General features: G+C 32.7%; 1 protein-coding gene, 1 long non-coding RNA gene and 1 pseudogene across 3 annotated transcripts; 1 reads left to right on the top strand and 2 right to left on the bottom strand.

Annotated features, from left to right (window-relative positions):
• Window positions 1-16,047: 16,047 nt before the first annotated feature.
• On the bottom strand, window positions 16,048-18,786 carry LOC146923998 (uncharacterized). Of its 2 annotated transcripts, XM_085709067.1 has the most exons (3): window positions 18,656-18,786; window positions 18,205-18,262; window positions 16,048-17,550 (listed from the first exon to the last, which is right to left on the bottom strand). In XM_085709067.1, exon 3 carries the CDS (start codon window positions 17,496-17,498, stop codon window positions 16,302-16,304), a length of 1,197 nt encoding a protein of 398 aa, XP_085565193.1. In that variant the 5' UTR covers window positions 17,499-17,550; window positions 18,205-18,262; window positions 18,656-18,786; the 3' UTR covers window positions 16,048-16,301. The 2 variants fall into 2 exon arrangements, with proteins under 2 accessions (XP_085565193.1, XP_085565194.1); XM_085709068.1 differs by lacking the exon at window positions 18,205-18,262.
• Window positions 18,787-60,806: 42,020 nt separating this feature from the next.
• On the top strand, window positions 60,807-61,315 carry LOC146923997 (uncharacterized; annotated as a pseudogene).
• A 1,503-nt stretch (window positions 61,316-62,818) lies between these two features.
• LOC146923996 (uncharacterized) lies at window positions 62,819-66,036 on the bottom strand. Its single transcript, XR_015009953.1, has 4 exons — window positions 65,656-66,036; window positions 64,760-64,802; window positions 64,310-64,493; window positions 62,819-63,145 (listed from the first exon to the last, which is right to left on the bottom strand). It is a non-coding gene; the product is annotated as an uncharacterized LOC146923996 (long non-coding RNA).
• Between the last annotated feature and the right edge of the window lie 6,053 nt (window positions 66,037-72,089).

Here is a 72,089-nt window from a genome sequence, read left to right as displayed (position 1 = left end):
ATTTACTCTTCTTAGTAGACTCATGTTCATTAAGACTTAACTCATGAACTTTGAGAGAACTAATAAGATCTTCGACACTTAAAGTGTTTAAATCTTTAGCTTCCTCAATGGCAGTCACTTTTGGTCTCCATCTGGCAGGTAAGCTTCTGAGTATCTTGCTTACATGATCAGAAGCAACATAGCTCTTCTTTAGAATCTGTAGACCAGAAACTAAGGTTTGAAACCTTGAGTACATCTCCTCAATAGTTTCATCATCCTTCATCTTGAATAACTCATACTGATGTACAAGCAGGAGAGCCTTTGCTTCTTTGACCTTCTTGCTCCCTTCATAATTTGAACAGAGAGAAGCAAACATAGCTTTAGCAGTGGATTTGTCACTCATCTTCATGTACTCTGCTTTGGGTATGGCAGTGACAAGAGCTCCTCTGATAATATGATGCTTCTTGTAAAGTTTCCTCAGTTCTGGAGTATGTTTCTTTCTATCCACAGCAGCTCCTTCTTCATCAAGGACTAAACCACCAACGCCATCTTCCAGAATATCCCATAATTCTTCATCCAGGCTCATGATGTAACTGTAAAAGTTGGTCTTCCACCAAGAGAACTCTTCAGCATCTCCATTGAACTTTGGAACTTTTCCAATACTGGTTTTCTTACTATCACTATAATCATGTGAGACATGTTTATAGCTAGTATCACCAGAACCAGTAGGAGTAGGAGTAGACATGTTTTTCTCAGATCTTTGACTGTTGCACGGTTAAGTGATACACAACAGACCAAGGCTCTAGATACCAATTGAAGGTGAGAAAAACACAAGAAGGGGGGTTGAATTGTGTTTTGAAAAATTCTTCGTTTCTCTAAACAACTGAATACACTGATCAGAAGCTAAGTGAGACAGCTTCTGAAGTGATGATCAGAATCTAAATGCAGCGGAATAAAACAGAGAGAGAGAAGAAGAACGACACAAAGCAATTATACTGGTTCCTTCCACAATCCGGAAGTAGTCCAGTCCCCCTTGCACTTCCAAGGAGATTTCACTATGAGTAATATCTGATTACAAATGCTCAAGCACACAAGCAAGAGACTTCCAATGCTCAAGCACACAAGCAAGAGACTTCCAATGCTCAAGAACACAATCAAGAGACTTCCTGCTCAAGCACAACTGCAAGAGACTTCCTAACTAAACAAAATTACACAGAAAATTGTTTAAGTTTGAACACTTGATATACAATCAGAGGTGCTCACAATACAAATCAGATACAGACTCAATGGACTTAAGAATTTCTAAGATATGACTTTGAGACACAGAAATTCTAAGTGAATGCAGAACAATTTCAGCAGAGGTTTGGTACTTGTGAAAATCTTTGTGAGTCTTTCGTTCAGCGTTCTTGCATTACCAATTCTCTAGGTCTTCACTCCTTTATATAGAGGTGTGAAAGAGACGTTGTGAAATTGCCAGCACACCAAAGAGTCGTTGTTGAAGCTTGATCTTTCACCAATGATCTTTTGCCTGATTTGGTTGTTGTCCTATGAAGAACAAATTTGAAATCCATTCCTTATCCAAAGGAACATCTATGCAGGCGAGACCGTATTCTGGAGCTGTTTTCTTGTCTTGAAGCGCAGACACAAAACAGAGTAGTGGAGAACGTGGTTGTACAATTCGTACAAAGTACAATGTCAACGCTTTCGTCCAAATTGCAAACACACGCCTTCAAACACCTTTGAAATGACCGTTGCAAATTCCACTAATCCTTTGTTTGTGTTTTCGAATCCAATAGACAGCTTTTGCATTGATGATTCTTCAATTCTTGATTCTTTGCAAATCCAGTTGATATTCAGCTTCTGGTGAAATGGCTTCTGATGAGGCAGCTTCTGATGATGCAGCTTCTGATGGTTCAGCTTCTGATGAGATGACTTCTGCAGCTTCTGATGATGCGGCTTCTGATAATGTGGCTTCTGGACCTCTTGTCTTCAGAAACACTATTCTTCAGGAGCAGCTTACTTCAGGAGCGCTATTTCTTCAGGAGCAGCTTGACTTCAGGAGCACTTTTTCTTCAGGAGCAAGTTGCCTTCAGGAGCGTCCAAGCTTCAAATTTTTGTTGTTTCCATAGCTCTTTATTTGCTCATTTAGAACCAATGATGATGTAACTTTATAATTATGGTCCTGTACACTTGAACAAATATCAGCTAGTCCAATTTACAATTTTTAATACCTTGTTATCATCAAAACTCTTTAAGGTTCATTGTCAAACACATTTTGTTCCAACAAACTCCACTTTTTCTTTGTTGAGCTGTGCAATGGTTGCTTTGAGCTAATCTGTTTCCTCTATTGATATAGGAATAGGCTTGGGGGACCTAGGTGGAATATGAGCTTTGACAATGAATGGTAGTTTCACCTCTTGGACTCTTTCTTTGACCCACTGTCGGTAAGTCTCTTTGTTGGTGTCAACCTTGCGTTTCCAGTCACTTCCGCTTCTTGTTAACGTTTCCCCAAGCTCGTATAATCTTTTGAAACATCCCATGGTCATTGGCACCCATGTCATTTAACACTAGACATTCTAAGTATTTCTCTTCGGGCTTCTCCCACATAAGACGTCCCAACTGTCTTAGAGCCAAAATTGGATTGCAGTTTTTGCATGCTTTAGACCCTATGAATTGGCACATTTGGGAATTCCCCTCAGCTGATGACGATTTCTTTGATGTCGAGCTTCGTTGGATACCAACAGATCACGTTTTCGGTAAGAGATGCCAAAAATTGAGACCATTTGTACTTATCCATCTTGTTCATCTGTGATTGGTCCTTGCACATGTGAGATATGAACCAACGATAGAGTAAAGGGAAACAACAGATAAATTGCCACCTTGCTTCTCGTGACGCATGTGAAGCGTGAAGTACACATTGGCCAAGAGTGCGTGAACTGGTTCTTTGTATTTCGTAAGGACATCCTAAAAGACACTGATTGCAGCGAAATAATCAAAGTTTTCGGTTGATGGGAACAATACCAAATCATAAACAAGGAGGGCTAACACATTGTTGAAGGACTTCATATCTCGGGACACGACAAATTCACGAGCCTTTTTCTCTGGATAACTTTGGAGGAAACTGGGAGCTTTCCCTCAAGTCTTCACATTGCTAGCAAATCTAGACACTTTAATGTTTAGAGCTTCAGCCAATTTTTCAACTTTTGGAGGATGGCCAATTTCCACATATGGACTCTTGCCTTTTGGAGGAATTCCCACAATCCTTTCGAACTTTTTAACTGTGGGTGCTAGTTGGAAGTCTTGGAATATGAAACTTCTCATCGGAGGGTCGTAGAATTGTGCTAATGATGTGATAGCCTTTTGGAGGAATTCCCACAATCCTTTCGAACTCTTCAACTGTGGGCGCTAGTTGGAAGTCTTGGAATAGGAAACTTCTCATCGGAGGGTCGTAGAATTGTGCTAATGACGTGATAGCATTTGCATGGACATTGGTGAACAAAAGGTCAAGGATGTCACCATACTTGAAGATAAAAGAACTCTTTAGAATTGTTGTTAACTCGACGCTTAAATATATAAGACTTTCCAAATATGGGAGCTCAACTTTCAATGACAGAGTTCTTCTTTTCTCAGATCCCATGTTCAATTTGTTAGACACTTGCAACACAATTTTAGCCTTTTGCAATTCCCTGAAACAAACTTGTATATTAAGGAAATGATTTTATACACTTGGATGCAATGCATGTATGCTTTGTGTGAGTATGGATAATTGGGAAATAAAACTTAAAGGGAAGTAAACTTTTTTTAGCTATTATTAGGACAACAATCATATGTCTATTATTAGCTTCTTTTTAAACTAAAAGTAAACTTTTTTTTAATAATTATATATGACGTTCTTCATGAATTTAATCATACAATAGGCGTGTGTGAGTGTGTGCGCGCGCGTGCGTGTGATTTTGTCAAGTTAAATGCAACATCAAGATTTATATCTGCTGCAATCAATTTATCAGGGTAAGTAAAATCGGACCGCACATTAAACCGGTGTAGGTATGGGTTCAAGGTTTAAGGGTCGAACCAGAATCAGACCGGTTGTAATAAAATATGCTTTTAATATATATATATATATATATATATATATATATATATATATATATATCTGTGTGTGTGTGTGTGTGTGTGTGTGTGTATCTTAGTATATAATTTTTTTAAAAATTTAATATATAATTTGTCCTAATAATGCATCATATAGTTATTATATTACATATATACACCGTTATTCTTTACGCTCCCTCCGTCTCTAACTAATAGTTGTTGAAGGTTTGCGCACGAAGTTTAAAAAAATGATTAATTGTGTTGATTTCAATGCTAAAATATCATTTACTAAAATACCCGTATTAATTGTAGTCACGAATTCCTTTTTGAAATATTGCCAACAACAATAGATACACTATTGGAAGTGACAATACTTTCAAAAGGAATCTACTGTAGGCGAGATCTTGATGCTAACAAAACAGGACGTACATCTAGAAGTAATCCTAAGTTTCACTCAAGCCCGGGTATAAAGCTCAACTTACGAAAGTGAACATAACAATGATATACAAAATATAATAATAATAAATATAATAATAACAATAATACCTACCCTACAAATTAAAAAAAAAGCATAGACAAAAAGATCCTACATTAAACACATAAACATAACTTTTTGGAGGAAGAAGAGGAGAAAGGAGGAGGAGGAGGAGGAGGAGGAGGAGGAGGAGGGAGAGGGAGAGGGAGAGGGAGAGGAAGAGGAAGAGGAAGAGGAAGAGGAAGAAGAAGAAGAAGCCATCAGAAGCATTCTAGGCAATAAAATTAGGCGAAAAATTAGGCGTCCGCTAAAAGTCATCCAAAACAATTAGGACAAAATTAACGTCTTATGAGCTTTTGAAAACAAATTAATTTTGATGTATCTTATTGACATATGAAATGATTTTCGATTAATGTAAAATTTTGTAGACATAATCTATGTTACAACATCTTTCAATCCAACGATCGATTTTGTAATAAAGTTATACATTAAAGAGATATCATCAGTGTTATATTGTTAAGTTTGACAGCATGATTTCAATTGAAACCGTCCCTCGATAAAAAGGCTCAAAGGAATTAGAACCAAGCAATGGAGTGTCACCATAATTGGACCCCCTGATAGTCTCTTGTTAAAAGTGTTTTTTTGTTGTTGCATATATCCTTATCATGAGAATTTGTTAAGGTTGTTTCTTGTATTTCTTTCTTTTTATTTAGTTGTTGAGATTCTTGTCGAAGATGATATTGTAATGAGTCAAATAGATAAAAGGGACAATATAGGAAATTTGAATGTGGACAATTATAAATAAGAGAAGGCCAAAGAAAAAAGTATAGAAATTGTGATGTCATAATCATCTTCTTTTTCTATCTCAACTCTCTTTCTCTATATTCTCTTTAATTCTTACTTTTTATTGTACTCATTCAAGTTTATGCATTAGCTATGAAACTTATTTTACTTCATCAATTCAATAAAAAAATTAAAGATTCTACTCTAGTTTAAGATCCATTACAAACATTGTTGTCAAAATCCCGACTTAAATCCTAAAATTCAGGATTTTACGACTTTCTTCACCTTCAACGACTTAAATCAATAGTAGAATCCCAAAATAAGCAAAATCCATCGATTTTCATTGTGATTTTATGATTTCTTATAAACCAAGTCATTTATGACTGTATACCATTTATAACGTATTTCATACCCCAAATTTTGACCATTAGACCCTGCATTCATACACCGACACGTGTCCTTTAACCCCGACCAATCTTTAACTTTTCAGCGAAAAAATTCGGCAGAGAGGTATTGTCAAATACCTCATATTTGGTTCCGAGTCGGGCCCTCTTCTCTCAAATTTTATTTATTATTACTTTTAGTTTTTATTTATTATTATTATTATTATTATTATTATTATTATTATTATTATTATTATTATTATTATTATTATTATTATTATTATTATTATTATTATTATTATTATTATTATTATTATTATTATTATTGTTGTTGTTGTTGTTGTTTATTTTTAATTAAAATTTTGTCTGAAAATATCCAAAGTCCAGCACCAAGCAAGCTGTCGTGTTCCTTCTATCCCACACAAGGGCAGTTTTTGTCACTGCCTTCACAAACACAATGTCTCATCCCTTTCTATAAATACAGTCTCCTAAACCTGCAAAAAGACACAAACAATTTCCCAGCCAGAACACACACACCAACAACCAATTCTTTGCACAACACACAAGCCATTCCATTTCACAATTAACCTGCAAAGAAAGAAACCAGTAACATACATCCAGTTTTCAAATCACAAAAAGGCAACATCACAATCATCACGGTGCAACAAACCCACAAACCATACAAACTGATTCATACAAATCGATTCACACAAATCATCCAATACAACCTCAAAAATCCAATCGGCCTCAAACTCATTCACGACCCACACACCCAAAATCGAATCCATCACAAACCCGTAAATCCACAACATCAGCACTACAATACCGATCCAAACACCCATATCAAAGGTAGTATTCCTTTGTCTTTTAGATCTTAGGTTCAAGTTAGTTTTGGTTTGTGTGAAAAGAAATAAAAAAAAAGAAATAAGAGAGAAGAATAGAGCGATCGGTGAGGAAGGAAGGAAGGAATAGAAAAAAAAACAGAAAAAAGAAAAAATATAAGATTTCCAGATTCCGGCGGTGGCGCCGCCGTACCGGCTGGCCAGCCGCCGCCGGAACCACCTCACCCTCACCGGAATCTTAATCGGCTTCTTCATGTTCATGAAGAGAGAGAAGAGAGTCTCTCTCTAGATTGTATGAAGAGAGAGAAAGAAAATATTGAAATGAAAAAAAACCGTCCCATCACCTATATAATGCTAAACCGGACCGGTTCAGCCTTTGAACCGGCCTGAACCGGTCCAACCCAAACCCATGGGCCTGTCTGCGCGCCCCAACTTCCTTTTAAGCCCAATTATGTTTTTTTTCATTACTGCACCCCCATATCACTGCTTGCACCCGCAACATCTACTTTCATTCCTTTCTCATGCATTCTAATTTTCTCTTGCATTTATTATTTCTTTTCTCATGCATTTTTATTTTATTTTCGCATTACATTCTATTATCTACTATTATCATATGCATATTTAAATTTTATCATTAACTACACACCTCAATCCAGAGTGCTCTGGTCCTAAATTAACTATTAATATTATTTTATTCTCCAGAACAATCTGGTCCTTGTTAATTAAATTAATCCAGAATGCTCTGGTCCTAAAATCAATTGTTAACATTATATTTCTGCTTATATAATCATTCTCCAGAATGCTCTGGTCCTAAATCAACTGTTAACATTATATTTCTGCTTATATAATCATTCTTCAGAGTGCTCTGGTCCTAAATCAACTGTTAATATTATATTTCTGCTTATATAATTTTCATATCATTATTCAAAATAACAAAAACATTCAAATAATGAAAATCACAAAAATATTTTCACAGCAAACCTTGATTTTTCAATCAAGCGATCGTCATTTTATTTTGTTTTCTTAATCAAACTTTAATCAATTTAATTCTACTTTGATTCATTTTCCTTAAATATAAAAAAACACAAACAAATATCCAATTTGTCATTTGGCTTTTATTTTAAAACCTTTTTTCAAAAACATTAAAAAGCACTCAACAAATCAAACGTCAATTTCTACCCCGAACTACGAGGTTTTGATCCCTCACGGATACGTAGGCAAAGGACATGCGTCCTTCCAAATCAATAAAAATGTAGATAAATTAGGTCTCTATTTTCTTTTATCATTGCAAATTCCATTTTTTAAAGCAAACAAGTTTATAGCACAAAAGTTAAATAAAATCAAGAGGTTCTCGTAGAGTACTACAAATATTTAGGGTGCTTAACACCTTCCCTAAATATAAACCAACTCCCGAACCCTTAATCCCTAAAAATGTGGTATTTGAACCTTTTCCCACTTTCTTTTGAAAAGAATTAAATGTTCAGTCGTGAAATCAAAAGTGGGTCGAAAGCCAATCAAATGGCCCTTGACCGTCCGAAAAATGACGCGACAACGTATATTTAGTATTATTATTTTTTTGGTAAAATCTATCGATTTTGATTGCGATTTTACAATTTCTTATATTGATTCTACAAAAGTTCTCGAGTAAAATACTTCGATTTTGATTGCAATTTTACGAGTCCCGATTTTACTATTCCCTTTCGACCTGAAGTAAAGTCCCGATTTTGACAACCTTGATTACAAATATTTTTGCAACTTTTGTTGTTGTTTACTGTTGGGATTGGTCGGGCTTTGTACTAAATTTAATTTTTGCTATTATATAATCAAAATAAGTGTTGTCTTATGCCTTTTTTGGCGTAGCTAGTTCTCAGTTTTTCGGTTCTCTTGAGTCTTGATATATCTTTTGAATGCTTTTTTTATTTGTCATTCCATTTCAATGATTACGTTTATTTTATTTCCATCGTATTTCTTCAAAATTAAAAATCAATTGAAAAATCAGGTTAGGAAGAAACTTTAATAAGTTAAGTCATTCCTTTGAAAATATCCAATATTAGAAAATTCAGCAAACGAGAGTTACTACTTTCAGATTCATACTCAGCAAGCAATCATCATAAGAATTTATCGTCCACGTTAGATTTTGAGTAACTAGCATTGCTTTGGCATTCAAATGGGAAAAGGGAAGATTGAAAAATATATTGAAGAGTACAGTTGTAAAAGTGTTCATCATGCATATTTTGCTTCTTTTTTCTCTTCGTCAACTAGGTGTTTTCGGTATTATCTATCAAAGTGTACTACTGGAAGCAAGATTCTGTAAGGCCCCGTGTTTTGAGTAACTAGCTACGTACGTGTTTGAAGTTGTGTGTCCTGTATGCATCTTTGCTCCCATAAATCCATTGTTCTTTCTTGATGTTACCAATTGCCCATGCCCATTAACCCCTGTTCTTTAAAGTAGTAACCTTGAAAACCTTCAGCTTATTATTAGTTATTGGGTTAAGTTTTTACTAGTTATTGGAGGGAGATAAACCTCTGGAGTTATTTTTATTGGTTCTCAGTATTGTATAGTGGCTTGACATAGATAAATAGTGACCAAGAGGAAGTCCTTGCTGATCAGTATATACCAAAGAATTTGACAGGTATTGGTTCTAACTATTTAAATTTAATAGCTTTTCTTGTTTGTAATGCGCATGAATCATATCTTTGTAACTGGTTTGGTGTTTCATACCCTATGGCTAGAGATCATGTCATCCAGATACTTGTACTTCGTCGGCATGGCTTTTAATCCTATTTACTGTTTATAAAGATGAGCAACATAGTTAATACATTATCAAATCTTGGTAAAATTTTACAAAATCAGAGTTAGATGGCTAAACATGCCAATTTCCAACTATGTGGAAAATACTTAGTGTAGGGGGTTAATGCTAAGGGTGACCCCTTTGTGGCTCGCAATGAGTGTGTGTTTCCTGTTGAACAAGAGTTTAACATGATCCATGCATTGTCTTGTTCAACTCAACAGAGATGTTTGATTCGATCATGCTTTTTCTTTTCGGTTGGTTTATATATTTGATCACTATTTGAGTAGCTTGTATATTCTGTTGTGTGGTCATTGTGATTCTAGCTGTTTTTTGTGCTTAGGGTTTGGTATGATTGGTTTTACTTTCATTGAATATAACAATATCAGATCCTTCCTCTGTTCAGAAAATATCAACACTTAAATCAATAAGATTTTGTTGCTTGCTTCATCTTTTGTAAAAGTAAATTCTACTACACCTTTATGTCTCAATTTTTTTTAATGATTATTGGATTTGGATCAATCATTTATAACTCAAATTTACTTTTACTTTGTTTTTGTTCTTATATTCCTTCTAAATACTTGCAGTTAGAAGACTCTTGTTGCTTCAAGTGAAGCTATGAAAGATGGTGTTGCAAGCCAATAAGATTTTTGTTGCATTAGCTTGCTTTTTTTTTGTTGTTGTTGAAAATTGTGGAAAAAGTGATTATTAGGTTTAGTTAGGATATCTTATTTCCTTGTAAATAGATCCAAAATGGTGGATCTACATGTTGATACAAATGTAGGATTGTGATTCGCTTGGATTATGTAAAAACACTTATGTGATTTCTAGATTTAATGTGGAGGAAACAAAAACTCCTATAGACAATCCACTTTTTCTAATCTATTTCAATTAGTAACATTTTTTTTTTGTAGATTCACAATTTTTTAGCCTATACAATTTTTGTCACACTATTTTCAACTAAAAAAAAAATGATAAATGTAACATTTTTTTATTGTTACCGGTGGTACAAAAAATGTTACAATAATGTAACATTTTGCGACATTTTTTAATGTTACAGATAATACTTTAAAATGTAACTAAAACTCTTTAGTAACATGGGCTTTACCTAACAATTGTTCAAATGTTACTAAATTTAATTAGTAACATTTTTCTTGATTTAGTAATAGTTTTCAAGTGTTACTACATCTCAATTATGTTGTAGTGATAATAGCAATAAACCATACTTCTTATATAATGTCAGATCATTATCATTTATCTTGATGTTCTTGTCTTATAACATGAACTAATGACGTAGGTTTCAATCAATGGATTCTGCATGATCACTCTTATTCTCTGTCACTGATGAGCTTGTACTTAAATTACAATATTCTGAAATTTCAAATCGTGATATTAAATTACAAAATCACAACAACCACAAACATAACACATTTCAATCTAATAATTAAAAAATCCATGTAATCCAATATCATAATAACCAAATGAAGTGTTAGTTATTGTTAAGAAAAATCAAAACACAATTCGCAAACCACATTGACATTAATTTTTTTTGGGACAGAAATAACACTTACAACAATCAAAATCCAACAACTTAAACATGGATGTTCATGTCCACCTTAAACAGAACAGAATCAGAACAGAGTTATATGAAATAAAAAATAGGGTTTTCAATTGTAACAAAAAAACATTGATTCAAACGGAATCTGGAAATCCTTACCCGGTCGATGTCATGCCTGCTGCTTGCTTTCTCTTTTCCATGGTTGTGTTTGTCGAAACAGAGAGAGAGAGAGAGAGAGAGAGAGAGAGAGAGAGAGAGAGAGAGAGAGAGAGAGAGAGAGAGAGAGTTGAATAGAAAGATTGACCTCAACAACATAAACTAAAAACAACATATCACCACATTAAACAAATAAAGAGTGATATTCAAAAAAGAAAATGATTCCAACAAAAAAACACAACATGCTCACAGATGATTTACACTCCAATGAATATTTGGTTGATGTTATTGGTATTAAACTTAACCATAAACTATTTTTTTTTCTTCAAGTTTTGGATCAATGTGGGTACTATTCATAAGTGTAATCAGCTCATGAAATTAATAAAGTAAATATCATACAACCCAAATAGTACACAGACAAATATAAGATCAATAGACAAAATCTAAAAACAAAATGAATATAAACATAAATCATAAATAGGCTACATATTAATTCAAATTTCGCACAGCATGTTAGAGAGAATCTAGAAACCATATATTGAAGATAAATGAGATAAGAAGCATATCTTTTAGTGGATATATGTGTGAATTTCAAAATGATAGTGGAGGGAAAGTTTGAAGTTTGAATGTTATTAGAAGCAATAATTGTTTTTTAATAATAAAAAATGAAAAACTAAGTACCAACACAAATAATAGCATCAAAAGATGATGAAATAAGATACCAACTCTTATTTTTAATTTTAATGTGTGTGCAGTATGATACTCTAAAAAAAATTAAGAGCTAACCAAACTTATGACCATAACTTATTCATAAAACCATTATTAACATACTCTAGTAACAACCATAGAACCATTAAATTGACATGAATAACATAAAAGTCTACTCAAAACAATTAATTATGTTTAAAATTGCATATCTTTAGGATCAATTAACAACACCAGGAAAGTCATATACTTATTTAGACAGAAGTCATTAGAACAAACCAAATTAGAACAATATTAAATACCAAAGATGAGATCTTCATTGTTCCTTCCTGAGTTGACCATAGATATCCTCCAATGAGGATGATGATGAAAAGGGAGAGGGATTTAGAAGTTTGAAGAAAATATGAGGAGGGAGCTTCTGCAAAAATATGTCATATTGTCACGTAGGTCTAGCTTACTTTGGGCCATTTTCGAAAATGGGTTTTGTTTGTTTTTGCAAAATAGGCCCGAAAATTCAATTACATGGAGGGAAATTTAGCAATTCAAAATTTGATGGTCAAAAATGATTTTTGATGATTTTAAAAATGTGAAAAATTGATGAAAATCATGTTTTATGGTCTAGCTTGCTAAAATGGGTGATAAAATGTACTTACAAACTTTGATGATTTGGCAATGGATGCTTAAGAGCTTGACACATAGTATTTGTGGTTTAAAAATGGGGGTTGGGGGTGCTTTAATATTACTCATTAAGATTCGTTATTCAAAGAGAAAGCCAAATTAATCATTGAAAAATTGTGATTGTCATAGAGAAATCTAAATAAATCACTCAATTGTGTTATCATCTGATAAGCTTCTTAATTCTAATTGATTCATTCACATGTAGTTTAATTATGACAATAACAATTGCAGCCTAAGGCCGAATAATAATTCGGCTTCAAATATTGTCTTTTGAAATCTTAGCTTAATACTAGTTAGAGATGGAGTTGACAATTTTGTCTAGTTGTGGAGAGGGAATGAAGGGCATGATATATAGATAGTGAAGAATAAAGGCACAATCATCAACACTAAATTTTTAACAAAACAGTTACACTGGTTTTGTAGTTTATTTTGCTATACTTTCATTCGTTTATTTGACCCAATATTAAGTGGTTTATATAGTTACTATGTTTGAAAATATCATGTGTTTATTTTGCCACACAGTCATATGCTTAAAATATCATGCATGTTTGAAAACAAGTTTTTGTTTCTACAATCGTTACTCTCATGAATAAATTGATGTCATTGTATGTGAATTTGGAGAAGTATTTTGTGTGGCAAATTGAGGATCATGTGCCAAATTATGAATGACATGATTTTGGTTAGAGCTCAAAAAAATGGGTCGCGCTAATGGCAGGGCCGGCCCTAGGACCAAGCCACCTAAATAAGAGCTTTAAACATCAAGATATTGGGTTAAAAAAAGACTTTAAAATAAGTCAATTTAACTGTAAATATATAATATGACATTCTAATAATCAATATTTATCTTACTTAGCTGGTCAATTTTAAGGCTTCAAATTCTTTTGGTTCTAAGTTCAAATCTTGGATTCAACAAAACTTGATTTATTATGCTTTTAATAAGCATTGTGTTATTTTTTTTAATTCCAAAAGGCCTCATTATGAAATTTGCTTTAGGCATCTTGACATGTTGGACCGGTCCTGGCTAATGGGTCGTGATCGAAACAGGCCATGTTGAAGTTTTTCTTTCTTCAAAACTACATGTCTTCATCGCCAATATGATCATCATCGTAATCATTGTCGTTTTTGGAGTTTTTCTTGCAGAAACTGAACGAGAATAAGGAAAGAAGAAGAAAAGTGGCGAGAGAGGATAAAGACAATTCAGGTCATATAACTTCAACGGCGGCAATTTAACTTAATTTTGCGTATAACTTGAGTGGTGTGAGAGAAGAAAAGTGGCACATGATTCGTTACTTTTCGTTGAGAGTCATTCGCACTATAAATCATTTTCCTTCTTTTTAATAAAAAATAAATAAAACCAAAAAGTTGCGCGTGGGAGTAGCTTTTACATGTGCTTTCGTGAAATTTCGTTGGATATTTTCGCACTATTTAACATGAGGGTTACTTTTTAGGCCCCCCTATATCTCTTTAGGCCCCCAAAAATTACAAAATTAGCCTTTGTTACGCGTACTGTAGAACCATCCTGTAGTTACACTCCGGAGGACCATTTTCCTTATTTACATCCCAAACAGACTTCTTTTATTTCACCCTCTTTTATTTTACATATCAAAGTCTCTACCCTTTTCTTCTCTCCATTGTTGTCACTCATGCTTCTTCTTTCATCCAGGCCGAGAATCGCCGGAACCGGTGGTTCACTCACGCTCACTTCCTCCACCAGGCACCAAAGTCTAGCTGGTATCAAACAAATACAACTTTTTATTCCCTGAAATGAGGTTGGTCAGAATATGTTGAGCAGTTAGATAACATTCGTTATAGAAGACATATTTGTTGATTTCCTAATGGGTACTTTAAATAAAGACATGATAGGTAGTTTTATCAAATAAATGAGCATAAGATCGTCCAGGGGCGGAACTTTGAGAGAGAGAAAAAAGCAGTATCTCTTTTCAATTATGCTGCTGACATACGAAAATATGCTATGAAAAATTAATGGATGCATTTTAGAATCTCTCGGTAGAGAAAATGAAAAGTATGGTTGTCCACATATCATAAGAAAAACCGAAAGTAAGACTACACTTATGAAATACATAAAGAAGAATGTATTTCAGCCAACACGTTGCAAAGATCCAACACTAATACTGCAAAAACTAGTTGCAAGAGAGACACCAGTTAAGTCTAGGCAATTACTTACGCATAATTCTGATTGTAAGTTTGATAAAAATGAAAGAATGCATCCGGTAGATAACTGCACTCTTTTATATTATAATACATGGAGTACGGTATGTATATACAGGAGGTGTAAAAAAAATTGTTCATCCGGGACATAAATATCGTATATGCTAATTGTGAAAATGTAAAAAGCATAATAAATTCAGTCAACATATAAATTCCTTCCAAAAAGTTAACATTCTAAAATATTCTCTCCATTTCAAATTATATGTCATTCTAACGGAAAAAAATTTGTTCTAAATATTGTCATTTTACAATATCAATGAATAATTAATACTTATTTTTCCATTATACTCCTAATAATTTAATTAAAATATTTAAAAGGTATCATTCTTTGTCTATAAATAAGTACACATTTCTTTAACATACTCTTGATCGTAAGATATCAATTTTCCTTTCTCCGCAAACCCAACTTGGTTACAATGGAAACTAAATTGATGATGTTTCTTAAGTTTTTTATGTTACTTTTTGTTATCGCAGGTGCTATGGCTGGCAATGTTAAAGGTTTACCACCCTGTTGCCCAACTGAACCTATAGAATGTCAACCAATTTCATGTCCCATGGCCCCATGTTGCCATCCACCGCCCAGTGATATGAAGTCATAAAACTTTGAAGAACTTCCATCAATTTTAAATCAATCATTATGTATTGAGAAAAAAATCATCTTTCATGTATTAATTACATTAATAAAACTGGTTAAGAAATTATATTTTCTTATTCTGTATGAATATATTTTCTTATTCTCTATTACTGGTTGACTTTATTCTCCATCAAATTTGAAACCTGCCGCATCTTCATCCGACCTCTAATAAATCTGCAATCAGAAACACACTACAACATTTATTGTCTCTGGCAACATTTTTTTTAGACAACATGTAAAATTGTGTTGTCCAAAAGTCATGAAGGCAACGATTTATGGCCGTTGCCAAAAATATTTTCGCAACTCTTTGTAAACGTTCCCTAATAGTTATGGAGAAGTTTTTGTTGCGTTACTCTATTATTTTGTCGACAACGATCGTTAACTGCCTCATGGGACGTTTTTAATGTGTCACTATATTATTTCTTTGACAATATTTTATAGCTAAATACATTATATTTATTAGTGGTTGAATTTGATAGAAATTTGACAATAATGTAAAAAAAACCCTTAGGATCGTGGCTTCCACCATAACAAAAAGAACCTTCCCTAAAAAAATATCATAACAAAAGAAACTTCAATCCCAATTCTTTTTGTTTTCTTTTCTATGAAAATAAAAGTTTTAAAGGTGGGGTAAACCAATGTGACATGTAACTATAAGGTACTATGTGTATGTGATAACAAAAAGGAAGAGAATAAAAAGAATGCAAGGAATAAAAATAAGCCCCATGAGTGGAGTAGACTCAATGATTGAACAATTATTTATCTGCCTTTATTTCATAAATAAAACATTCCAATACATATAAGATAAGAACTCAATCCTAGTACTAAGGGACAACTGTAGGTAGCTATCAACCTATGACTAAGAGAATTGCACAACTGTAGAGCAAAAGGAACATTTTAGTATTGAGGTGACTAGGCAGGAATTCAAAAGCTTCTCCTTCTAAACTTTCCTTTTCTTTTCTACTTCTAAATTTAGTATCAATTAGAAGTTGCAGCAATGTCTATTCAACATTTGATACTAAATGGTGGAAGGGAAGCTTGACCTTCTGAACTCTTTCTCTAAGCCATGAGCGATAACTAGTATTTGCTTCACAACTTCTTTTTCCAATTTCTCGTCCGTCCACCTTGACAATATCATTCCAAGCTCGTTGTACTCTCCTTGTCTCAGCAATTTCTGCATCCATGTCATATATAACAAAAGTAGTTAATGCTTCCTTAGCAGGTTCTCCCCTGTGAGGATGACCTAGTTGCCTCAAAGCCAAAACTGGGTTGTAGTTTATTACACCTTTAGTCCCCATAAGTGGTACATTAGGGAATGTTCCACATTTAAAAATTATATGGTCTATGTCCTTCCATTTCGGAGACCACCGCACCTTTCCTGCATCAAGATTTACCATATATTTAGCCCAATCTTGTCTTGTTTTAGGCTTTACATCACACATCATAAAATCGTTAATAGGGCAACTCCTCTTGCATCCATTATTGAATATGTGAGTCACCAACCAAACATATAAAGCTGGTAGACAACACAAAATTCTCTTGCCTTTTTTCTCATAACAATAATTTAGCGTATAATACACATCAGCAAGAACAGCGTATGTTGGATTCTCTCCATTATCCCTGTAAGCTAGGAATACATCAATTGCTGCATAATCTATGAGTTCCTGTGCACTCGGGAATAAGATTGTCCCGTAGATAATAAGTGCTAGCACATCCCTAAAGGAAACCCAATCCCCATTTGCCGCCAAGCATCGTGCCTTTTCTTCAATTAAACTCCTTGGAAACCCAGAAGTACTTTTTCTATTTTGAATCATATCTTTCAAATTTTGAATATCATTGACTTTTAACACATTAGTAATTTTTTGTACACTGGGGTATTTTCCTAGGTAACAATAAGGCTTCCCTTTCTCTAATGGATACCCTAGAATCTGCTCAAACTCTTCCAAGGTGGGGGCTAATTGAAAGTCTTTAAAAATAAAGCATCGTAGATCGGGGTCATAAAATTGCACCAACGAGCTAATAGCATCAACTTGAACATCTAGTTCCAGAAAGTCAAGAATATTCCCATATCGCTTAACAAACTTCTCACGGTTCTCACCTATTAAGAGCCTCCCGAGAGCTTTCAAGTCACCCACTTCCGGATTGCTGACTGTTACAGACACAGTTTTCTTTGTCATATTCTCACCACTTGATCCCATTTTGGTTGAAGATACTCACAACTAAAAGCTCAAACTAGCTTGTGATTCAGACCTACAAGATTATTAGTCAGAATGTTTGTTGTATATTTTGATGTTCTAAGAGAAAATAGTGGCATGGAAAAGTACTATATTTTTTTTTGTTTTGTTTTAACTTTGTGCAACTTAAGCAAATGGTGAGGTAAATCAAACATATACTACTTATTTGTTAAATCACGCCACACTATAGCTAGTCAAAAAATTGTAAATTTTTACATTTGTAAATAAATTTTGGGTGCACAATGAGCATGCCCACCATCACTCTAGTGTTAAAAAAAAATTCACTTGGAAGCCAAAGTAAATAAATTTTTTTATGTTGTTAATTTTGTGTTCTTTTTTTTCTGGAGGACTTTGTTTGTGTTCTTAAATGCGACATGTTTTTATCACAAAAGATCAAAAGGGTCATATTTTTTTCCTTTTCAATTTATGGGCAGAGAGAACTACAAATAGAAAAGAAAAAAATACAAAAGTTTTTAAAATATTATAGACGACGAAATAGTGAAATAAAATTTAGTAATAGAGTGGCTATAAGGACTTTGTTTGTATTCTTAAATGCGACTTATTTTTATCACAAAACAACAAAAGGGTCATATTCTTTTTTCCTTTTCAACTTATCGGCGGAGAGAACTAAAAATAGAAATAGTGAAATAAAATTTAGATTATTATTTACCTTTGCAAATTTTAATTGCACACTGTCTATTTTTCCCACCGCCTGTTTTATCTATTATCTGAGAAATTAACAAGACAAGGAATCCATCAACCCACCAAGAACAACAACACAGTCCTAAAATCAACAAAGCATGCACACAATGAAACAAAATATCAACAGCAAAGACCAAGTTACCTAGTGAAACAATTATATAAAACTAAATAAATGTTCATAAAACACGACAACACACACACACACACAGATATTATATAAAAGAAAACCAACAGCACAATGGATCAATAAATGAATATACTTTTTAAAAGAGAGAAGAAATGAATATTGCAAATAAAGAAGAACAATTTAGTAAAGAGAGAAGAAATGAATATACTTTTTAAAAGAGAGTACAAAATCACTTTTTAATTATGTCTTTGTTAATTTTTCGATCCTAAAGTTTTAAAATTTAAGTGCATACCTTATAATTAATGCGAGTGAACTAGTGATGAATTATCAATGGTTGGAAACTGCAGAGGTTTGTTGTAACAGCGTAAATCAATGAACAAAGAAATAAGTAGAGGAATTAGGGATATAGTTTGAGTGAATTGTGGACGAGAGAATTTGAGTTTGAGTATGAGAAGAGTATTATTTATAGACATCGAGGAGGCAACCACTGAGTAACAAAATTTGGGAAGTTATACCCCACACCCCTACATTTATACATTGACCCCAACATTTAAACATAAATTCTTATATTCAGTAGAACTAGTGTCGTGTGAATTAAAAAAGTGGAAATCCTACATTGTATGGATCACATACATTAGTAATGTTTATGCGAACGAAATAAATAATAGCGAAAAAATATATATTTATATATTTTATTATTTGAAAATGTTAAATTAAATAATTAATTTAATTGTTATTATGAAGTTCTTTCTTCGTCCCCAAGTTTTGCTAAAATATTTAGGAATGGGATCTGAAATATTTTGGTGCACAATCTGAAATATTATGGTATGCAATCTAATATATTTTCGTACTTGATATGAAATATATTTTGGTACATAATATAACCCCAGATGGAATCAAACTCCTTCCGCTAGCGGATGCTAGTAGGACCTTCTTCTATAGATAATTTCCTTTTTGTGCTTTCTTTTTCCCCTAGTACCAAAAAATATATTTGGTACTAAATTTGAGATATTTTTAAGACGTTTCGTTCTTCTATATGTTTACCAAAGAATTTAGTTATTGAGGTTTCGTTGTCCCTAAATACAACAAGGATAAACCAGACTATAGAAATACATCTTTCTACTAAAACAAAGGAGTGTTTGTTCTTTCAAACAACAATACTAAGAAACTCACATATGCCGCTCTGAATCTATTTTGAAAATTATTTTTCAAAAATATGAATCGCATTGTGAATAAGAACTCCAACTGCCATAAGAATGTGAACCTGAAAAAGGTCATGTAATGAAAATCAGTAACCACCATCAAGAAATGAAACTGGTTCACAATTTATTTACTACAATTGTGAGAAACCAGGTCATATGTTCCGCAAGTATAGGAACAGGTAAAATGTTGTTCCACATCCTAGCCTAACTAAAGAAAAATTCACTGCTATGACTAGTTAAATCAATGTAGTAGGTTGAAGTGACTGGTGGGTCAACATCGACGTCTACTATGATTGATTGTGATATGTTCAAAACATATGTTACTGCTAAAAAGAAGAAAGTGTTGTTAGAATTTTTTTATACCACTAAAGTTGTTGCATTGGAGATGTGGAGTTGTAATTCACGTCCGAAAAGGAAATTATTCTCTAAGACGTGATGCATGCTCCATAGATAAGAAAGAATCTTGTTTACAAATTTTTATTGAATAAAACTGAGTTCACTCAGACTTAAAGAGAAACTTGTGCATCATATATTCTTCTTGGGAAATACGACACAACTGAAGGCATGTTCAAAATTAAATTTCTCATTTTATTTTACAATTTGTGTGATTCTGATATTTGTCATGCTAAACTTTTTCGTGGTGATAAAAGCACATAAGATGTTCCCCACATGTTCAATGAAAAAAATAAAATAGAACAACTACCGAGCTAGTTGTTTAAATCATGCTTAATTTCGGTGTTGTATCTCATTGGTGATAAAACTTTTATTAATTGTTTGTTATGTTCTAAATAGAGTACTCAAGTCTTAGAACAAAAATTTGACTTATGAAATTTTAAAGAAAAGACAGTCCAACTTGTCTTATAATTGAACTTGGAATTGTCCAACGTATGTTCAGATTTTGTACCCCAAGAGAGTTAAACACATTAGTAGAGTCTATGAATGTGTATTCATTGGGTATGTTATAAATACCAAAGCATATGTGTTTTATGAACTAAGTGCTAAAGTAATCATAGAATCAAATGACATCGATTTCTATGAAAATAAATACCCATGTAAATTAAAGAATAGTGGAGGCACTAGTGGGGTAAAATAAATTCTCTTTTAAATTAAGAGCTAAGTGTGGCTTCACATCTCATCACATACCAGTAATAACAAATAATGATGAAAACATATCAAACAAGATGTTATAGAACCTCAGAGAGGTAAGAAAGCAAGAATTTTTAAAGAGTATGACCTGGTCATATGTTTATACATTGGAAAAAGATCCATTATGTCATTGTTGAAACACTGTCATTGCCATGTTCATATTTTCATTGAGAGAAGTGAACAACAAAGACTCGTTGTTCGTTTTGTGTTGGTTTTTTTTATTATTTTAATAATTTTTTTGTTATTTCCGTATATTTAGGAAAGGAAGAATGGTTTGTGTAGAATTTGTTGCGAGCAGGTTGGATTCCATGCTCTCTTGCCAAGAACTTTTTTCAATCAATTCCCTCTCTACTACGGGTTCGTTATCCACCTCAATATTTTTTTATTCTCTTAGGGTGTGTTTGGGAAGAGGGTTTAGGAGGGGAAGGGAGGGGAGGACTCACTTTTATTTTTTAAATTACGAACAATGTAAAATGTCTTTTTAAGATAAATTAAGTGCTTTTGAAGTATTATATGATCATTTATCATGTTGTTAATTCAATTTTTTAAAAATCATTTTATAATGTCTTTAAATTAAAAAAGAAATGTAAGCCCTCCCCTCCCTTCCCCTCCTAAACCCTCTTCCCAAACACACCCTTAGTTTATTTTAGTATGAGGAATATGAAAATTAATTTTTTAATGTTTTTGTTTATTTCAATGGCTGTTGAGTTGAGTGAGAATGAAAGCAAGCATCCCACTTTTTCTATTCACTAATCTTTTAGTCAACAAAAAGTTCTGATTCTAATTCTTAATTTTCTATATGTAGGTTTATAGGACATCAATTCCTGAATGCACGTGTAAATTTAATTTTCCTCTAAAAAAAGTGCTTTTAATTATGGTTGCAAGGTTTTTATTCTTTTTCGGAAACTTGTCCTAAGGACAAAGGGTGCATGCTAATACACAAAAATAGAAATCATGTATTGAATTGAAAAATGATACCAATTTATATTTTAAAAAGTCTATTAAAAAAATTTAAAAGTTGAAAATTAATTTTTTTTCCAATAAATACTTGTTATTTGTGCAATCCTTAACATATGTCCTTGGGGATAATGTTAGTATGAATTTTTTGTTTTTTGCAAAAACAATCATAAGATTTAGTCTAACAAGAGTTTTTCTTGCTTTTGTACATGTCCATTTTTTTTTTTAACAAGCTTTTGTACATGTCCATTACTTACGTACTCCTCATGACATTGCTTGAACAGAGGCACGGAAGATGTAACCCTTGATAGATTTTCAATGAAAGCTATGGACCCATCCTTTTTGGTCAAAAAAGCATCTGCATTTTGAAAAAAGTTCTAGGACAAAGCATTAATTCCTTCCCTTATGCATCACTTGTCATTGTCAACATCCAGAACTCCAAGCACCTTTCTTTTCTTGTTTCAGGAAGCTCATTGAGGAACTATTCCATTATATCCTAATTGTGTTCAACAAGCTCAATATGAATGAAGGAGAATAGTTAAGGTAAGCAGACAAACAGTTTAAGCTCGGGACTCTTGGTGGACTACTTGTGGAATCTGATCCTTCAAGATAAAAGGTAAATTTTGACTTGACATAGTTCTTATCTGATTCAACATAATTTGGATCAAGGTACTGGATTAGGTCAGTGTAGAATATTGTTTGAAGAATCATATGCAGATTGGAGGAACTATTACTGATGGCATAGATGTGGATGCTATTGCTGAGAAGCAACCCTCGAGCTGCAAGTTAACTTAGGACCATTTAGTTAGTGTTATGATTTTACTGATTTTGATGTAATAGTGGTAAAGCTCTGAGTTATGTGACAGTAAAGATTTTTAGGTTTTGCTTTGGATTATGCTTGCATGCATGTTTGATTCTTGTGCGTTAAGTGATGACTGTAATATATTTGTCCTTTCTTAGTCACAAACAACATAACTAATTTTGATCAGTATTAATAAGATCAAAACCAATATTGTAAGAATCTCCTCAATATAATATGAGATTGATTTAGAAAAATCAGTACAACCATTTCTATTACACTCTTTGCTCTCAAAGTAAGTTCATTTTCTGAGTCACTTTCACTCAAGTGTTAGTTAAGTAGCTGTGAAAACCATTTTTTTTTTTTAGTAAACTGCAATGATGAGGTCACATCAGTTGTTGCTGTTATGATGTGACGATGGTTTATCTTCACTTGATGAAGGACAAATCAGTGAAAGAATTAGGCCAGTTCCTTCCACAACCAGAGGAGGAAGGAAAAATGTACTCGCAATCGTTGTTGTCTTTGGATCGGTTGCTTTCATGTTTCCAACCACCGCAAATGTTCAAAATGATAATGTGAATCTTAGAAAGAAATTTCTACAAATAGTGCCTAATGACACATAGGAGACTTGAAGACGACGACCAAAGTTGATTGAATGGGCCGGAGCACAACATTCCTACTTTGAGTAAAATGTTGTACCTGCAAGGACTTCAATGCTAAAGCTAATATGAGGTTCTAGGAAAGCATAAAGGTTAAGGGTGACATGTAAGACACACCGAGTTCCTAGATAGTTATTTCATTTATTCTAATTCGACGTGATTCACAAATTATAGTCTAACTGATGTAATTAGAGAATCGTGATTTTTTGTTGTTGTTACAATTAGAGAATCGTGATTTGATCATGGTAATTGATTCAATGTTTTGTTGAACATAGTGTTTCCCAGACAATTGGATCATGGATCCAAATCATAGCTTGGACTTTGGCCCAATCCAAAACACCATATATGATAAACATGTTTTTGAATAAGAGAAGAAAAAAAAAATTCCACCAAACTTACTTCTCACGCGCCCTCCCGTTCGACCATTTTACCCTCGTCGAATTATGAATCTGACGCGTATTTGATGGTTTTCATGTCATAAAATCCAAAATGTGTTTAATCAATTTTTTCATTACAATGACATTAATTATTAAAATGGCATAAATTCAAATGACAAAATTTAAAGAGACATAATATAAATTGGCAAGAACTCAACATATTTTATTATTTGTAAAGAATTCATAATACATTGACACTAATCTAACTCTTGATAACAAAATATTAGACACCTAATGTTAAATATGTGGTGCAATAAGATGGAGGGAGAAAATGGAAAAGGCTAGTCATCTGCACCTTCCAAAGAATATGGGATGGAAATACAAAATGCATGGGTAGGAGGAGATTGTGATGAACAATCTCAGATCCAGATAAGGGGTGCAAGTTTGCAGAGTGGAACAACCAGTGGCGTATCCAGGACCCCGAGTCAGGGGGTGCGAAATTTTTAACTTCATTAATTATTATTAAAAGTATAAATTCTATATATATATATATATATATATATATATATATATATTATATTCATTTTACTTGAGATTTAATTAATATACGCCAATAATATAACATGATTTTTCTTTGAATACATGTGTAAAATAACTTTCAGTTAGTGGATAGAAATTAAACTCTTTAATTTATAATTTAAATTACTAAATTTACTTTTTTTATAACTTTTACCCAATAAAAAATTAAAATTTAGTCTTGTTACTGACTAACACATTAACTGAAAATGAATAAAAAGAGTATCATTTACAGATTCAAAAGAGTATCATTTACATTATATAGAATGAGTCATAATCATATTCATTATACTCAAAAGAAACTGAATAAAAATATGGCCAGAAATTATATAGTAAAAAGATTTTTTTTAGTAGTTTACATTATGTTATTTATTTGTAAGTTATATCAAATGCATTTGATTTGGTGTAGAGGATGAGTTTAGAGAAAATATTTTATTTCAATGCAAAATCAAAAGCATTTGATTTGGTGTAGTGGAAGTGCAATTAAAATATTGAAGCCTAAGCATTAGGACTTTTGTTCGATTCTTGTGTTCTTCCTTTTTGGCTTTTATGGGAAAATAAAAGTCAATAAAACAATTGCATTTAACAGCATTAAAATTCCATTCATAGGAGAATTAATAACAATTAACAGCATTAAAAGTGTTGCTCATACGCATCAGTAAGGTTCAGTAATGGGGAGGTGCAAAACAAAATTCTCAGGGTGTGCAAATAGCAATAAAAGTGGGAATATTGGTGCAAATAGCAAAAATTCAGGGTGTGCAGGTGCACACCCTCAAGAGTACCTGGACCCGCCCCTGGGAACAACACTCTTTGATCATTCATATTATACCCTCAAGATGACAAAAACTTTGTATAAAAGTCCAATGGTAGAACATTGAGATCATCAACAACTCAAAAGAAATGTAAGAAAGAAAAGAGAATATGGGTTGGAATGAAAAATTGAGAAGAATGAGGGGTTATGTATAGGGAAAATGTAATCATCGACCGTAACGACAATCAATGGAAGATGAAAAATGCAGTAAACTGTCTTGATCATTCAAAAACACAAGTTAAACGACGTTGAAACTAACCAACCTCAAAAGAAAGCAATCATCTCAAGGCAAAGGTGTCAGAAGAGATACATCTACTATTGGTTGAAATGACCCAAAAAAAAGTAACAAGTAAAAACCTATAAGAAAAGCTGCATCTTTAAGATCTGTAGCTAATAAGTCAAAAGAAATAAAAGTAGGATGTGCCTCAAAGACCCTAATACTATAGACCCTAAACCATCCACCACTAGTTTGGCCTAAAAAAGACCATGAATAGCGGAGTACATAGAAAATCGACGAAGAAGATCTATGATTTGCTCCACTAAGATAAAACATGATTGAAGAAATTACTCCCATTAGTAATCGAAGAAACAACTGTTAATGAATTAGACTCAATCTCTAAATTTTATCACAAACTAAAATATATTTGTTCGTTTTATATATATGGTGTCTCAAGTGAGATGAACTTTTATTGTGAAAGATGGGAGTATTAATTATTGACCATTGGATTTTAATGGACGGTGCAGATTAGAAGGTGTCTAAGTTTAGAAAGCGCACATGATTTTTATTCTTTTACGTGCCCCTTCTGTTTCTTTCTGTCTGGCAACGTTTCATGTCTTCCCTTCATGTACTTTCTCTTTCAACAAGTTGGGCTAATTAATCAACAAAAAAAAACTAATATCTTGAAAAATTATTGTTATAAAAAACTAATATCTTGAAAAATTATTGTTATAAAAATATCTCAATCTATATTAATTAAAAATTTCCTTGTTTATTCAACTCAAGATCTGGCTATAAAAAAAAATTAAGGAAACAGAAAGCCATGTAAGTCGATCTGATAAGAGGAGCGTAAGTGAAGAAAAAAGTCCTGAATCAAAAAGGAACAAGGGTTAATTATTAGCTACATCTACCTATATTTTATTTTTTTAGCAAAGTATGGAGCGCTTCTTCTCCAATTTTTCACAATTATTTTTACTTTTTAACTATTACTTTTAGTTCTTCTCCATAGAGTTACACGGAAATCTATCGCCAATGAATAGGGGAAGAATGATAATCAGCAAAAAGGTTAGAACAACAACAAGAAGGAGTGGTATATTAAAAAAAGGGAGCACATTTTAATCTTAACCGTCCATTAAAATCCAATGGTCAATATATATATATATATATATATATATATATATATATATATATATATATATATATTCAAACACAAAGATGTCCAATAAAAGGTAAAAAAAAAAAATTGAGAATAAGAAAATATAATATCTTAACCAATCTTATTAATGAAATTATTACATATCAGATAGAATTTTCTTAATTATAAATGATTGGTTTTAAAACAACAAAAACGCTGCAAAGTATTAGGGCTTCAAATTAGCAGGTGGAGAGTCGCGGCAACATGGGGGTTTGTCACATGTTCTCGGTTGGCATACAGTAGGAATTGGGCAACAGAGTGGTAAACGACCTTGCACGTTGCCTACCATAGCACCTCCAATAGCAAGAAGTAACACTACGAATTTCAGGAACAATTTCAAGAGAACTTCCATTATAACCAGACTTGGTTTGCAAAGATAAGAAAATTGGATATCTTATTGTGAGTGGTATGGTAAAGAAATGCATAATTATTTATAGTTAAAGTGAGCATCTTGTTCAATGTCATAAAAAAAAAAAGAGAGATTGTTCAATGTCATAATTGAAAATATTTAAATGTTAATAATGTATAAAGGACATATAAATAATTTATATATTAAACGATAAATTAGGAAAGTACATCTTACCACTATCATTCGTGGGATTTGAACCATGTCAAGATCTCACTGCTTAGCTGACATCTATTAGACAAATTTTAAAAATATTATTTATACTATTAAGATTTTAGGGTTAATAGTGTTTTACCTCCTGTAATATATGACATTTTTGGGTTTATTCCCTGTAAAAAAAATTAGATTCGGTCTTCTATTCTCTAATTATAAAACTTAATGTCTACCAAAAATACAATTTTACCCCTTCTTATTTTTGACACGTCATCAAAATTATATCCTTTAGTGTCTTTTGCTTCAACTTCCCCCTATTTTTTCTCTCTTAAAAACAAATTAAAACAAATTCACTCGATAAAATCCACTAACTAAATCTTTTTTAAAGAAAAAACAAACTTAATCTTAATTCCAATCAAAACAAATTTTTCTATAATTCAACTTTTAAATATCTAAAGAGTTAAAAAAAATTACAATCTTCTATTCTCTATTCTCTAATTATGAAATTTAATTTTCTACCCAAAATATAATCTTACCCCTTCTTAATCTTTTGACACGTCAACAAAATTCTATAGTTTTGTGTCTTTTGTTTCAACTTCCCCCTATTTTTTCTCTTTTAAAAACAAATTAAAACACTTCCCCTATTTTTTCTCTTTTAAAAACAAATTAAAACAAATTCACTCTATTCAACAAATGTTTCAACTTCCCCCTATTTTTTCTCTTTTAAAAACAAATTAAAACACTTCCCCCTATTTTTTCTCTTTTAAAAACAAATTAAAACAAATTCACTCTATTCAACAAATTTTTCTATAATTCAACTTTTAAATATCTAAAGAGTTAAAAAAAAAATTACAATCTTCTATTCTCTATTCTCTAATTATGAAATTTAATTTTCTACCCAAAATATAATCTTACCCCTTCTTAATCTTTTGACACGTCAACAATTTAAATATCTAAAGAGTTAAAAAAAAATTACAATCTTCTATTCTCTATTCTCTAATTATGAAATTTAATTTTCTACCCAAAATATAATCTTACCCCTTCTTAATCTTTTGACACGTCAACAAAATTCTATAGTTTTGTGTCTTTTGTTTCAACTTCCCCCTATTTTTTCTCTTTTAAAAACAAATTAAAACAAATTCACTCATTGTTTCAACTTCCCCCTATTTTTTCTCTTTTAAAAACAAATTAAAACACTTCCCCCTATTTTTTCTCTTTTAAAAACAAATTAAAACAAATTCACTCTATTCACTCAATAAAACACGCTAACTTTTTTTTTGGTGGTGTCTGGGATTCGAACCTCTGACCTTACAAATAATATAAATATATTATGCATTGTCCTTACCATTCAAGCTAAGCTCACAGGGACAATAAAACACACTAACTTAATCTATAAACAAACTTCTTCACCAAAAAAAATAATCTAAATCACAATCAAAATAAATTTTCTTATAATTCAACTTTAAAATATCTAAAGAGTTAAAAAAAAAAAACAAATACAATCTATTATCTTTCTCTAATTATGAAAGTTAATGATTAGTAAAAACACAATTTTGCAACATCTTAAGATTTTGACACCTCAAATTATATTTATCTTTGTGTGTCTTTTGTAACAAAAAGTGTATTTAGCTGAGAGAGAACATAAATTTCAAAAGATTGATGTGATTTCGCAACAAAAAATTTCTTTTATATTGATGTAAGTAAACAAACTACAATATATTATATTTTTAAAAATGATTTTATTACCATAAACAAACACAAAATAGATTATGATATTTTTATAAAAATTTTAAAAAATCACTAAATTTTTTAACGTTAATATTATTTTTATTTTAATTCATAACAAATAAGCCCTGTGGGGTTTGTCCTCGTGAGCTTAGCTCAGTTGGTAGGGACAATGCATAATATATGCAAGGCCAGGGGTTCAAACCTCGACCACCACCAAAAAAAATAACTTATAAATTTTAAAAAAAAACTTTAAACAAGAAGATAATTTTGTAACACAAAATCCATTTTATACAGTTGTATCCAAACATTTTTTTTAAGAAGTGATTTTGGTGGTGGCCGGGGTTTGAACCCCAGACCTTGCATATATTATGCATTGTCCCAACCAAATGAGCTTAGCTCACGAGGACTTTTTAAGAAGTGATTGTTATTACGATAAACAAACACAACTAATTATGCTTTTTCAAAAATAATCTTTAAATAATTGAATATCAAAATATATATTTTTTTATTCAATATATATTTCACTTATCAATAAAATATGGTTGAGATAGTTATCTTTGATACTACAAAACACTGAAAAAAATTTCATTAAGAAAATAAAAATAAACATTCAATTATATCTGATTGATAATAACAAAATAGCAAAACTTCATTTTTTTTAACTATATAGTATTGATAATAACAAAATAGCAAAACTTCATTTTTTTAACATAGTGGCCAGGGTTTGAACCTCAGACCTTACATATGTTATGCATTGTCCATACCGTTATGCATTGTCCATACCAACTGAGCTAAGCTCACGAGGACAACAAAATTCATTCTTAAAAAAAATAACTTAACTTCAAGAAACTTACAAAATATTTATTACAACGCATATATCTATTTTTCAAAAAAAAAAAAAAAGACATTTTCAAGATTGTTTCTTTTCTAAAAATAATTTGCCTTTGTTTTTTCTATATTTTGTTCTTAGTCAAAAGAAAAATTATATTAAATAAAAAAAAGAAAAATTATATTAAATAAAAAGAAATAGATAAAGAGTCTGAGGGTATTAGACCTGACTCAGGTACAACCCAAAACGGGGATACAACATAATAAATTGGACCAAGTGGATCGACTCAAATCTACCCTAATTAAAATTCACTAATCACGGGCGCAACCTAGCAAACCCATATACGGGCGAGAAACCTAGGTTACAAAAAAATATGAAAAGGGAACCCCTGCGAAAAATAATTTATGGATCGACCGTCATCACAATAAATAATATTGTTGTACAATTTATACACGGGACACATAACAACATCTTTATCAATAATGAAATCTTTACTATTTTAAATATTTTTACATATAATTACACTAACCTCCCTTAAGATCTTCTTAAATAACACAAACACCCGCTCAATTTTTTAACTAAATACTAATCTCCCTTTTTTTTATCAAATTGACAAGCACTTCTCTTATAATATAACATGGTTTAAACTTTGTTAATTCCATTAATTTTGAGCAATTATCTTCTTCATACAAGTATGAAACTCATATAATATTCGACCATTTTTCACGTAGGTAATTTTTCCCAACTTATTGTTCCTGGGTCAAGGTGGTTTAATATTTAAACTCTAATGTAATAAAACAGATATATTGAAGATTATTTCCTTTTCATTGATCAACCACAATGTCCATCCAACAAAAAATTTCTCATTTCTATGTTCTCTTTTGATCTATTCGTAATTGTTGATGTTAGATTCTATTTGGTGGTAAAAATAAATGTTGTTATTGTTTCTCCATTACGAGAAAAACACTTCATTTAACTTATTTGTGAAAAGAGAAAGCTGATACAAACAAACTAAAATGACTGATTAAACTGTATATTTACAAAGTTATTGAAATGGATAAAATGAAGGGAGATTGATGTGTTTGGAAAATTATAAGGGGTGTCTGTGTTATTTAAGAAAATCTCAAGGGAAGTCAAAATAATTTCTCTTTTTATCATTAACGTCGACTTTATCATTAGTTTTATCTATCTTCTCAATTTATATAACATTGCGATATGCTTTAATGCACACCCCCGCTTTGAATTAGCCCGTGCATAGCACGGGTTAGTTGCTAGTTGTAAAAAAAAAAAAAAATTGTTTTGGAATACCCCCTAGGCCATTTGACCGTGCATTTTCGCTGATGTGGCACGCTGAGTCACATTTTTCTGATGGCGTGGCACGCTGACTGTATAATTAATTTTGTTTAAGACCATTTAGTTAGTTTTATGATTTTACTGATTTTGATGTAATAGTGGTAAAGCTCTGAGTGGCAGTAAATATTTTTAGGTTTTACTTTGGATTATGCTTGCATCCATGTTTGATTTTTCTGCGTTACGTGATTGTCCTTTCTCAGTCACAAACAACATAACTAATTTTGATCAGTATTAATAAGATCAAAACCAATATTGTAAGAATCACCTCAATATAATGAGATTGATTTAGAAAAATCAGTACAACCATTTCTATTACACTCTTTGCTCTCAAAGTAAGTTCATTTTTCTGATTCACTTTCACTCAAGTGTTAGTCAAGTAGCTGTGAAAACCATTTTCTGATTCATTCATTCACTTCAACAAAAATCCCTAATAATCCATCTTTCTCCCAAAATCCCCAATCCCTTCTTGATCACTCAATGTTTGAGCTCTTGTGCCACGATTGATCAATCATGGACAAGTTTGAGTTCTAGGAATCCGTTCAAGGTCTAACAGAGGTTAATAAAAGCACTATGCATCGTTAACCAAAGATTCAATCTTTGATTCTGTGCTAAAAACAAGCTTGCCTTCCTCTTTCTTTGAAGGTTTTGTTCCCAAACAATTTCATTCGCCATTCACTTTACTTATTACGTTTTTGTGTGATTGATTTTCTCATTCTTTCTTCTTTTAATGCACTTCTCTCATGATCAGGAATTTTGAGAGTGGATGATGAATTATTTGTGGGAAGAATTTGTGTCTGCCTTTGAGAAAAAAAGGTACATAATGACACATGGCTTTGGATTAGTGATAAAGAATGAATCTCATCTTGCTTCTAGTCGCATAATCTTGGGCAATTTTTGGACTATAATGCCGAAAAATAATTTGAAAGGAAAATCATATATTATATATGAGTCACGATCAGGAGTGGTTCTACATCATATCCATGTGTGGCTATAGCTACACATGAATTATTTTTTAAAAATTATTTTTAAGACTTTGTCTAATAGGTGTCAACTGAATAGTGAGATCTTGATATGGTTTAAATCTCACGCATGACAGTTGTAAAATATCATATACCAATTTATTTTTTAATATATAAATAATTTATATGTCCTTTACACATTACTAACATTTAAATATTTCCAACTATGACATTGACCATGATTCTCACTTTGACTATAAATAAATATTCATCTCTTTACTGTACCACTCACAATAAGATATCCACTTTTCTTATCTTTTTAAATTTTAATATATAAATAATTTATATGTCCTTTACACATTACTAACATTTAAATATTTCCAACTATGACATTGAACATGATTCTCACTTTGATTATAAATAAGTATGCATTTCTTTACTATACCACTCACAATAAGATATTCAGTTTTCTTAACTTTTCAAATAAAGTTAAGTTATAATGGAAGCTCTCTTAAAACTGTTTTGGAAGTTTGTGGTGTTACTTGTTGTTATTGGAGGTGCTATGGTAGAGAACGTGCAAGGTCGTTTACCACTCTGCTGTCCAATTCCTACTGTATGTATCCCCAGAATATGTGACAAACCCCCATGTTGCCGCCCCTCCCCCCCACCTGCTCATTTGAAGCCCTAAAACTTTGCAGCTTTTATGTTATTTTAAAACCAATCATTTATAATTTAAAACAGTCTATCTGATATGTAATAATTTCATTAATAAGATTGGTTAAGATATTATACTTTCTTATTCTCTATTATTTTTGCCTTCTATTCGACATTTTTGTATACGAACAAATATATAAATAGTTTGTGATATATTTAGGGATTGAGTCTGATTTGTTGTCAGCTGTTTCTATGACTTCTAATGGGTGTAATCTTCGTAATCCATGTTTTAACAATTAGTGGAGCAAATCAAAGTTCTTCTTCGTCGATTTTCTACTTACTCTGCCATTCACGGTCATAGTGAAACCAACCAGATTGCTAATACTTTTACCAAATTTGGTTTGTCTACTAATGCTTGTATTAGGGTCTTTGAGACACCTCCTGCTTTTATTTCTCTATGTTTAGTTGCAGATCTTAGAGATGTAGCTTTTTCCATAGGTTTTTAGTTTTTACTTTTTTTTTTGTTTGTTTGCAGCTTGCCACTTTATTTCAACTGTTGTGAAAGTGCCTCAAAATTGAAGAAATTGGAATTCTGGAAGCAGAAAATCGGTGGCCGATTTTCAGAGCACGGTGGCCGATTTTCAACTCTGGTTTTTTTGTCTGTTGGTTCGGCAAAATTCGGTGGCCGATTTGGAGCATTCGGTGGCAGATTTTGACAGTAGAAAATAAAACAGAAACGTATTTTCGGGCCTAGATTTGTTCCAGTTTTATTGAGGATTCTTTTACTATAAATATAGACATTGTATCAGTGTAAACCTTGAGATAGAGGGGCCTGAAACAAGGGTTTAGAAAGGCAACAACAAAACTAGGGTTTATATAGAGTTTGTCTCTTGTGAACAAACACTAGGGTTTGAGGGTTGATTCACCTTGGGAAACACTATTAGGATTGAGTCTCTTGGTTACGGGAAGTGATTGGGACTTTGGGTAGAATTAGGCGGGAGACTTATTCTTGTAACCCATTGATATCTCTTTTGTAAAGTTACTAATCATTATAGTGAAACAGAGGGCTGCTCTCTCCCCTAGGCTAGGTCAATTTGGACCGAACTGGGTCAACAAATTCTTTTGTGTTCTCTCTTTCTTTCTCTCGCTATTTTCTACTTTTGTTTGTGATTATAACTGTGATCCACTTGTATTGGTTGCTTGACTATCCCTTGCTCCACACATCAAGTTTGTTATTGGTGTGAGTTTTCATCGAATTCACAACATCAACCATAAATAAAAGTAGGCTAAATTGATTTTTTGGTCCCCTAAATAGTTTTCAGTTTTCGTTTTGGTCCCATAACTTGTAAAATCAACATTTTGGATTTTCTTGATTTAAAGATGAATATATGAAGATTGTGATGAAGATGGAGAAGAAGGGGGAAGAAGATGAAGAAATATAAGAAAAAAATTAGATGTTGGTGATGCACACTAAGATATAATAAACCTGCATTATCCAACGGCTTCGTTTTAAAACAAAAGATCAAATGGTTAAAGTTAAAAAAATTAATAGGATCTTTGGTAGACCACTCTTAAGGTTCGTCCACCATAGACATTTGTGATTAAAGTTAACGGTCAGAGATTTAATTGAACAACAAAGACAAACATAAGGGACCAAAACATTGAGTTACGAGTTATGAGACCAAAATGAAAACTCAAAATTAATTAGGGGATCAAAAGACCAATTAAGTCATAAGTGTATCTCTTCTAATACCTTTTCCTTGAGATGATGGCTCAAATACACCAAATGGACTATAAACATGGGCGGATCTAGCTCATGGCCATGCGTGGCTATAGCCACACATGGATTTTAAAAAAAAATTAGGAATTTTATATTTTGCGACCGAATTTGCAGTCTCTAAGACATGAAAATCGGTCGCTAAAATGCTTAGCGACAGAAACAGAGACTGAAAATTCAGTTGCTGGAGTAAAAATCAATCTCTAATACGTTTAGCGACAGAAAATTCAGTCGCTAAAGTATAAAATATTAAAAAACGGTATTTTTTCGGTTGCTACTTATTTAGCCACACTTGAAATGTATTCGTAGATCCGTCCCTGACTAGAAACGGTACTTATAGTCTGCCAACATTAACTACGCTTAATATTTATACGAATATATTATATCTTTGGCTTAATAGCAGGTTTAGCCCCCTAACTTTCCAAAAGTTGCGACTTTGGCTCCCTAAGAATAAAAACTACAAAACTTCCCCCTAAGTTTTGCAACTATAGCAATTTTGGCCCCCCAAGGCAAAAAAGAAATTTTTAAAAAATAACACTTGGCACCTCACTTAGGGTGCCACGTCAGTGTAGACCAAGTCAAATTTGGCCTTGGGGGCCAAAACTGCCACAGATGCAAAACTTAGGGGGAGGTTTTGTAGTTTTTTTTCTTAGGGGGTCAAAATCGCAACTTTGGGAAAGTTAGGGGGCTAGAACTACTATTAAGCCTATATCTTTTGTCCTAGAAAGGGATGTGTCTTCTTTCTACGACAATTATATTGATTTTTCACTTTCTGTTTTACGAGAGGTTTTTATGAGAAAGTCTTGCTTAGGGACAAACTCAAATGCAAAAAGTTTAGGCACACTCACATAAATACTTATTTTTTAAAAGATAAATTGGTTAACAATATAGAATGATGTGACTAATTTATTTATCATTTAATTTTTTTTCATTGTTGTGTGTATGCCCAAATAATTTTATTTGTGCTTGTGTCTATGTAAGACTTTGTCGGTTTTTATATGACTTTAGAGTTGTGAATGGTTATCCAAAACATGGGGCCCTCAGACAAACACGTGGGAGGCATGGTTTAAGAAATTCACAACAAGGTTTCCTTCTACATTGCCAATCAAAGCACCTAAAACAGCAACAAGAAACACCACAAACCTCAAGAACGTCTTCAACAGAGTTTTCATTGCGACCAAGATATGATTTCAAAGAAAAACAAGATATGATTTCAGGATCCTCTCATTTCTTGATGATGGAATAATATATGATGTTTTTACTTATGTTTTTAGTGTAATTCTTTGAATTTGAAGGCAAGTTAGAAGTCAATTAGAGGAGTTGGCAATGGTTTGAATAACTTTTTGTATGATTTTCATTCGATTCGTTGTAATTCACTTTTATCCTAAATCATGCAACTTCATAGGTGTTTTGAGTGTTTTGTAGTGAGAAATCATGTAAATCGAAAAATCAAGACATCACATCAAGATTCGAGGATATGAAGATTGTAGACAATGATTCTTAGAAGGTATTTGAAGACAACACAAAGTGAAGAAAATTAATTTGAAGCTCTAAGGCATCACAAGACGGAAAAACGCGTGAAAAATGGTCGAAAACTGCAATTCGCGCATGTGGGGCTGCCTCATTCGCCCATGCGCATGAAGCCATGCACCATGCGCATGGGACAACTTTCCTTGCTATCTCATGCGCCCCTACGCACCAGACCATGCGTTCCACATATGGACACGAACAAGAAGTGTTGTTTGCTTGTTTTCGAAGTTGTTTTTGTTGAAAAAACCTTATTTTCACTATCCTAATCCCTAAGTAATCATAAACTATAGAGACACTTTCACACTTTTTTATTCATTCAGAAAGCTCGTGGTTCAAGGCAAGAGTCAATCATTAGGAGCTTCAAGGAAGATGATCTCCATCCTCCTTTTGTTCTCTCTAGGGTATGTTTTTCTATTGTTTTGTAATGATGTCGATTTATAAACTATTGATTTCTCGATTTAATTTCCAACAAAGACAAAGGGAGATTCAAGGATTCTCTGATCGCCGTTGAACGTCTGAATCAACCAAACTTAATCTCGTATTGGGCAGGACAATTAAAACCTTGCAACCACTTCAAATCTCTCTCTTTTATTTGCTTTCTAAATTGATTCTGCTCACTAATTATTCAGATGTAGTATGTAGCTTAGCAATCCAATATTTATCCATAGTCACGATACCTAATAAGTTTGCAATGAGAATTCATAAAATCCAACTCCATACATTCCAATACAAAAGCATGATCAAACTAAAAATAACAATTCCACTATCGACATCCTATCCTATCCTAATCCTAATCTAACTAAAGGATAAAAGGTATTAGAAAAACACAAAAGGGTATTAGAAAAACGCAAACTTGTACGAAACACAAGGGAGAAAAGCAAAAGTAAGAAAAAAAAACCAGCTAATACACCCTCCGGTCACTAATATAAGCAAAAATCCACTTTTTAGGTTCATTCAATTAATGATGTATCTAGTCTTTATTATAGACTACATACATCATTAATTGAATGAACCTAAAAAGTGGATTTTTGCTTATATTAGTGACCGGAGGGTGTATAATGTAAAAAGAGTCACACATTCAAATTTATGTCTTAATAGCTTCCACAAAAAACAACACTAACAAATGTGTGTTAGTAAACTCTGCATTAGCGGTGGATCAATGCAGATAAACTAATATATATATATATATATATATATATAGACACACACACAACCACAAAAAAAAAAAAAAAAAAAAGAGAGTGAATAAGTTGAAAGAAATTGTTTGAACATTGCGGGGATTTTGAATCGCCGAAAAGTAAAAAAAAGTTGTTATCTGTGTGAATGCGTCCATTTTTAATCGCTCTCCCAGTTGAAGTTCCTCTTGTCGAAGCTACTTTGCTTTCCTAAGCTCCAATAGTGTCTTTCATACCTCTTCCTTTGCCTCTTTGGACCTCAAATGCTGCCTTTGTGCCGCCATCTCCTTACACGAAACTTGGCTGCAACCTCTAGATGCATGACAGTTTAAGGTGAGACTTGCAAAGCAACACCTGGTCTATAAAGCGAGGGCCTATTTTCGACACTGTACAGGCATTCTCGATTCTTTCACCCGGTAGATTGAACCCACATATTTAAACGAGTTGCAGAGTCAATCATTTGGCAGCCACTTTCTGAGACCTTATGCAAATTAGCTTGAAATGTCTCCTATACAAAATACTTCTTCTGTTTCAAAATGAACGTCGTCCAGGTTTTTTACTCACATATTAAGAAATGCATTAATTAAAAAAAATGTTATTTTATCAAATTATCCTAATCAACTATTGGTTTGTTTTTCATTAAAGAAAAATTAATAGTAGTGTATATAATATTAATTGAAAGGTACAATTGAAAAGAAAAAGTTATTATTGCATTAAAAACCAAAAGTGATATTCATTTTGAAACAATTTTTCTTTTGCTAAAACGACACTCATTTAAAACGGAAGGAGTATAAAACAACATTAAAACCTGTAAATGTTACTAATTTTACAACAAAAATCAAATTAAAGAATAAGGCTTTAATTTTTCCTTACATAAATAAGTATTTGGTTTAAATATGTAAATTGTTCCTGTAATTTGGCGTGTTTTTTATTATCGCCCCTGCATTTTTTTTATTTTAACCGACCCTGTAAGTTGTTAACGTTTTGCTTTTCGTCCCTCCCGTTAGCTTCTGTTAGAAAAACGTACACGTGGATAATAGAGGATAATTTGGCAGTGGCTGACGTGGTAGACGACACTAACGTGACAAACTGGATGATGCGTCACACAGTGAGAGGGACTAAAACAAAAAAACGAAATTCATAGAGGGGACAAAATCAAAAACCGAGTAGTCGAAAAATTAAAAAATTTGGCTCTTCCATCTTCTTCCTATCTTTCTTCCACCATTTTCATCTTAGTCGCACACATTCACCATTTCTTCTACCCATGTCCTCCATTTATACTAAAAATTCACATATAAGTTATATATGTTTAGAATCCTAAAAGAAGTCACTAAAACCAGAACTAACTACAATTTATATCCCAATTTGAACCAGAACAAACTACAATTTACATCCCAATTTATATCTTATTAAAAGCACAAATAATCACAAGGTTAGTAGCGAAACCCAGTAGCATAAAATGAAGAAACTCCGATAAGAACTGATTTTACACAAATTGGTTAACTCAAAATAATGCTTATTAGAGAAATCATATTCCACCATTTTTATCTTCACAATGTTTCATGTGATGAAAAAGGGCTTGTAATCAATGCATCACATAAACTCAACAAATATATTTCAGCCCACACTTTAATATTGTGCGTGTCATTATTTGATTTTTGACGCTCTCGTGACTTGGCTGATAAACTTTTATTACCTCCCAGGTCACAGTTGTATTTGCCATATATATATAGCCCTCAGCTTCTCATCATATTCAGAATATAGAGAAGCCACTAGAACAACTTTTGATGTATGCTTCTTCAAAAAAGGTTTTGCTGTCTTCTGCACGTTCAAGTCGAGTAACAACTTATGCTGAAGAGTGCATGCTATAATTTCATTAATAATGGTGCGATGTGATACTGGTGAGTGTTATATACTCTAATCAACAAACCAATTTTCATTTGCCTTGGCTAAGTGCGCCTCATAGAACCTGCTAATTAGTTCCCATGCCTCATTTGATGGGTGAAAAAGGTAACGTCCTAAATGGTGAAAAACAATGTCTTTCTGTGGAAACATTTTGTTTAGTTCTTCGCTAAATGAAGGAATCATAAAAAGAAAAGGGACAATTAATATTGATCCGACCACAAAATCAGAACATGAACTTTCTGGAGAAAACCTTGACCATAAAATGAGAAAAATTAAATAAAAACTGGGGTGACATAAACCTGACCCAGTCAACAACCCCTAACGGGCAAAAAAAAAAAACAAAGAAAAAAAAGATCACAAAGTGGATCCAACCCTCAATAATTATAACAATTAAGCGCATGTCTAAAGTTTGGCAAATGAATCGACCGTCAACATGAAATCGGATCACATACCATCAACTCCCTGCAACAACGACATCAAGCATTGATGATTCTTTCGAGTACATATAGTCTCATGTCAATCAACAAGATGATTGAGATAACCCGAGATGGTGTATAAATCAACTATCAACACAGAGAGATTAAAGAACCAAAAGCCCCTGCAACAAAAGCAGTAGTTTTACCGACCCTTTCGAGTCCAAACCAAGCAAGAAATATTTTCATTAAAACTGATCCCAACTTTGACACTTGACATTGAATCCGCCCGCCAACACTGTTGCAATCCATCAGTCCACCACTCACCGCGATGAATCTCAACAACAATAAGTCTTAATGGCCGCCTGAATTAACCATCTAGAAGAAAGGCCACACTCTTTCGAGCAAACAATCCAAAGTGAATGTTTGTCCAAGACATTGAAGCACATTCAGATTAATTATACAACCGAACCAACAGAACATTGGAATAAGACAAATCGTGAACAACCATCTATCACAGCCCTTTCTCAAAATCAGTCCTGACGTGAACCACAAGGGAAACACACTTTTGAAACACTCACAGCTCAAGTAGTACCAACCAACGAAAAACGTGAACCACACATGTGGTTGAAACAACACAAACCCAAAGAAAACTTGAATCTAAAACCAAACCGGCTTTAGATCTTGAAAACAAACCCCACAGAACAACGACGTTCGCCGGAGGAAACCCCAACAATGGACAGATCTAGGAAGGATCTGTCGAGAAGCGCCATTGTAAAGATAAATAAATTAAACAGGAAAAATAAAGATAAAAGACTGAAGTGTTACAAATAAATAAGATAAATGGCCCCTAAAATAATTTTGCATTTTTTTTAATAGCAAACGAATTATAAGATATAATTTATATAATTAGGCAGATCCCAATCGAAATATATTTGTAAGCAATTATAACATAATCTTTTTCGGACAGGATTATAACATAAAATTTATTCACCAATCTTATTATTACATATGGACTTTTGTTTTGTAAAATATTCGATGATTGGTATAAACATAATAGAAGAGAAGAGAAGCAAAGCTTTAGGGCTTCATTTCACTTGATGGAGGGTGACAACATGGAGGCCTTTTACAGACAATTGGATCGCATATTTCTCCTACTACGCAACAAGGTCTCAAACTTTGTACATTGCCAACCAGAATACATGCAATAACAACAAATAACACCAAAAATTTCAAGAACATCTTCAATATGATTTCCATAATAACCAATCTTGGTTTGCAAACAAAAGCAAAGAGGATATCTTATTGTGAGTGGTAAGTTAGAGCAATGTCTACTTATTTATAGGTAAATGATCGAATCCTCAAAAATATTATAATTGAAAAGATTTTAAGATTTTAATAAAAAACTTTAATTTGTCTTTTTATCATATTAAGTATTTTTTTATATATGTTTGACTAACTTCTAATACTTTCTTATTTTATTAGGCTCTGATTTAAGATAATATATAAGAATAATTATTTTTACCCTAAAAAGGTATAATTATTTTTAGTCAAAAAATAATAATAATAAACTTTAATTTTTCTTTTTTATCATATTAAGTATTTTTTAATATGTTTGACTAAATTCTAATACTTCATTATTTTATTATGCTGTAATTTATGATAATATATAAGAATAATTAATTTTAGTCAAAAAAGAATAATTATTTGTTTATTTACTAAACTAATTATTTGTTATTCTCCATTAATGTCACCTACTGTATATTTATCTCCGTCTATAAATACAATGTTATAACTATTAAATTGTGTTTGTCTATCACCTCATTTTATTGTGCTAATACATATAAAAGTTGGTATTACCACAATTCATAAAAAGAGAAAAGTTTATACTATCACAACAACTTTTTCGTCTTTTCAATCTAATTGCTTCAGCCTATTTTCTCATCCTTTCAAAGCAAAACTCTCTCTCTCACCAAAATTACTTCTATTTAATTAGAACATGACTTGTTTTGATGTTATGGATGTTATTTACGATTTAAATAAATGACAGCTCTGTTTTATGCATATTTTTATTAAGAGTCCAATTTAAAAGAGGACCTTCAAATTGTTCAAGACTGTCCTCTAGTTCATTTATCCAAAAAGTTTAACCGGTATGCACTAATAGTATTAGAGTTTTATAGATATTTAAAGAAATATGTTAGAAAGTGATATAACCAAATTACATCATCATGATGAGATATGATTTAATAATTTTAGTTGCACAGTCTTTAGAGCCTTTGTGCAAAATTGCAACTAACAATATAGAAATAGAAGTATATAAACTAGCCAAGCATCACAACTTCCTTGATAGTCAATACAACAATAACCCCTAACCTATGCAATTAGAACTCATTAATAAAGGGAGTGTTAAAATATAATCATTCCATCTGTTTTTTTTTTTTTTCTTCTTGATACAAGATCATACAAGCACAATACACACAGATACCATAAAGACCAAAGATACCACAAATCACAACTTTTCTTCATTTTGAAATACAACTTCATGGGTCTTTTATCTACGCACTAAATTGCATTAGAATATGCATCTTAGCATCTATTAAAGTTTTTTTAGCTAGAACACTTATAAAACAATTAATCAAAAACAAGACACAACAACATAAAAAATGTTACAACTATAATCTAGTTAGAAATTTGAATGCAACAATTAAGTAAGAAAATGCAAAGTCAAGAACATGTTAAATCTTTCTTTTCAAAAACAAAGGTTGAATATGAAGGCAGTGTAGTACGTACGTCTAAAAGATCAGCCTACATCATATCAAATAAGAATGAAGCAAGTACGTACTAACAGAAAATAGATGGCCATTGAACAAGAGAATACACACTTCAGGATAATAAGCTAGGCATTAAAATGATAATTGAGCAGGCTGCAACTATTGCATTAGCTATATAGTTTAGTCATTAAGCCAAGAGCTGGGCTGTGTACAGCGGTCAAAACTTATTCAGTTGTTAGTTAGAGCAGTCACACACTTACACTAGTATAAAAAACAGTTCCCTTCATCAGATCCATTTGCTGATTCAGTACAGAAATTCATTTTCACTCTTTTCTGATAGTTTCACACAAGTTGATAAACATAATCATTTATGGGGACATTCATTAAGGTATAAGGTGATTCCATGGCTTTTGCAAATGGGGAGCTCAAACAAAAATTATTCTACCTAATGATGTGAGTGAATCATTCTAGTATTTCACAAAGTACTTTCAACATTTTTTTTTTTTGTTTTTATTAAAAAGAAAGGACGTTGCAGAATGGTTTTTTGATTGAAACTTTGTAAATAGATGCATAAGTTATAAACTAAAGCTTTTTTTTTTATTTGAACAATTTATTCTATAAAGTGGTTACTATGAGCAATGCTATATCTCTAATAACATCAAGAATTCTTCAAGAATAAAGAGCAGCCAATCACAATGCACTATTTGCATAATTCAAGGAGGTGTGGCTGAAAAATAGGAAGTGAACAAATAAATCATGCAATTAAAACTTGTCAACTGTGTCTTGAAGAATTCTTGATGTTATTTTTCTAGAGAAATAGCATTTTCCGGTTACTATTTATACTATATTGACTTCAATCAAGAGTACATTCGGATAGCATGCATGTCTTATTTTTTTTATTAATTTATATTAAAATAAAGGTTAAAATATGGTTTTAGTCCCTACAAATATGTCTCGTTATGGTTTTAGTCCCTGCAAATATGTCTCGTTTTGGTTTTAGTCCCTGTAAAAAAAATATTGTAGAAAAAGGTCCCTGCAAAATATTTTGTTTTTTAAAATAGTTTCTGACTTCAAAGTATATTTTAAAAAACAAAATATTTTGCAGAGACCTTTTTTAAAAAAAATATATTTTGCAGGGACTTTTTTCTACAAAATGGGTTCAGTCATCATGTGTCACGCATGCAAATCATCACAAAAGTGGGGCCAGGGAGTATTTTAAAAAACAAAATATTTTGCAAGGACTTTTTTCTACAAATTTATTTTACAGGGACTAAAACCAAAACAAGACATATTTGCAGGGACTAAAACCATTTTAAACCTAAAATAAATTTAATAGTTAAACAAATTTTGCCGTACCCAACCAAACTCCAAGTTACATAAAAATTTACCTTATTTATATTGTAGATTTAACTTAATTGAATTCAAGCGGAGAAACCATTATAATCGTAAATGAATAAACAATCATTTTAGTGTCTAAACTATTACTCTCTTACCAATTTGGTCCCTAAACTATTGAAATAAACTAAAAATCCGTTAAAACTATAATTTCAACAATCAATTTTGTCCCTCCATGCATAGAGACTAAATTGATGGATGATAGTATAGGTTATGGACTTGATTGTAATATGTAGGGATCAAATTGACGAAAAAATGATAGTTTAAAAATTAAATTTAATGTTTATTCAATCGTAAATGTATAACTGTCTTTTTCAAAATTTCCATCATCAAAATTGAGAGCTGATGAAGGCTTTTTGCATCAAACATGATAAGTATTGTGTATCGTCTCTACGGGGACTAGCGCGATCTCATGGACAATTCATCATCAAATATCATTCTAAGTATTAAGAGTACTTGTTTGTTTCATTTGTAACTACATGAACTAATTTGCAAAAGTAAAAGTTGAGATTAATAAGGCGTGAAACTTGTTAGGACTAGAGTTCCTTAACCAAGCGTCACACATAACCTAATGATCATATATGGATTCTAGCTATTCAAACGATATTATCACAATCACTCGACAATACCATTCGTGTCCAAATGATATCGTTAGTTCTAAGGGATCGTTTAAACATCGATTTCCCAAACATCTAAACGATTGATAGACATTTGGCAAGTGCACCAAATACTATCGAAGTAGTAAAAATATCGATCCCACGAGGACTGTTTTTAACTTCAATAATTCAATTTCGTTATATAATTAGGATGTGTAAAGTTTATTTTTAGTTTGCAGCTAGGCAGAAGATTTGGTTTGATTTTACGAAATCAAATAAAAGAGAATAAAGATTTGATTAAGAAAATATGGAGAGAAAGATGAGATCAGATCCGTCGAATCCTCTAAGTTCCCCTAATTGGTCTACTGCACCTATTTGTTATGAACCCTCTTCTAGTTTACGATGATTAACAAATTAGCCCTAATCAATCCCTTGAGTTAGGACCCTCTTCTTAAACTACAGCCCCTAATTCCTTAGGTGGTCTAATAATTCTTGAAGGTTTTACCGAACGTTAACCTATTATCACTAACAAACGATTATCTATTCCTAGACTAACCCTGTTTATTAGAACAATTCAATTAGGTCTAAGTCGAAAGCCATGGTCAGTGGTCATTCGTTCTCACAAAATCAAGTTATATGTGATCAAGATATAAAAAGCATTAAGAACAATTGAATTGAATAAACTAGAATTGAATTCATAAACAAAATAGAGTTTCACAGCAACATGTGTCAATTAGGGTTACAAAGATTCATCTCGGATCTAATCTCTAAGAGATTTAGCTACACATAATCGAGTTTACAAATAGCATAATCAATGAAATAATTAAAACATACATGAATTGGTAAAAGGATGAAGAAATCGCCCTTCTAGCCGTCTCCGATGTCTCAAAATCGCACTTTGCTCTCCAAAATCATAACTTTTGTTCTTCAGGATTAGTGCAGTATTTATAGAAGTTATGGGCCTGACCCATCAAAATCGCGCTGCGCCATGTATATAGGCGTGCCGCGATTTCCCTCAAACAGGGAGGTTGTAATTTCGCTTCAAAAATCGCAGCACGGCTTGAAATTGGCGTGGCGCGATTTCCTTTGAACAGACTTCAATATTTAAGCTTTTTGCACTCCAGAACAATATAAATTGCATGAGAACTCTATCAAAATGTCACAATAAGTCCTAAAAATTACGTAATGACAGCATGTCATCACAACCCCAAACTTAAACCATTCCTTGTCCTCAAGGAATTTGCTTGCAACAGTGACAAACGACAGTAAAATAACAGTTACCTGACAAAACGATAGTACCCAAAAGTTCATTCTCCTTCTAGCTAAAGATGAGCTAGTTTGACTTGTTCGCATCCACCAATTCACAACTCCTCGCATCAAATTGGAACAGGGTTCTACCAGTCGACATGCAGGTCTACATATTACCATACGCTTGAAAAGTTTCTAAACATCAATCAAAGTCAATATCATTACACACTTTTGAGGTCTTTAGGGTTATAATGGGGCTTAGGTGAAAGGTGGGATATATTTGGATAAGTAGGCTACACAAAATTTGAGTTAGGCATTCCTACGGAAGTTAAAGCACAAAATTCAATCCTTCAATCATTCACCTTGTGGAAATACAATCAATGCAAAGGTACTAGAGAACATTTTTTAACATTTAGGGACAATCGAGTTTGAAGTTACTCGGATTTTCAATGTTTTGTCCCTTTTTCATCATTCCATTTCTTTTTCTTTTTTTGATACACCATTTTTGTGTGTATTTTGCATGACAATTTCATATTTCTTTCATTTTTGTTCTCTTATTCTCTAGTACCCCCACCCCAAACTTAGTTGGTTGCAAATTCCAATAGCAACCCCAAACTTAATCTTTAGCAACATTCTACAATGCCTTAACTCAGAAAATACATTAAGGGACAAGTCCTAAAAGTCTCTAGGCTTGTAATGTAGTTTGTCACCGAACAAAAAGTTCTAATCCTACCGGCTCACAATTGGTTAAGAGAGGATAAATTTAACAAATTAAAACAGGGTAGGCTTCAAAAAGGCTCACAGGACCAAGCACTTTTGCCTCAGTGTGTAATTGACAAAGACCAATCAATAATAGAGAAACAATGCAAGTTCTAGAAATGTAGTTGCATGGAAAACTAATCTAAATATAAGTAAATTGAAAAACAAATTTGGCAATGAACCTTATGGCTGAGATTTCTGGGAGTATGTGACTACCTAGCAATGCCGTACACTTCGCCTTTGAATCAAGTCACCCCTCCTTTAGAACTTTTGGAATACCGTTTCATCAAACAACTGTTACTAAACTGGAATAGGTCACATGAAACCAAACAAATTCATTAATAATAAACAAGTGCAGGAGCAATTACAATAGGGAAATAAGTTCAATGGACTTCGACATAAAAAAAGAAAATAAAGAAAATGAATTGAAAACAAAGTAAATCTAGTGGGTTGCCTCCCACTCAGCGCTTCTTTATCGTCACTAGCTTGACTGCTAAGGATCCTCAGAGGTCCTTCAGAATGAGTGCCACCCTTCCTTTTGGTAGGTCGCCACCTAAGTATGGTTTAACTCTTTGTCCATTTACTTTGAAACTTCGATCTCCTTCAGGTGTCACTAGTTCAACAGCTCCATATGGTGACACACTTTTGACCAAGAATGGTCCAGACCATTTTGACTTGAGCTTCCCAGGAAACAACTTCAACCTGGAATTATACAACAAAACTAGTTGTCCACAGTTAATATCCCTAGGCACTAAGTTTTTGTCATGATACCTTTTTGTCCTGGCTTTATAGATGAGCGCATTTTCATACGCTCTAAGCCTCATCTCCTCAAGTTCATTAAGTTTCAAAATTCTTTTCTTACCAGCGGCTACTTTATCAAAATTTAAGGCCTTAATGGCCCAATAAGCTTTATGTTCTAGCTCGACTGGAAGATGACATGCCTTCCCATAGACTAACTGATAGGGTGAGAACCCAAGATGGGTCTTAAAGGCTGTCATATATGCCCACAGTGCGTCATCTAGTTTCCTAGACCAATCTTTCCTATTTGACGCAACTGTCTTTTCCAGAATCTGTTTCAGCTGTCGGTTTGAAACCTCTGCTTGACCACTAGTTTGTGGGTGATAGGGAGTTGCAACTTTGTGCTTAATGTTATACTTTTTGAGCACATTTTCAAGAAAATTATTGCAAAAATGCTTCCCCCCATCACTGATCAATACTCTAGGGGTTCCAAACCTAGTGAAAATATTCTTTTGAAGGAAGTTGACAACCGTTTTGGCATCATTAGCAACACATGGTATCGCTTCAACCCACTTTGTGACATAATCAACACCGACTAGAATATGGAGATAAGAGTAAGAGGAAGGGAATGGTCCCATAAAATCAATACCCCAACAATCAAATGGTTCAACTTCAATGATTCCTTTTAGGGGCATTTCATTCCTCTTTGATATGTTACCTGTCCTTTGGCATCTGTCACATCTTGTGACAAAGTCGTGGCAATCTTTGAAAAGGGTGGGCCACCAGAATCCACTTTGCAAAATTTTTGCAGCTGTTCTTTCTCCACTGTGGTGGCCTCCATAAGCTGAGCTATGGCAGTGCCACATGATACTATGTGCTTCCTCACCTGCAACACAACGTCTAATCAAACTGTCAGTACCTACCTTAAACAGATACGGATCATCCCACAAGTAGTGGTTTGCATCTTTGAAGAACTTTTTCCTCTGAGGGTAGGTCAGATCATCAGGAACTGTGTTGCCGGCCTTAAAGTTTGCCATGTCAGTAAACCAAGGTCTTTCTCCAATAGCAAACAGCTGTTCATCGGGGAACTCGGCCTTGATGGCCTTCTCCTTCTTTGTCACCTCATCATTCTCCAGCCTTGAGAGGTGGTCAGCTACCACGTTCTCGACTCCCTTCTTGTCACGAATTTCAAGATCAAATTCTTGCAATAATAGGATCCACCTCAACAGTCGAGGCTTTGAATCCCCTTTAGTTAAGAGATATTTGAGAGCTGCATGATCTGTAAAAACAATGACTTTGGAGCCTATTAGATAAGAACGAAATTTTTCCAATGCAAAGATTACCGCAAGCAATTCCTTTTCAGTTGTGGAATAGTTAACTTGATTTTCATTTAAAACCTTGCTTGCATAGTAAATTGCATGAAAAAATTTGTTCTTGCGTTGGCCTAGGACTGCACCAACAGCATAATCACTTGCATCACACATAAGTTCAAAAGGTAAATCCCAATCGGGTGCAATGATTATTGGTGCAGTCACCAACTTGTTTTTAATCAAAGAAAAAGCATTTAGACATTCAGAATCAAAATTAAACTCGTTTTCTTTGACCAAGAGGTTACAGAGGGGTTTGGAAATTTTAGAAAAGTCTTTTATGAACCGCCGATAGAAACCGGCATGCCCCAAGAAACTCCTCACTCCTTTAACGTTGACGGGTGGAGGAAGTTTCTCTATAACCTCTATCTTGGCTTGGTCCACCTCAATGCCTTTAGCACTTATTTTATGCCCCAAAACTATACCTTCAGTTACCATAAAATGACATTTTTCCCAATTCAAAACAAGGTTAGTTTCGGTGCATCTTTTAAGTACAGCATTTAAATGGAACAAGCATTGATCAAAAGACTTACCAAAAACAGAAAAGTCGTCCATAAATACCTCTATGTTCTTCTCTATCATATCAGCGAAGATGGAAAGCATGCACCTTTGAAAGGTTGCCGGCGCATTACACAGCCCAAAGGGCATCCTTCGATAAGCAAACACTCCAAATGGACAAGTGAAGGCAGTCTTTTCTTGATCCTCCGGAGCCACTGCAATTTGATTATACCCCGAATACCCATCCAAGAAGCAATAAAAGGCTTGGCCAGCCAATCTCTCAATCATTTGATCCATGAATGGTAATGGAAAGTGGTCCTTTCTTGTTGCGGTATTCAACCTCCGGTAGTCTATACACATTCTCCAACCAGTGACGGTGCGGGTAGGTATCAATTCATTCTTTTCATTTGCTACCACCATCATTCCTCCTTTCTTGGGTACCACATGAACTGGACTTACCCATGAGCTATCTGAGATAGGGTAGATCATACCTGCATCTAGTAACTTCAGCACCTCTTTCTTCACCACTTCCTTCATTGTTGGGTTAAGTCTGCTTTGAGGTTGAACCACCGGTTTGTATTCAGCCTCCATGTGTATTTTATGCATGCAATAAGCTGGACTAATACCCTTCAAATCAGAAATGTTCCACCCCAAAGCTCCTTGATTGTCTCTTAACACCCTCATTAATTTTTCTTCTTCCAAAGGTGTCAAGGTATTGCTGATGATTACTGGTTTAGAGGCATCCTTAGTGAGAAAAACATATTTCAAGTGAGAAGGGAGTTCTTTTAATTCTGGATTTTTCTCTCCTTCTCCACTCAAAATAGGAGCATCCATAGAGTACTTACCCATTAATTCTTCTATTTTTACCGGACCCAACTCTTGCTTGCTTGCTTCTAGTTGCTTCACACAATCACTTACTTCAAGATCTTCATCATCTCCACATCTTGCTATAGAATTCACAATTGCACGTTCAAGAGGGTGTGTTGGTTGATGTTCACAAGAGTCATCTTTAACTATTTCTTCAACAATGTCAATCCGGTAACACTTGGGATTTTCATCTTTGTGCTTCATGGCCTCAAATATATTAAACACTACTTGCTCCTTATGGAATCTCAACATTAGCTCTCCTTTCTCAATGTCAATCAAAGCACGGCCACTTGCAAGGAAAGGTCTTCCTAGAATGAGTGGCATATCCTCATCTTCAGCCATATCTAAGATCACAAAATCTGCTGGAAACACCAAGTCATTAACCTTGACTAGCACATCTTCAAGTACACCGAAAGGATAGGAGATTGACCGATCAGCTAAAGTAATGGTCATTCTTGTTGGTTTTAGTTCCCCACACTTAATCTTCTTCATCATTGAAAGAGGCATCAGGTTGATACTTGCTCCCAAGTCACATAAAGCTCTTCCAATGTCTACCGGTCCAATTGAACAAGGGATAGTAAAAGCACCAGGATCCTTCAGCTTAGGTGGCAGCTTCTTTTGAAGAATAGCACTACAGTTTTCAGAAATTGCAATGTTCTCATCATCCTTAGGCTTCCTTCGTTTAGTCAACAAGTCTTTCATGAACTTAGCATATAACGGCATTTGATCAAGAGCTTCGCCGAAAGGAATATTCACCTGAAGTTGTGAGAAAAGTTGCATGAACTTCTTGAATTGACCTTCATCCTTTTCTTTCTTCTTCGAAAGGTGAGGGTATGGAAGCTTCACATATGATGGAATAACATGTGGTTTGTCTCCATCCTTCAATATTTGACTCTTCGTCTTCCTCAAGATTGAATTTTCATCGATTAACTTCTCACTTTTTTCTCCCTCTATTTTTTCCTTCCTTTCTTTTTCAACTACTCCATGATCATTTTCTTTTTCAACTTCACCCTCATCATTTTTTTCAACTACATCATTCTCCTCCACCTCAACTACATCATCAACCTTCTTTGGAGCTTTTGGAACTAAAGGTGTCAAAACCTTTTTGCTCCTCAATTCAATAACATTACAAGACTCATTCTTAGGGTTGTCTTTAGTGTTACCTGAGAATCCGCCTTTGTTTTGTTCAGCCAATTGCTTAGCTAATTGCCCCAGTTGAGTTTCAAGCATCTTCCTAGAAGCTTCATTGTTCTTTCTTTCAGCTTCTTGACTCTTCTTCATCTCTTCAAAGTTGCCTTGAGTCATCTTCATGAAGTTCATCATAGTTTCCTCAAGAGCTGATGGCTTCCTTTGTTGTTGTTGAGGAGGAGTGAGCATCTGAGAGTTCAAAGCATTGTTATTTGAGTAGCTTAGATTTGGATGCTTATTGATGCCTGAATTGTAGTATTGATTCTGCCTTTGATAACCTCCCATGAAGTTAGCTTCTTCACTTGATCCTTCTGGAATACATTCACCATTGGGATGTTCTTCACCACATAAGTCACATTTGATTGAAGCCACTTGCTGTTGCTTATGAGCCAAAGTGAAGCCTTGAAACTCCTTAGTTAGAGCTTCGATTTGTTTGTTCATAGCTGCTTGGTTAGCAAGGATAGCAGTTTGTTCACTCACCCCAAACACTCCTCTTTCTTTCTTCTTAGCTTCAGCTCGATACTCATTTCCAGCCATGTTCTCAATTAAAGCTTGGACTTCATGATCAGTTTTGCTCTTGAGACTACCTCCCGCGGAAGCATCTAAGAACATTCTAGTGTTTGGTGTTACCCCCTCAGTGAAGATTTGGAGGTATTGTTTCTCGGTGAACTCATGATTAGGGCACCTCTTAAGAAGCAAATTGAATCGCTCCCAAGCATCATACAATGATTCACCTTCTCCTTGCTTGAAGTTAGAGATCTCCATCTTCTTTTCCCAATATTTAGACATAGGGAAATATTTCTCCAAGAACTTCAGCTCTAATTCTTCCCATGTTTGGACAGTCCCGTTTGGTATTGTTAGCAACCAATCTTTTGCTCTTCCCGTCAAGGTGAAAGGAAATAGCCTTAGTTTCTTTTGTGCTTCCGTCACGGTGGCTGGTTGCACACAAAACTCGCAGGTTTCAGCAAAGCGGCTCAAGTGTTCATGAGGACTCATAGCTTCAGTCCCATCGAATTGCTTGTCCCTCAAACCGTTGAGGACAGTTGTCTTGATGTCGAAAGCTACAGGGTTAGCTGGTTGAAAAGTATGGGTCAGTTGACCGCGATGAGTGGCTAACCCGTAGTCTCCTAGCTTAGGTCTCGGTGGTACTACTCCTTCTCCTTCCATAGTTGCAGATTTAGGAGAAGAGATCGTTTCAGATTCAGTTGAGAGTGGCTCCGGTATTTGTTCTCGAACACCCGGTGGAACGGACTGAGCTAACCTTTGCGATCGGACAGCTTTCCTAAGTGCTCTAGCAGTCCTTTCAATTTCCGGATCTCTAAGTCGTCTGAGCTCTGTTTACCTCGCATAAACAGCAAAATACCTTAGTAGCACTGCACAACGCAAAGTAATCAAGTGAATATGAAAACAGAAAAATAAAAATTAAAAACAAAAAAATTAAATTGCAAAAACCCTAAATTATAACGTAATTGCCTTGTTGAAATAATTCAACAGTCCCCGGCAACGGCGCCAAAAACTTGATAGACGTTTGGCAAGTGCACCAAATACTATCGAAGTAGTAAAAATATCGATCCCACGAGGACTGTTTTTAACTTCAATAATTCAATATCGTTATATAATTAGGATGTGTAAAGTTTATTTTTAGTTTGCCGCTAGGCAGAAGATTTGGTTTGATTTTACGAAATCAAATAAAAGAGAATAAAGATTTGATTAAGAAAATATGGAGAGAAAGATGAGATCAGATCCGTCGAATCCTCTAAGTTCCCCTAATTGGTCTACTGCACCTATTTGTTATGAACCCTCTTCTAGTTTACGATGATTAACAAATTAGCCCTAATCAATCCCTTGAGTTAGGACCCTCTTCTTAAACTACAGCCCCTAATTCCTTAGGTGGTCTAATAATTCTTGAAGGTTTTACCGAACGTTAACCTATTATCACTAACAAACGATTATCTATTCCTAGACTAACCCTGTTTATTAGAACAATTCAATTAGGTCTAAGTCGAAAGCCATGGTCAGTGGTCATTCGTTCTCACAAAATCAAGTTATATGTGATCAAGATATAAAAAGCATTAAGAACAATTGAATTGAATAAACTAGAATTGAATTCATAAACAAAATAGAGTTTCACAGCAACATGTGTCAATTAGGGTTACAAAGATTCATCTCGGATCTAATCTCTAAGAGATTTAGCTACACATAATCGAGTTTACAAATAGCATAATCAATGAAATAATTAAAACATACATGAATTGGTAAAAGGATGAAGAAATCGCCCTTCTAGCCGTCTCCGATGTCTCAAAATCGCACTTTGCTCTCCAAAATCGTAACTCTTGTTCTTCAGGATTAGTGCAGTATTTATAGAAGTCATGGGCCTGACCCATCAAAATCGCGCCGCGCCATGTATATAGGCGTGCCGCGATTTCCCTCAAACAGGGAGGTTGTAATTTCGCTTCAAAAATCGCAGCACGGCTTGAAATTGGCGTGGCGCGATTTCCTTCGAACAGACTTCAATATTTAAGCTTTTTGCACTCCAGAATAGTATAAATTGCATGAGAACTCTATCAAAATGTCACAATAAGTCCTAAAAATTACGTAATGACAGCATGTCATCAACGATCACAAAGTCGTTCGGATAATCTAATTGACGATTTCCCAACCGATTAAATGTCCAAAAGCATTAAGTTCTAGATTATAAGTGATTATCAAATATTAACATCCGTGTCCAGAGTTTTAACTTAAGATAGATTGTTATTCTAGTTCTAGATTCAAGAGTTCGTGTCCAAATCATCTTGAATCTCTTTGAAAGCATTAAGAGCAAGAATAACAACAATATTAAATAAACATGCTAGAACCATATATTTATAGATCAAAAGGTTACATGTTAGCAAAGATCAAGTACCTCTAAATCCCAACAAAGGAGATTTAGCTACTCATTGTCATGGCAGCCTTGCAAGAATGGATTGAAGAGGAAAGATTCATTACAACTTGTGATGTCTCAAAAAAGGAAGAAGAATCCCACTTCTAATCACTCTTACTCTATATGCTCTAGCCCTATTTCTCTCTCTAAAATATCTACCAGTAAGTACTATGAGAGAAACTAAGAAAAAACTAACTAACTCCAAGCTGTAATGATCAATGGCTATTTATAGAATTCCTGTTCTGCATGAACTCGCCTCGCGAGTAACTTCACTCGCAATTGCGAGCTGATGTTTCTTCACCACTAAGTTGTTGCCACGTCACCTCTGAGGGGCTAAACCGCCCTTACTCGCCTCACGAGTAAATGAACTCGCCATTGCGAGTTGCTCGCATTTGTTACTCGCCATTGCGAGTTTAGTGCGAGTAGCTACTGCCTCCTGGTTCAGTTTCTGCCATTTTGCACTTTTTCATGATTTTTCTTCTTTGCTCACTGTATCGGGGTAAATTTCTGCATAAAAGGATAGAGTAAGATATATAAAGCGTAACAAGGCATTTAACGCTTATCTTTCGGCTTTTCCTTCAATAACTTGCAAAGCGAGCAACAAAAAGTGCATAAAATATAACATGAATTTAACACTTCTTGGCACTTATCAAACTCTCCCCAACTTAACTCTTTGATTGTCCTCAAACAAAAGATTGAAAATCAAACAAGTCCATAGGACAAGACACAAGTACAAAAGGCTTTGAAATTTTTTTCAGATGAATGTGGTTCAAAATGAATGCGCGGGCAAGTCTAAGTTTCCAACTAATTTAGAATTCTACTACCAACATGAGATGAGTCCTAAGTACAAAGTTCATGTCAAAAAGCTCAAATCAACAATACATTTATTCACGAACCACACCTAACACACTTCTTTGAAAGTATATAAACAATTGAAACCATATGAATGAGGGTTATGAACACACATCCGGCAATCAAGTTAACATTCCAATCAAGTTATGTGTCCATCCAACTATCATTTCAAAAGGAACAAAAACATGGATCAAAAGGTCTTTGAGGGTTATAACTTGGCTTGGCTACAAAAGAAAAGACATTTGTGGGAAAATTGAATTCAAAAGGCCAAGCATAAGGGAACATTCCTTCTATTCACATTCAAAAGACAAAATTACAAGAGTCCCCTTAATTCTACACAAACCCTTGGTATTCACACATGAAACACTTTGATCTTGACAACTTATTCTATTTTTGGATTTTTCTTTCTTTTTCTCTTTTTCTCTTTTTCTTTTTCATAACATGAACACATTGTTTTCTTTTCTTTTTCTTTTTGTATTTACAACACCAAGTTGTCTTGATCAAGAATAAATTACATCTACCTTCTCTCCCCAACTTGAATCAAAATATACCTTATTTGAATGTTCCCCTACTCTAAGGCAAAAGGGACAAATAAACAATGAAAGTTTAGGGTTCAACAATTAAAAACATCTCAGAGTCCTAAAGTGCGTCAAAAATGAACTGGATTTTGAAAAAATTTAAGGGCAAATTCATCAAGCATTGTGCTTATGAATTGACAGTTCATAATTGATGACTCTGATACATTTGGCTCAAGTGGGTTAGAAAGTACGCGCTCTTCTCACAAGGTAGGTTATTTGTGGTCAAGTATGTTTCACTTATTAACAAAAAATGTGCCTTGATCATTTCCATGCCTTCACACAATTTAAAACAATTATTGGATTTAACATAACACAACCGAGTTAAAGAATGAATGCTGGTCTCCTTGCATATAGTACAACACATTTGAGGTTTCCTCACTATTTAGCTAGAACTAAGTGGTTCACAAACAAATACATTATCGCGGAGAACTAAATGCAATGAAATTTGTACAAAGTACCCATTTCATATTCGAGTAAAAACCTAGAAAAACTGGAAACTTGTACCTTGGCTTTGCGCTTTACAACAATCATGTATCATTACCAATCATCTGAGATAAATTAAGCAAGAGTGATAACGCAAGAAACTTCCAAAATTCTCTAATTAAAAAAAATGAAGTACTTATCTAACCAAAAGTGCTAACACATTATTTTAACAAACAATACAACATTAAACAATACTAATATGAATACGAACATCACGATACTAATTAAAAACGATTGTCATCATACACCATTATCCAAAATACTTAAACAAAGTACTGATAAAACAGAATACGAGTCAATGTGCTAAAATGAAATAAACAACAGAAGCAAAATAATGTTCAAAGGTAGCATGAAAGAAAGCAAATAAAGATAAATGAGAAGGTAAGAATTGACTGAAAGCTTTGATAAAATAACACTCAAATAAGGACGAGCTTTCAAGTCATTCTTTCTCTCCTCAGCCCATGCTCTCCATATCATCATCTTCGGATCCGGCAGTTGCACTTGGAACTCTATCTGGATCATCTCGGTCCATGTCTTCTTCATTGCCATCACCACCAACATCCTCAGCCATATTCTCATTTTGACCTGCAGAGAATCCACCCCCTCCATAGGGACCTAGCGCGATCTCATGGACAATTCATCATCAAATATCATTCTAAGTATTAAGAGTACTTGTTTGTTTCATTTGTAACTACATGAACTAATTTGCAAAAGTAAAAGTTGAGATTAATAAGGCGTGAAACTTGTTAGGACTAGAGTTTCTTAACCAAGCGTCACACATAACCTAATTATCATATATGGATTCTAGCTATTCAAACGTATTATCACAATCACTCGACAATACCATTCGTGTCCAAATGATATCGTTAGTTCTAAGGGATCTTTTAAACATCGATTTCCCAAACATCTAAACGATCACAAAGTCGTTCGGATAATCTAATCGACGATTTCCCAACCGATTAAATGTCCAAAAGCATTAAGTTCTATATTATAAGTGATTATCAAATATTAACATCCGTGTCCAGAGTATTAACTTAAGATAGATTGTTATTCTAGTTCTAGATTCAAGAGTTCGTGTCCAAATCATCTTGAATCTCTTTGAAAGCATTAAGAGCAAGAATAACAACAATATTAAATAAACATGCTAGAACCATATATTTATAGATCAAAAGGTTACATGTTAGCAAAGATCAAGTACCTCTAATCCCAACAAAGGAGATTTAGCTACTCATTGTCATGGCAGCCTTGCAAGAATGGATTGAAGAGGAAGGATTCATTACAACTTGTGATGTCTCAACAAAGGAAGAAGAATCCCACTTCTAATCACTCTTACTCTATATGCTCTAGCCCTATTTCTCTCTCTAAAATATCTACCAGTAAGTACTATGAGAGAAACTAAGAAAAAACTAACTAACTCCAAGCTGTAATGATCAATGGCTATTTATAGAATTCCTGTTCTGCATGAACTCGCCTCGCGAGTAACTTCACTCGCAATTGCGAGCTGATGTTTCTTCACCACTAAGTTGTTGCCACGTCACCTCTGAGGGGCTAAACCGCCCTTACTCGCCTCGCGAGTAAATGAACTCGCCATTGCGAGTTGCTCGCATTTGTTACTCGCCATTGCGAGTTTAGTGCGAGTAGCTACTGCCTCCTGGTTCAGCTTCTGCCATTTTGCACTTTTTCATGATTTTTCTTCTTAGCTCACTGTATTGGGGTAAATTCCTGCATAAAAGGATAGAGTAAGATATATAAAGCGTAACAAGGCATTTAACGCTTATCTCTCGGCTTTTCCTTCAATAACTTGCAAAGCAAGCAACAAAAAGTGCATAAAATATAACATGAATTTAACACTTCTTGGCACTTATCAAGAGCGTAACTTACCGAATCGTAATTCTACTCAAATCTTAATCTTATCTTAATATATATAAATGTTAAACAGTTCTGAATGGTTTGCCCTAATTCTGATCCCGCCTTTTTTGGTGGGTCTGAGTAATTGTTATGAAAAAAAGAGTTTGCAAGGAATCAAACCAGATACCGTATGCTTACACTTTACAACTATAGCCACTATGCCACTTCTCTTTTTGTTGAAATATTGTTGCTTCCAAAAATGAAATACATGACTAAAATATTTTTTTAAAGCCCCAACCGCCCTAGCGGTTACCTCTCTCATAGCAGTTATTTTTAGTAACTTTATTGATAGTAGTTCTTTTTCATATTTTTTTTTGGTGTACGCTAACTACGTGTTACGATATTAAAGTTGCATATTTAAAATTGTAGATAATTTGACTGATCCATATGATAATTTTTTTCATTAGAAACTTCACTTTTTCCTGTATTATATTACATGAAGTTTTTGTTCTGAATTTTTATTTGCAAAAATCACTACAGTAGACTATAACATTACTTTGTTTTAGCAAAGTAATGACTTTGATTCTATATTCATTTTTGTTGATTTCCATATTCATTTTTGTTGATGCAAACTAAATGTTGTTAATTTGCTTCTTTGAGATTGTGCATGTCGATCACTCTCAATTGTCACTTAGTTTGATTGTTTCTGAGTTTAAATGTAACTCTACGATTAATAGTATAGCCAATTTGATATTTTATATATGAAACTCTACAAAAACCCGTGCATCACACGGGTTACGGTCTAGTAAAATAAACTTAACGAATCGTATTTGAATCAACCTTTTTTTTAGAGGCTGAATGAACCTTGTTAAGATGTAAAATTGAAAGCTTAGGGTCAAACTAAAACTATTACCAATCAATAGCAGTGCAATGATCATCTCGAAGATGAGATGTTTTTTTAGGCATAATTACTTCATTAATTCTTTATCTTATTTATTTAATCTTATTTATTTGTAACACTAGGATCCTTTATCTTCATTTTCCTCACTTAATCCTTTATCTTTTAAAACCCACTCAAATAACTTTTTTATCTTTTTTTTTTATTAAAAATGCACTGAGTTGGCAAGTCATGTAGGATAACCTTATTTATTTTTTACATATTTTTTATTAAATGTTAAAAAAAACCCATAATTATGAACGTATTCATCATCTTCATCGCCATCTTCATATCTTCATAATGTTCTTAAAAAAAAAAAAGTCAACTCAAAATACACTTCCATATAACATGAATCTCTGAGATATGTTCACCTTTATCTTCTTCTTAACACTGAGAATCATATTATTTTGAGTATACATTTATTTTTTTGTTTAACAAGAGGTGATGAAAATATGAAGATGGTGATGAAGACGATGAAAGTGTTCATCAATATTCTGGGTTTTATTTTTTTATTTTTTAGAAAAAGATTATCTCAGGTGGCTTGCAAATTCAGTACTTTTTTATAAAAAAATGTGAAAAAAGATTCATTAGTGTTCATTATTAAAGACTAGCGAAAAGACGGACACTAACGTGTATGTCTTTCCGCTCTTTTTATTGCACTAACGTTTAAAAATTATTAATGGTGTTTTTTTAATGAAATTTTGATTTGGATTAAAACTAAAAATATAAATGTTTGTTGCTTTCAAGTTATAACAAATTAAACTAATCATGATTATTTATTTCAACTAATGTATTTACCAGGCGTTGCCGTGGTTAGACATATACTTAAGGATGAACAAAATTCGGTATGCATGGTATCCGCAAATAAAATTAACCACAGACAAGTATATGACAAATATCTTAATACGTACACACAAATATCTTGTCAACAAAGAAAAAGGTACACACAAATAGAATAAAAAACATATTTTAAGTACATGAAAATCAATAGATGCATAAGCGGATGAAATTAACTTGATTTAGTAAAACCCCAATAAATAAAATGGTTGAAGAGTGTTGGGGGGAAAATAATGCAAGATAAAATAATAAAATATATTACAACATGAATAAAACCCGTAAAAAAAGTGTGAGAATAATATAAGTGTTTAATTTTCATGGGAAAAAAATTATAAGTGATTATATATATATATATATATATATATATATATATATATATATATATATATATATATATATATATATATATATAGAGAGAGAGAGAGAGAGAGAGAGAGAGAGAGAGAGAGAATAGGAAGTTTTTCCATGACAATATAGGAGGTTAACAAAATAAATTACGTTTAAATCCCTCAAAAAAACAGATAAATAAAATATTTGGACTATTCTTCAAAAAAAAATTGGACTATAAAATTAAAGTAGATATGAATTATTTGTTGAGATGTTTATGCCAGATAGAAAAATCAGTTTTCTTATAAAATTAAAGTAGATATGAATTATTTGTTGAGATGTTTATGCCAGATAGAAAAAATCAGTTTTCTAAAAATAAAACATAAATGTTAATATGGGAGTGAACATGTGCATAAAAAATTGTCATTTTTCATTGGAATACCTACAAAATAAAAATTCATTGGGAGATAGTTCTATTGCATCAAATAGATCCATTGTGCGATAAAAATACATGGACATCATAAAAAAAATTAGTAAATGTAAATTAATATATGACCCATTTTCTATAGATTAGAAAAATAATTTTGACGTTCTGTAATTTAGAGATTATTTTTTAGAGACTTTATTAAAAAGTACAATCAGTTATGTGTATATTTATCATAATAACGATCACTTCTTAAAAAAAAACAATTTAATTTAATTTTATACAACTATGTAAAATGGATTTTTTGCTACAAAATTACTTTTATCTTTTGATACTTACTTTCGGTCCCCTCCTATAAAAAACATAATCTTAATATCTTTTAATTTGAAATTGTTTTTAGATTTTTTTTTGTAGATCCTGGTTTAAAAAAACATTAACAAAGAGAAATAATTCTCTTTAAAGTGATATTTTATAAAAGTTATAATGAACAACCCCATAGACTCGGTTTGTAGCAAACATCAATAAAAATGATTTTGATATTTAATAATTTAGAGATTTTTTTACTATTAATTAACATTCAAAAATAAATAGAGCATGTTTGACATTAAAAAATCATACCGGTCATTAACTTTAATAAATAGTTTTTGGTAGTATGAATTTTTTAGTGGATATGATGAAAATTTAAAGAAATGTTTGAAAATTCGAAGAAAAAAAATCAGTTTTTCAAAAATAACAAATTTTCCTTCAAATTTATAATTTCTAAAACAAATAAAAAAAATTACATTTATTGAAACAAATAATGCTGAAATTGAAATAGCAATTAATACATTAAAACAAAAATTATTTAACAAATGATGTGAAATATTTATGGATAAAATTGAAAGTATTATATATAGTTTGTTAAGATATTTAAGCTACATAAAATATTAGGAATTCAATAAAAAAAATTAAATAAAATATTTAGTGGATAAGATCAAAAGTTTGTTGAGATGTTTATGCATCAAACATTGCGGGAGAATTTGGGGAACCCCACGGTGGACGATGTTACTGTTATGCTTTCTGATGATGCGGAACATAATCATTCGATCCTGCAGGAGCTGGTGGAGAGTCCCAAGGGTTCCCATGTGCGTGTATCACATTCATCCCTGTTGAGCACATTGAGGCACATGAGGTGTCTGTAGAATCGGTTCAGGTTCAGACGGATATGGTTGTTGAGCACGTTGACGTGCATTCCGGTTCACGCAATTCTTTGGTTTTACCTGTGGTTATTGATTAGTCCCTTGCTGAAAATGCCATGCACACGACAATTCAAGAGGAGCAAGTGGTTGCCGGTTTACAACAACAAGAAGTTCATCCCAACAAGAATATTCAGCACGGTTTAGACTTGTGGGAAAGAGTTCGTGAATATGACAATAGATCAGCTGCAGAAGATTTCACACCGGTACTAACTAGGAAGCAGAAACAGAAACTTAAATTACAACAAGTCTTGCCGAAGTAGCCTACTAAAACCCGTGCTCGGGGTGATCCTCATTTGACTGATCAATGAATTTTATCTATTATGTTAGAGGTATCGATAAATCTGATACTCAAATTGCTTTAAAGAATTTATATCTGTTTCATAAACCTATGCTTATTTTTATTGCGGAACCATTGATTACAGTTTGGTTTCCATCTCTTCTGGATGAATTGAAGGTTGATTACTTTAGGGATAGATGTGGTTCACCTAACTACATATTTCCATAATCTGTTTTTTGGTTGTTTTTGATTTCTACTTTTTTTTTCCTTTCTGTTTTCTTTTGAGGGTTTTGGCCTAGTCCCCCCCTCCTTTGTAATTATTTTTCCCCCTTTTTTAATAAATTTTCTAGAGTTTGGCGGCATAGGATGGAGGTTTCTCTGGGTGCCAACCTAGTTGGGATGTCGATGTTGCCTCTTAATGCATGTCCTTTCTCCTTGCTTATAAAAAAATATATATATTGAGAATAAACGTAGAAGTGACATGTGGCATAAAAAACCTTACTTTATATATATATATATATATATATATATATATATATATATATATATATACACTATTGATTGATGACACCAACAATATAACCAAAAAAAATATAATCTAAATTCTTTTTTTTAATGACACCAACAACAATTTTTATTACAGAAAAAATTGTTTAAGGGTATAATTGAGATAATGGAAAAGTAAGAAAAAATATACTCATCTAGTTTGTTACACTTTTTTGTTTAAGGGTATAATTGAGATAATGGAAAAGTAAAAAAAAAATATATACTCATCTAGTTTGTTACACTTTTTAAATGATAAAGGAAAAAAAAACCAAACATTATATATATATATATATATATATATATATATATATATATATATATATATTCAAATCGTGTTTGTTATATTTTTTAAAATTTAAATTTATTCTTATCTATTTCTTACATGTGTTATTTGTATTCAAAATTAAGGGCATTTTTTAAAAAGTCAGCCCAAAAGAGCTGAAATGAGTTATTTTCTTTATATATAGTATGATAAAGAAATTAAACAGAAAAATTAAGATAAAAAGACTCAAATGTTACAAATAAATAAGATTAAAGACCTCTAAAATATATTTTCATTTTTTTAATAGCAAACGAAATATAAGATATAATTTATATAATTAAGTAGATCCCAAATGAAATATATTTGTGTGCGATTATAACATAATCTTTTTTGGAAAGGATTATAACATAAAATTTATTCACCAATCTTATTATTACATATGGACTTTGGTTTTGTAAAATATTTGATGATTGTTATAAACATAATAGAAGAGAAGAGAAGCAAAGCTTTAGGGCTTCATTTCACTTGATGGAGGGTGACAACATGGAAGCCTTTTACATACAACTAGACTCTTGACCCGTGCTACCGCACGGGTCCTACCGAGCAGCAGTTAAACGAATAAAACGCATAAAACGCAGCCTTATTAACATATGTATAGTTAACTAACAGTGATCAAAATAAGCACAAAGAACTGCCAGATTAAAGTAATATAAGTCCCACTTATATAGATTAATGTCTCATGGGTTATGGACGACCCGTGCTATCGCTCGGGTCTGTTATAGTTTAGATCAATAAATACACTTGCCAAACATGGAAAAAAACAGAAGCAAAACTAAAAGCCATGTAAAATTTTGACTCTTGTTACATAAAACATTTCTCACTAAGCTGTTAACATGAGAAGCTTTTAACTCCTTCATAAACGTGTGATTATTAATTTTGTTGGGAGCAACTTGCATTCCGATTTCTCTTGCAAATCAAGCAAAGCAGGTATAGCTTTCCCTTGCACTAAAAAAAAGAGTAGAACAATTAATAATTCATAGCTTCAAATTTGGTACCATAACTTAATAATTCATGTTCATATATAATTTCTAATGCTTTACTATAATTCATGTTCAAAGAACAACGCCATAAGAATAGCCTGATGCAATCTTACTTAAAACTGAGTTGATACTAACACTTAATTATCTGAAATTACATGCAAGACAAAAGAAAGATTATGCTGAACAGTTTCCATGAATTGGGAAATTAAAAAAATTAGAACACAAAGAAAAACTATTGTGCTATATAAATTTAAGCAACAAACGATCAACAAAGATAAATTTAATCCATGCCAATGCCATCAATTAAAGATGTATTTAGACATCTTTTGTTGGATTTATGCATAGGAGAAGTGTGAACCATAACGATTAATAAGCAAGAGAGCTGATGTGTAACTCTTAAAGGATTTCGGCCTAAACAAAGGAGGGATGTTGATGCCAATTTGCTGATATGAAGAACATGTTAGCTTGCCAATAGCACAAACAAAGAGAAAATGTTAGTGAAGCTGCTGTTAGCACAACTATTCAGTGACTTTAGTGAAGCTGCAAGTAAACCAAAGTGTATTGATCTCATTTTTAGTTCTATCTTGCTGTTTGGTATCAAAAGTTTATTGTTATGGAATGGAATGCATCTTCGCTTGTGCCTTGTCCTTATATAGTGTAATAAGTTAGAATGCTAGCTAGCCTTTACATTAAATGATCTATCTGTCATAGGGCAGCTAGCCTTTGCATAGACGGAACTTTTGGCAAACACTAAGCTCATGTCCGACACCTCTAACTAACTATTAAAAGTTCACATTGATCAAGATGAAAGTAATTATAATACAGCTATACCTGCTGTTCTATCTATCGATTCACAATGTCCAAGAGCAATTTAGACGGCCTAATTAATTAGTGCTCTTGATATGTTAGTACCTTTGTAAATCCCTTCCATCAATTCAATGGAGAAATATAGTTGTTATCGGTTATCCTTATAATTGACGAATCTTTCATTTTTTAGCAGATAGCAGTCATATTCTAGCACAATAACGCCATTCAGATAGCAGATGTTATAAAACAATTTTTTAGCACAATAACAGAACTGATTATGCTACCTGACTATTAAAAACACAGAAAGTAAACCATCATATACCTTTCAGACTGTGAAGTGCAACTGAAGTGTCATGTAGCAACGCAATGCGATCCATGTCTTGATCTGATTTTGGGTTATCGAGTGAGAAAGAGAGTATGCAGTCGCTAATCTAAAGGCAGGAGAGTAAAAGAGGTCTGCTACAAATAGTGATCAATATGAATGGGAAACCCCTATTCTTTAGGCTCTGAAAATAAAACATAATAGTAAGAATGAAAGCGATGATCATGGACTATTTATATAGAGATATCAACCACTCCAATATCACTTTACTTGCACAATAGTCAACAATGACAGACAAATATATACTCCAAAGAGGGAAGCATCAATCTAAATGTCACTTAAAGAAAAGAAAACATTATCAATACAACTCTCATTCCAAGTCTCATATCCTATTGGATTTTTTATTAAGATAAAACCAAAGCAAAAATATTATTAAAAATGAAAGCTTACTCGATAGAGAGGACTATCTTTGGTGAGAAAGTTTCCCGTTCCACTACAACATTTTATCAGAAACATGGTATTATCTAAAACTGAAAGAGAACAACTTAAAATTCAAATTGATTAATAAATTAATTCAGAAATCTTCACTTTGCAATACCAATATAAAATATAAAAGCAAAAATATTATAAAAAAAAAAAAGTGAAAGCTTACGTGGTCAAGAGGCCCTTTTCATAATCCTAATATATCCTTGTGTCACATATGATCATAGAAATATATCATCACACTTAAAGTATAAATGTAATACATTACAATTAGGATCGGATTAGCCTTATTGATGAAATAAAACTGCAAAACACTTGGAACATAGTGGATGTGGTGATGTTTAAGGATATGAACTCACAAAAAACATAATATTCTTAAATCAATCAATACGTAGAACATTCAAAATGAAATCTTCATATAATTTGGATGACATGAACCTCTTTTCTTGAACCTTGGCATTCAAAACAAAATATTATATTTCATTGGATAAATTTTTTGTGAGCTGATGTGTTGGTACATTTAAAAAATCAATGATGAATAACAAATAAATTAGATTCAAAAGATTCCCCAGCAAAAAATAAGATTTTTCAATTACATGAGAAGCGATAACCCATTTATATATAAATGACATCATTCTTTGCAATAAATTTTAATTAACTACAAAAAAGAAAATTTCTGAATAGTTAGATAATAAAAAGAACACTGCTCACTATAGATAGCACCAAATGATCTACAACAGATTGCATCACCTTAAATTACATAATAATAAAGAAAACAGTTCATTTGAACACTATAAACAAAATTAAATTGAGTTTGAAATTGATTTAATGAATGAATAGAAAATGAAGAAATTAGAAGGTACCGATTCAATCAGCTTTGGCCTTCTTTTACACACTCGTCCATCTGAACATTTTTGATCAGTCAAACCTACTCAATCAGCTACACATTTCACCGATCCTAAAACTTGAGATTTGACGGTGGATTACGGTGACTGAAAAGGAGTGTCCCGGCGATCCCGTTTTGAACGCAAAGGTTGAGTAGACTGTGGAAGAACGGACTGAAAAGAAACCTCCAAATTTAAGAAGAAAAATAAGGGCAAATGTTGAATAGTTTGCTATGGGGAAGAGAAGGGACTAATGACCGATGGAACTATAGAAAAGATGAATTGGCGAAGAGAAGGTTGGAGAATAATGAAAGATACATGGAAAAATGGATAAGAAGGCAAATGTTGAACAGAAATCAATTTTCTGGCAGACAAACAGATATTGAGCCATGTGCCTCCATTTATTATTTGAAAAGTAGGTAACCGCTGTAGTGAAACATGTGCATATAGGAGGGAAATTCAAATTTGAAAAACTCATTGAATGAGGTACCAAAAGCTTGCAACACACACCTAAGTTTAGTGCTTGGGAGGGAAATTAACAAAGCAATTAGGGTTTAGTTATAGCTAAACCTTACAAGCTTTTAAAGTAAGAAGATTGGATCACATATTTCTACGCAACAAGCATGGGCGGATCTGAACTAGGCCTGGTGTGGCAAGTGCCACACAAGCCTAGTTCCATTCAATTTTTTTTCTTCTTATCAGTCCACAGTCACAAACTATCAAGACACAGTCACAAACTCACACTATCTCCACTGTCAGCAACCTTTGAAGAAGAAGAATGGCTAAATCTCAGTTTTGAAAGAAAAAGAAGAATGAAGAAGAAAAGAAGAAGAAAGAAGAAGAAGAATAGCTAGATCTCATTTCTAAAAAACACAAACAAGTTCAATACCGAGAAAAATACACATCCTGACATCAAAACCTTGAACAATGATGCTTTGAAGATTCACATGGTATTCTTTAAAAACATTTGTTTGGATAGTAATATGAGATAACCTTGAACAATGTTGAATAGAAACCATGGAACACACAAATGGAAAACGGCGTATTGTACTAAATGGCTAAAACTTGAAATGCATAGAGAACAATCAAAAAACTAGGGTTAGTTGTAGGTGGGTTTGGCTCAATAACAAATAAACATGGTATAATAATCTAATAGACTGATTTTTCTTTCTTTATTTTTGGCACTTAATTAAATAACTATTTTTATTCCCCTTAAAAGAATTCTATTTTTTTGCACTAATTAAATAGTATATTTATAAGTTTGATTATTTATTAATTATCCAGTTCAACCGGCGGTTCAACTGTGGTTTAACCGAACCTTGAATCAAAGGTCTCATTGGTTCAATCTCTGGTCTCGTTTTTAAAACATTGAATGTAGAGCATTTTCATCAAAGGGAAAATAGAGCATTTTCTTTGTAGTTATGGTTGCTACAACTATTTTTAATATAACTTCTTATTAAATCTAGTGTTATTTAATTATTTAACAAAAAAAATGGGCCCCACTTAAATTTTAAGTCCAGATCCGCCCCTGGCAACAAGGTCTTAAACTTTGTACATTGCCAACTAGATACCTGCAATAACAACAAATAACACCGAAAAATTCAAGAACATCTTCAAAATAGTAACCAATCTTGGTTTGTAAACAATAGCAAAGAGGATGAGTCTTATTGTGAGTGGTAAGTCAGAGTAATGTCTACTTATTTACAGGTAAATGATCGAATCCTCAAAAATATTATAATTGAAAAGATTTTAAGATTTTAATAAAAAAAAACTTTAATTCATCTTTTTATCATATTAAGTATTTTTATATATGTTTGACTAACTTCTAATACTTTATTATTTTATTATGCTCTAATTTATGATAACATATAATAATAATTATTTTTTCCCTAAAAAAGAATAATTATTTTTAGTAAAAATAATAATAATAAACTTTCATTTTTTTATCATATTAAGTATTTTAAATATATGTTTGACTAACTTCTAATACTTTATCATTTTTCTATGCTCTAATTTATGATAATATATAAGAATAATTATTTTTAGTCAAAAAAGAAAAATTATTTGGTTTTTTACTAAACTAATTGTTTGTTATTCTTCATTAATGTCACCTATTGTATATTTATTTCTGCCTATGAATACAATGTTATCTTATTTATAAAAGTTCTTAAGTTTTTTAGACAACTTTTTGGAGCCGAAAAATTTGTTGCGAATATTCTTCCAAATTTTTTCCTTTTTTTAGTTTTAAACAAATGATCCCTCATCTTATCTTATTTATAAAAGTTCTTAAGTTTTTTAGACAACTTTTTGGAGCCGAAAAATTTGTTGCGAATATTCTTCCAAATTTTTTCCTTTTTTTAGTTTTAAACAAATGATCCCTCATCTTATCTTATTTATAAAAGTTCTTAAGTTTCTTAGACAACTTTTTGGAGCCAAATAGCCAATCCTAATCCCATATCTCTTTACATTAGTTTTGGATGTACTTACGTAACACATCCAACAACTAGCACCGAGATGTATGCGTTTTGAAGATGATGTAGTCTTAATTGGAGTTAGAGACTTGGAGACAAGTCTTAGAAGCATATGACTTTCGTATGAGTAGAAGCAAAACAGTATATGTAATGTAATTTCATCAAAATGCAAAGTATTTCTACCTTAGAGGTGAAAATTAGAGATCATATCATACAAGTTACACAGTTTAAATATCTTGGGTTCATAGTACAAAATGACGTAGAAATAAAATCAAATGTAAATAATCGTATTCAAGTTAGATGGTTGAAATGGAGAAGAGTTTCATGTGTTTTATGTGATACAAACGTACCGTTTAAGTTGAAGTGCAAATATATCAGACGGTTGTCATACCATCAATGTTTTATGGAACATAGTGTTGGGCATTTAAGAACCAACATGATAATTAAGTATTTGTGTGGAGATGGGGATGTTGCATTGGATGTATGGTAAAACTAGATGAGATAAGATTAGAAATGACAACATTGTAGAAATAGTTGGGGAAGCACCTATTATATTGTATTGGAGTTAGCAAGAGATTTAAAATAATTCTTATGAACAATCTCTCTACGTGCTAATATGAGGTCTAACTTACCTCGGGGTTTTATTATTTGACTTTTAGAAGCATTATCATTGATTTTTTTTTTCAAAACAAGGATTGGACCATCCAACCTCAATCCCTTATCTTTTTACATTACTTTTGGATGTACTTACGAAACACATTCAACAACTAGCATCAAAATGTATGTGTTTTGAAGATGATGTAGTCTTGATTGGAATGTCGAGGGAGGAATTGAATGGGATGTTTAAGACTTGGAGACAAGTCTTTGAAGCGTATGACTTTTGTCTTAGTAGAAGCAAGACAATATATGTAATGTAATTTCGGCAAAAGGCAAAGTAGTTCTACCTTATATGTGAAAGTTGGAGATCATATCATACAAGTTACACAGTTTAAAAATCTTGGATTCATAGTACAAAATGACATAGAAATAAAAGCAAATGTTAATCATCGTATTCAAGTTGGATGTCTGAAATGGAGAAGAGTCTCAGGTGTTTTATGTGATACAAACATACTATTTAAGTTGAAGTACAAAAATATCAAATAGCTGTCAGTGCCAACGATGTTTTATGGAACAGAGTGTTGGGTGTTTAAGAACCAACACAATAATAAAGTAATTGTGCGAAGATGGGGATGTTGTGTTGGATGTGTGGTAAAACTAGATGAGATAAGATTATAAATTACAACATTGTAGAGATAGTTGGGGAAGTATATGTAGTATAAATATTATGAAAAACAGGTTTAGGTTGTTTGGACATGTAGAGAGAAAACATGTAGATTATGTAGTAAGAAAAATAGATGAAATAGAGAACAATCATATTACAAGAGATATACGAAGACCTAGAAAAATTATAAGAAAAACTATTAGAAATGATTTATAGATTAATGAGTTGGATCAAATAATAGTTTATGATAGAACAATGTGAAGTATTTCGGTTCATGTAATCGACCCCAGTTAGTGGGATAATGTTTATTTATTGTTGTTGTTGTCGCCTATTTGAAGCATGAACTCATTATCAATAACAACTATTATTTCATTTCATGATCAACTACCACATTTATTAGTTAATGAGATGATCAACTTCCTATGTATCGCACGAGTCCAAATACTAGTAACTATTAAATTATGTATGTCTGTCACCTCTTTTATTTTGTTAATACGTATAATTTTTTTTTATTGGCCAAGAGCAAAATGACATCAATAAGAATAGCGTCCAATTAAGTTGGAACCCTAATCTTATTTGTTGTCAATTGCTCATATATATTATTAATAAAAAAAGAAAAATTAAATAAAACTGGGGTGACATAAAACCTGATCCAGTCAACAACCTCTAACGGGCAAAAAAAAACAAAGAAAAAAAAGTTCAGAAAGTGGATCCAACCCTCAATAATAATAACAATTAAGCGCAGGTCTAAAGTTTGGCAAATGAATAGATCGTCAACATGAAATCGGATCACGTACCATCAACAACGACAGCAAGCATTGGCGATTTTTTCGAGTACATACAGTCTCATGTCAATCAACAAGATGACTGGGATAATCCGAGAATGGTGTATGAATCGACTGTCAAAATAGAGAGATTCAAGAACCAAAAGCCCCTGCAACAAAAGCAGTAGCTTTACCGACCCTTTTGAGTCCAAACCAAGCAAGAAATATCTTCATTAAAACTGATCCCAACTTTGAAACTTGACATTGAATCCGCCCGCCAACACGGTTGCAATCCATCAGTCCACCACTCACCGCGACGAATCTCGACAACAGTAAGTTTCAACGGCCGCCTGAATTAACCATCTATAAGAAAGGCCGCACTCTTTCGAGCAAACAATCCAAAGGGAATGTTTGTCCAAGACATTGAAGCACATTCAAATTAATTATACAATCGAACCAACAAAACATTGGAATAAGACGAATCGTGAACAACCATCTATCCCAGCCGTTTCTCAAAACCAGTCCCTACGCGAACCACAAGGGAAACACATATTTGAAACAGTCACAACTCAAGTAGTACCAACCAGCGAAAACAGTGAACCAGACATGTGGTTGAAACAACACAAACCCAAAGCAAACTTCAATCTAAAACCAAACCGGCTTCAGATCTTGAAAACAAACCCCACAGAACAACGATGTTCGCCCGAGAAAACCCCAAAAATGGACAGATCTAGGAAGGATCTCTCGAGAAGTGTTGTTGTAAAGATAAATAAATTAAACGGGAAAAATAAAGATAAAAGATTGAAGTGTTACAAATAAATTAGATAAATGACCTCTAAAATAATTTTGCCTTTTTTTTTAATAGCAAACAAATTATAAGATATAATTTATATAATTAGGCAGATCCCAATCGAAATTGTATGCAATTATAACATTATCTTTTTTGGAGAGGATTATAACATAAAATTTATTCACCAATCTTATTATTACATATGGACTTTTGTTTTGTAAAATATTCGATGATTGGTATAAACATAATAGAAAAGAATAGAAGCAAAGCTTTAGGGCTTCATTTCACTTGATGGAGGGTGACAACATGGAGGCCTTTTACAGACAATTGGATCGCATATTTCTCCCACTACGCAACAAGGTCTTAAACTATGTACATTACCAACCAAAATACCTGCAATAACAACAAATAACACCAAAAATTTCAAGAACATCTTCAATATGATTTCCATAATAACCAATCTTGGTTTGTAAACAAAAGCAAAGAGGATATCTTATTGTGAGTGGTAAGTTAGAGCAATGTCTACTTATTTATAGGTAAATGATATCCTCAAAAATATTATAATTGAAAAGATTTTAAGATTTTAATTAAAAAACTTTAATTTGTCTTTTTATCATATTAAGTCTTTTTTTATATATGTTTGACTAACTTCAAATACTTTCTTATTTTATTATGCTCTAATTTAGGATAATATATAAGAATAATTATTTTTCCCCTAAAAAAAGAATAATTATTTTTAGTCAAAAATTAATAATAAACTTTAATTTTTCTTTTTTATGATATTAAGCATTTTTTACATATGTTTGACTAACTTCTAATACTTCATTATTTTATTATGCTCTAATTTATGATAATATATAAGAATAATTATTTTTAGTCAAAAAAGAATAATTATTTGTTTATTTACTAAACTAATTACTTGTTATTCTTCATTTTTTTTGGTTAAAGACCAGGAGGAAGGTTAGGCATCAAGGTGAATCTGAAACATCCCAACTACGTTGGCACCCAACAGAAACCCCGATCCTCTACCGCCTTCCAATACATATTATTAAAAATAAAGGGAAAAATATGTACAAAAGAGGGGGGACTAGGCCAAGACCCTCTGAAAACAAAAAGAATTGACAAAA

This window comes from Medicago sativa, chromosome 5 (genome assembly GCF_051527215.1).
Source record: "Medicago sativa cultivar Bolivia chromosome 5, Bolivia_mono, whole genome shotgun sequence".
NCBI lineage: Eukaryota > Viridiplantae > Streptophyta > Magnoliopsida > Fabales > Fabaceae > Medicago > Medicago sativa.
The sequence above is the reverse complement of the archived record's forward strand: the minus strand, read 5'-3'. Positions and strand labels throughout refer to the sequence as shown.

Excerpts from the sequence above, each read along its gene's own strand:
- LOC146923998 (XM_085709067.1), bottom strand. The coding sequence starts at position 17,498 with ATGGGATCAAGTGGTGAGAATATGACAAAGAAAACTGTGTCTGTAACA.